At 44.1% G+C, this 72,089-nt stretch overlaps 1 protein-coding gene across 1 annotated transcript; it reads left to right on the plus strand.

The window, feature by feature from the left end:
• The first annotated feature begins 23,515 nt into the window (after positions 1–23,515).
• STMND1 (stathmin domain containing 1) lies at positions 23,516–36,702 on the plus strand. Its single transcript, XM_066579394.1, has 6 exons — positions 23,516–23,662; positions 26,178–26,243; positions 27,175–27,349; positions 30,976–31,112; positions 32,302–32,436; positions 36,352–36,702. Exons 1-6 carry the CDS (start codon positions 23,573–23,575, stop codon positions 36,631–36,633), a joined length of 885 nt encoding a protein of 294 aa, XP_066435491.1. The 5' UTR covers positions 23,516–23,572; the 3' UTR covers positions 36,634–36,702.
• The last annotated feature ends 35,387 nt before the right edge of the window (positions 36,703–72,089 follow it).

Here is a 72,089-nt window from a genome sequence, read left to right on the forward strand (position 1 = left end):
TTGGCTTCGGGCTCTGTCACATGGGCGCATATACGCCGCATTTTAACGCCTGGCTGTATATACGCTACCGATGTGAAGCATCCAATGCACCCGTTCACACAGGCGAATATACGGCGCATAAAAACGTGGAACTGTGAAAAATGGAACAAAATATGCACCGACGCATATACGTTGGGCAAAAAGATAGTTCTGGAACTATCTTTTGGCCAATATACGCTGGCGGGTCCCATAGACTCCTATTGTAGCAGGGGAAAAAAGTCAATTCAGAGGATTTAAGCCAAGCAAGGGTTTTCCGGGGGGGGGGGGGACGTATTTTTCCGCTAAACCCTGGCGGAAAAATAGCCCTTCATGTGATTTTTTTTTTAATGGCACCGGTGAGAAAACGTAAAAACGCCTATGCCCGTGTGAAAGAGCCCTTAAAGGGGTTGTAACTACTTCTTCACCCATGTAATTGTTTTCAATTACTTTTGTATATAAGCAATTAGGACAGAAAGTTGTTGGCTTGTGATTATATCCAAAGCCTGCACTCATCTATTGGCTGGAGTAGCTGTTGTTGTGGCAAGTTCAGGTCCTCGCTGACTCAGGACCTTCAATTAGTACCAAGGAAGAAAAGGGAACTGCACTAAGATGCACTTTCAAAATATATATTTTTTCATCATGGCTTCACTCTGGCCGTGTTCTGGCTACCAATCAAATTGAAGAAGAACATAATTTCCAAAACCTTGCTATATTTGTCTAACATATTTGAAACCGTGATGAAATAAAAATATATTTCCACATTTACTACAAACAAAAAGTGGCCTAAGTCACAATTATAGACAAAAACAATCTCGCTAGACTATTGACACACAAACAGTTGTAGCATTCATGTCTTTCCCTGAGCACAATGAGTAAACCTTCACAGTGCAGGAAGAAAAGATAAGTGAACCTCTATGTTAATGACTTCTCCAAGAGCTATTTAGCAAAAGATGTTTCAATTAAAGAGATAAGATTAAAAGCACAGACTTCAAGGTGCTTTGCCAAATATAGGTACACAAAGCCTGGTTACTGACAAACCCATTCTTTTCAAGAAAGATTGGTTAGGCCACCTGCAGATGAATGGATTTTTGCTGCGGAATCTGCGGCGGGCATTCGCACCATTAATCCGCAGCAAATACCATCCATAGCATGCTATGGGAAAACGCTCTTTCCTACACTCTTGCGGAAATCAATTCCGGTTTCCATGAGCAGAGGAAACATCACAGCATGTACCATTTGTGCACAGATTACACATGAACGGCTCCCACTGAAGTCAATGGAAGCCGTTCAACCTGCGACCTGCCCACAATTACCTAGCAACGTCGCTGGGAAAAATAATCTGAAAAAGAAAATCTGTACTGCCCCTGTCCGATGGCGAGCGTCCAGGTCCATCCATAGTACAGATAAAGAAGAGAAATGACAGATACATGTGGACACTGCTGCTGTCATGGCTGGATTCCACTGCAGGCTCCCAAATGCGGAATCCGGCTCTGCCATGTGCAGGCGGCCATAGTGTGAACCATGCCTCGATGCAGAATACTTTCAGAAGATGTGGTATAGAGAAGGCTGGAAAAGTTTAGAAACACATTGCTTAAGGCCTGGGTGTACATCAATCCATGTTGAAACAAATTATCTGCAAATGGAGACAATTCTAAACTGTTGCAACTCTCCCTAGGAGTGGGCATTACTCCAAAAGCACAACAGGCAATCCTGAAAGGGGTGAGAATCCAAGTTAACCCTTTCCAATCCACTGCCTGACATCTGAAGACATTATGATTTAGGGCTGTACAGCTCCGATGTTGGAAGACATCCGTCGGGGTTCTCTTACTGTATATTGCCAGCCTCTCTGCTGTCGGAGCCTATCCAACGTGTCACCTCATGCAGTACTGGCTTTAGCCAGCATATAGCGCCGCTGTATAATGGCAGAAAAAGAGTAAGCGCCCTAGGAAAACCAGGATACAAATTGGATTGGAAAGGGTTAATAGCAATATATAAACAAAGGAAAAAGATCAGCTTTAATGTGTAAAATCTTCTTTATTTCAGGGAAGAGACATCATACAAACAGACATCAAGGATCTGGACGCGTTTCGGCTAGAGCTGCAGCCTTTTTCAACAGCTATGCACACACTGGATCCACCCAGCAATGAGTCCGCAACCAGCACAAACAATCAAGCTGTACATCTCTTTGTTTTTAGACTTTTTTGTTATATAAGACTGTGTTTGCCAGTGTGTGCATAGCTGTTAAAAACGGCTGCAGGAATAGCCGAAACACGTCCAGATCCTTGATGTCTGTTTATATGATGTCTCTTCCCTGAAATAAAGAAGATTTTACACGTTGAAGCCGACCTTTTTTTGTTCATTAGCCTTGACTGTGGATGTTTACTCAATAATAGACATAGATGATACAACTGTCTGTGTATTATTGGTTTAGGTACAGTAGATTGTGTAATTGTGACTACGATAACAATCAGACCTCATTTGATTAGTAATCAATGCAGAAATCCAAGTAATTCTAAAGGGTTCACTAACTTATTTGCAAGTGTCTCCATAGTAACAGACAAACAGAATCTGCATAGTGTAATTCTGCAGTGTCATATTACCTTCCATCTGGCCCTTACTTTATGCTAACATGCATTTGGTATGATAGCTAGAAGTAGAGGGCACAGTGATGGAAATATGACTGTGGGATCAGGCTACAAAAAGTTTATGTATTGTCTGTCGCCATGGAGACACATAGTCTACTTAGAAATCGTAGAAACCAAAGAGTAGTGAATAATTATTTAATTTCTAATTTTTGATGCATTGAGAAAATAAAAGATTGGTTGTAAAAGCGTACATACGCTGAGCATACCCTTATTACGAAAATAGGTATAATTAGGACTTAGAGCGCTTTCAGATGTCCAGGAATTTGCCACCGTGCGGAAAAACCTACACCAAAATCCACGTCTAATGGGTGAATTTTGATGTGGAATTGAAAATGGCTCAATTCTGCTGGCAATTTCACATCAGAAATCTGTATTCACACATGCAGATTTGGGCGTGGATTTCCCAACAGCGAATTCCACTGCAAACTCCGGTACTTGTGAAAGAGCCCATAGGCACACAGCATGTTGCAGGCAAAGTTAGTTCACTTTAGTTATCTGTGCATTTCTGGCGTTCCTTATTATTTTTTTTGGACGATGTTCACTGTGCGGGGTAAATGACGCATTACTTTGATAGATCAGACTTTTACGGACGCAGTGATACGTATTTTTGCTTTATTATTTAGATTCTTTTATTGCAAATATGGCAAAAGGTTTTTTTTTTTTTACTTTTATTACTTTTTTTTTCCTGATAATTAGTAAAACATGATTGTTTTTATTTTTACAATTTTTACACAACCAGCGATGCTTTGATCGGCTACCATAACACCTGCACGGCTCCCCCGATCTCACCACTGGGGAAGCCATACAGGACCCCCAAACATCGTTCGGGCGATTTAAACGCCGCTGTCAGAATTGACAGCGGCATTTAAAAGGCTGATAGCCACGCTCGGCCGCACGGCGGATTAAAGCTATTGCCTGTGGGTGTCAGCTGTAATAAACAGCTGACGCCCGGTGCTATCTCCCTCCATACACGTCCTGCAATGGCAGGACGTAAAAACACTATTGGGCCGTCACTAAGGGGTTAACAGACGAGAAAAGTGCTAGTGAAAATGAGACCATTGAAATCTGTAGATTCGGTTTGTCTCGTTATGCCTCCGTGATCATCATGGTCGCATAAGGAGAGACAATCCCGTTCATCTTAAACGCCCAAAAGCTGATAGTTTGCTACTATTTAAAGAGCTCACGGAGTTCTATGCAGCCGATGTTATGGATATTTAGTGCAACCCAAGTATACGGTAGCATTAACCCTTTCCAATCCACTGTCTGACGTCTGAAGACATTCTGATTGAAGGCTGTACAGCTCGGATGTCGGAAGACGCCTGGCAGGGTATTCTTACTATATATTACTGGCTGCTCTGTCAGCATGTCCCATACCGCAGTACTGGCTCTAGCCAGCAGATGGCACCATTGTATAATGGCAGAAAGAGAAAGCCCCCTAGGAAACCCTGAATCCAAAATTGGATTGCAAAGGGTTAAATATGCATCATGTTGTCTAGAGGAATCTTGTGAATACTTTCCTTTTCTTACTTTGACAGAAAATATTTTGGTCCAGTTGGGAACATTCTAATTGAAGCTGATGGAATAAAAACGATCTGACATGTTACTTCTTAACATAGATCCGTGTAGGCATTCCGCATGTGGAGTTTACTCATAGTCACGGGCGGAATTTTTGTGCAGATATGTGGCAGAAATACACGGCTCAGGGCTGCTTCACACGGACGTATGCACATTTGCGCGCCTCAACTCTGCATGTCTGCGGAACAAAGTATATTTTTATACGCGAGTATTGTCAGATTTTACTGTACTGCTTCAGCTGCATGGCATGTTCATTTGTGCAAGACAAACAAGACGCACTACTTGAAATGGCTAATAAATTCTAGATGTGGTTTGTTTCGTTTTTTCCAGCGGAATCACGCAGTGTATCACACATCTTGCCAATACCAATTGACTTCTATGGGGAGCTATGGGCCTGCTAAAAGACAACGATGAGCCTTATCAGGGATTCACAGCGGGATACAGCTGATACTATTGTTTCAGCTGTACCCCGCTCCGTGATGACAGGCTGGGTATGAAGAACAGAGTGGTCCAGCTCTGTTCTCAATACCCCGCACGGAGCACCCGGCTGTATAACAGCTGGGCGCTCTGAGAAGAGAACAGCTGGATGCAGAAAACAAGCCGGGACACCCCGCTTGTCTTCTGCATCCTCCACTCCGAGCGCTCAGCAGTATAACAGCCGGTGCTCGAAACAGGGAACTGCTGGATGCAGGAGACAAGCGGGGACACCCCGCTTGTCTTCTGCATCCTCAGCTCGCAGCGCAAAGTGATCGCTCATCTTGAGCAATCATCTTGCGCTGTAAATGACACGATTGTCGCTCAAAAGTCGCTCAAAAGACATCTTTTGAGCAATAATCGGTGTGTAAATGGGCCTTAACTTTGCAGCTTTTTTTCCTCACTTGCCTGAGACTTTTGCACAGTACTATATATATTCAACATATCATGATATAAAGAGCGTGAGATGACAGGCTTTGAAAAAAATTGCATTATTGATTTGAGAGTAAAGGCCCTTTTACACACAACGATTATCGCTCAAAATTCGCTCAAAAGCCATCTTTTGAGCGATAATCATTGTGTGTAAATGTGCACCCATGGTGCACTTACCGCGCACATTTCGTTCATCGCTGACTTCAGGTCCGCATGAAATCCTCGTACCTCAGAATGATAAGATAAGACGGACCACACGCTGTGTTCTCCGTGGGCAGCGCTGATAACATTCTTTAACAGCTGTTAACAGCCGCTGTCCTGATGAAGAACAATAGTGATGTATTTAGAAAACAGACCCCTCGCTGTTCTCTAAAAACATGCAATAAAGTACTTAAGGGCTGATTAGCCCATTAGTACCCATGCAAAATGATCGCTCAAAGCTGTCAGCTTCTGACGAATTTTGAGCGATCATCTGTGTCTGTAAATGTACCTTTATGCAAGATTTTGGTTTTTTGCAAAGCCGATCAGCTCACGTCACTTATCTCAGGATATGTTGAAATAAGCGAAAAAGTAAGAAATGACACATCTGCATATTTATGTATATGTGTTGCATCAGGAAGGTAGGTGTGGGTGTAGAAGGGAAGTACGTTTCTCCCAGATTAACAGGGGAAAGAGTTCACCTGCTGGCTGATTAATTAATTAAGTCAAGTGGTATATAGTTAACGAGCAACTAACAGGCCAGTAGTGACTCTACCTGGGGAACACAGAAAGCTGGTCTGTGTGAGCTAACAAATGTGATCTGTGAGTATGGTTGTTCAAGTCTGTTTTGTAAGCTGGCAGGGAGAAGCTCTCCAGCTGTTAGAGAGGGTTCAGCACAGGAAAATGAGATTACAAATCTTATTAGGAGGATTTCTGATGATGGAAGGAATTCCCAACTGCTTACAGCAGGACATTTAAAACGTGCTGCCCAGAAGCACATTTTAAATGTCCCACTGTAAACGCCTGTTAATCCCCGCGGGGATAAGGGGAATTCCTCCAGCCCCGTTGCTGGGCAATTCCTGAGGGCTTTTCCAAGAGCGTAAGAGAAGAGAGACAGAGCCGGGCTATGCATATGTGTATTTGTATGTGTAGTGACCCAGTACATCATCCTGGTCCCCTCCATAAATGACATACATGTTTGTCCTATGTTGATGCACTGTGCAAGCCTGTGTCATTTCCAGTGTGTGTTGCACAGCTGCAGTGCTAGAAGGGTTAAATGTTTAATAAAATCGAAAGCCTGCATGTAAATGTATCAAGTCTATCATGTCATGTGGCATGAGAGAAGGTATAAATGTGCTGAGAGCGGGAAAGGTTGTCATTGGTCTTCATCTTCAACCTGTGTTCCATCTTGGCTTCCACCTAAGACAGAGCCACATGAAGGTACCTTCAGCCTTCCTGTGGTGAAGATAGAGGAGGAAGAGAGATTTCTCATTCTGTTTGTGTTCTGGATGTAAGTGGAGTGAGCCCTCAAGAGAGAGAGACCAATTGTAAGTAACTACTTCTTTTCAAGGCGAGTGGAGAGGTACTACCTAATTGTCTACGTGGAAGTCTGGAGCCCGGATCACCGTGTAGATGTACACCCTTTAATTGTCACACCCACATGTCTTCCAAACTGGGTACTGCGAGATAATAATCACTGTTCACACATGTGCATCTTTGAGCTTGTAAGAGCCATGTGGAGGTACGACATTCTGAAGACTAGCCTTTTACCTGCACTGTAAAGTCTATAAATGAACTGCCTTGTGATAATTGTTCCAAGTTTTTCAAGTAAAGTTTGCTGGGCTCTAATCGTTCCTAGGGACCCGTGGTACTAAGAAACTGTCTGAGACTGAGTTTATTATCCGCCGAGGGTCATACCAGTGTGTGAAGGAATGGTGGCGTCACGAGTGACAACTATAACCCCTGTTATCTTGTGTATTGGGCATCTCCCTATCCTAGGGGTGTCCTTGGTGGCCTGCAGTGATACTCTAGCCTTGCCTGTGTGTGTCCCTCTGGGTAGGAGCCTGGTAAGTGCTCTTGTGACAAGCCAACAATTTACCCTCCCAGCTCCCCACACCCACGTATGTCAGGTGTCCAGGGCCTCCCTATGGGACACTGCATATACATGTGTGTTTAGATATTTATGTGCACCATACATGAAGGTATTTATATGTACAGTATATATTATCGGACAGAAGGCAAACTATTTAACCTTAACAGACTAAAAGCCAAAACCAAGGTTACAACAACGTCTGTTACAGAACTCCAATATGCTGATGATAACATAGTCTGTGCTAATTCAGAAGAAGATCTACAAGCCACTTTTAACATCTTTGCAGAAGCTTACAAAAAGCTTGGTCTTTCACTGAACATCGAGAAAACCAAAGTGCTCTATCAGCAGGCACCAGCAATGCCAGAAATACAGCTTAATGGTGTAACATTGGAAAATGTTGACCATTTCTGCTGCTTTGGCAACCACCTCTCCACAAAAGCTAACATCGATGCCGAAATACAACACCGTCTGAGCTCTGCGAGTGCAGCGTTTTTTTCAAGTAAAGCAAAGAGTTTTTGAGGACTGGGACATTCATAGGGATACCAAGATGCTTGTTTATAAGGCTATTGTTCTACCAACCCTGGTATATGCCTGTGAAACGTGGACTGTCTACAAACGTTACTCTGAACTTCTGGAATGGTTCCATCAGCGTTGCCTTCAAAAAATCCTGCAAATCTCTAGGGAAGACAGGTGGACAAAAGTCAGCGTTCTGGAAGAACGAAAGGCTACCAGCATTGTAGCGATGATGCTTGGCCATCAACTTCATGGACTGGCCACATTGTGCGAATGCCCGATTACCATCTCACAGAGCAATTACTATACTCTCAACTCAAGAACAGAAAACGGAATGTTGGTGGACAGCAAAAGATTTTTTAGGATGGATTTAAAGATAACCTTAAACTGTGGCATAGACATCAAGAACTGGGTCAGCCGTTACCAACAGCACTCTGAATTTGGAGGAGGCACAAATGGAGGGAGAAAGGGAGAAACTTATCAAGAGGAAAGCTCGTCAAGCAAACCCTTGTTGGGACCGTCTTCCACTTGGAAATCAATGTCCCCACTGCGAAAGAACCTGTGGATCACGAATAGGTCTCTATAGTCATCTACAGACCCACCGCAAAGCCCTCATACTTGGAAAACAATCATGCTCGGCCACGAGTGATAGCTTATGCCTGTGCAATAGGGTCTGGTCATACTACCGTCAAAATTTCAGTTTTCTGTCTCATAATAAAAACAGAAAAAATGAAAATAGCAGCCTGCCCAGTGGAGCAGCTAAGTTTTCAATCACATAGGGCAAAGATTTAACTTTTCATACCGATGGTTCATGTGAAAAAAAAATCACTGCATATCCTATTCTTATGTGTATGACAGACAAGAACAGGGCACACCATGTGCAATGTCCGAACACAGGTTGGGCAGCACACAGATGGGTGTCCATGTGCTGTCAAATGCGATTTGTGCCTGAGATACTTGGGCGCAACTTACATTACAGCCATCTGAATGAGACCTTATACCATTACTAATACCACTATGCACACATTAATGAAGTACCAATGTGGTTCACTTTTTGAGGTGCAGGGCAGCCCGCCAAACTATTATGGCTTCATTAATAGGCTGCTAGTCTGCATTACATGTATCAGAAGGTCTGGCACTTTGTATCTACTCTGTGAAGGAGTATACACCAAGCAGCCAACCCCCTCTATATTAAGAGTCAGTGTGAGTGGCTGTCTCATCAGTGTCCTATACAGGTGTAACTGGCTCCCTCATTTGGTAGTTTGGCAGCCTGTATGTTGAAGTGGTGCACATATTTGCCCTCCTGTATCAGTAAGTATATGGCAGTTTTCAGTGATTGTTTGTTTTTATATTTCCCTTTCTGTGATACACAAATTAATGAATCACCCATTCGAGACAACAGAGAGTGAAGGACAAAGTTATTCTGGTCTCTCTCCCTCTCTGACAGGGGCTGAGATAGTGCTTGGCTGAGAAGGCATACCCCTGCTGCACTTGATCATGACACCGCCCAGGCGCATGGGAGCCCCAGTCTTTGTCATCTCCCCTGGCTGCCAGGCTCCCCCTTGCGCCGCATCCTCGGCTCCATGGCAACCTGGCACTCATCTCCTTCTCTGCCTCCCACAGGGCTTGGGGCAGAGTCCCCAGCGGGGCTGGGTGTGCCCGGTGGCTGTCAGACTCCCCGCCCCAATCAGCTGCTGGGGCGGGAGCTCTGACAGGATTTAAACCTGTCTGTGTGTGCAAATGGTTGCCAGTGTTAGTTTGGTCTTCCAGTTGCACCCACGTATTGTTTGACTCCTGTTGTGACCCCGGCTTTCTGACTTTCTGCTTTCTGGACTTGACTTCATCTTTGCCTGACCCTCTGTACCGCGTACCCTCCTATCGCTGACCCGATAGTCTGACCATTCTACTGTTTGTTTGTCTCCAGTGTCTGTTTGTCTTTCCCGTTTCCCACTTCCCTAGTTGAGCGTAGGGACCACCGCCCAGTTGTCGCCCTAGGGTTTAGCCCAGGGGGGCAAGTAAACAAGGACAGGGGTTGCGGGTTTCTTCAGGGACTTCCAGTGTCCCGGACCCAGTCCTGACATTAACAGTGCAAAAAATTTAGATAGATGTCTGAAAAACCACCAACATCATATACTAATACAGCTGGGTTATTCTATTCAATATAAATTATATTGTTAGCACACAAGTGCCAGGCGATTGCCGTATCCAGCATTCCAGCTTTTAGCCTAATTGCTGGCTTCTCTTATGTACTTTGTGCTAATTTCATGCCTACTGATTTTGGTTCAATTTACATATAGAACTTGTCAGATTTTCTTTTGTATTGCTCGGAAAAATGGTATGTCAGAATCGGAGTGACACCCCCTTCTTATACATCCCCCTACTTATCTGTGTAATAACGCGTTATACAATATCGTCAGATTTTGCTTTCCCCCTATTTGTTAATGTTCAAAACTCTAAAACATTCTAAAAGTAAAATAAATAAAATGGGTGACTGGGACTGGCGACAAAAAAAAATGGCCTGTTAAATTTATCTCAAAGGGCAGCCCTGGTTTAGCCTCATTTTAGCTCCGTGAGCACATCAGGTGTCACTGTATGAAACGGGTTCGGTAGCCATAAATCATGAGTGTCAGCTGACTTGGAGAGACTTTTCTGCAAAGAAATGTCATTTTAGGTAAATAAAGTGATTTGCAGTGTTGCTAGTTATTATATTGCTTCACACGGGCGTATTTCTTTTGGGCGCGACTGAGTGCAACGTATTTGCACTATGAATGAGTCTATTTCACTGTACTTTTGCGCTCACACGCCCCTATTTAGCCTAATGCGTTCCAGATGTGTTCTTTTTCTTCATGGAAGTGTGCAGTGTATTGCGCATGCAGTTGCTCACCCCCATAGACTTCTCATAGACTTCTATGAGGACCTTTGGTGCAATAATGCACACAAAAGTAGAGCATGCGGTGTTTCTTTTCACATGTGCAAAAAAAATGAAATGAGAGCAAACCTATTAAAATCAATCAGTTCTATTCTCTGCATATTGCACCCGCAATTTTTCCGCACACAACGGTGTGAAGCTGCCCTAACTGTTATATTAACCCTTTCCAATCCAATTTTGGATTCAGGGTTTCCTAAAAGGCTTTCTCTTTTTGCTATTACACAATGGTGCCATCTGCTGGCTAAAGCCAGTGTGTGCGCCAAAGAGGCTCCGACAGCGAAGTGGCTGGCAATGGATGGTAATAATACCCTGCCGGACGTCTTCTGACGTCAAGCTTCAATCAGAATGTAGGAAGATGTCAGACAGTGGATTGGAAAAGGTTAACAGAAGTTATCTCCAAGCGCATTGACGTCTTAAAACATGATTTTCATGCCGAATGCTTCTTTTTTTTTTTTTCTTACAGGAAAGGCACAGACTTCAGAAACGGGGAAAAAATATATGATTGTTTGTCATTTACTAAACGGCTGTAATTTGTATAATTTACTCTGGTCTTTTTAATAGTGAAGTTCCAGGCACTTACTGTATCTATTCTTATGTCACCAGAGTTATATTACAAAGTGATGAGGAATCATTGGCAGCCTGGGACAGTAAACAGTTCCTCTAAGGTCAGGATATGACACTGAGACACTTGGTAATGCATGAGCCATATAAACAAGGAGCTGAAACATGATCTGAAGCTGATCTATCGGAAAGCAAAATGTCACTTTGAAAAAAGCTCTGTCTGAATTACTCTCATGGGAAGCAGGAACGATCCCTGTCTAGTAGACCATTGTGAACCCTGTGATTTCCATCCACCGATTTCCAAAAGAAAAAAGGGTTGTGTAGAGTAATTAAACCCCTTGGCAATGCTGAGAGATTTCTCTTACTAACAATCTGACAAAACATTCCAACCAGACTATCATTGATTTAAGGAGGCCTTCACTTAGAAATTTGTTCTAGAGTGTTAGTAATAGAAATGCAAGAGTAGCAAGAGTAGGCCGTTCATTATTGATAGTCTAAAATCGGAGACATCACTAACTTCTCCAAAGCTAAAAGGGTCATCAGAAGATCATTTCAACTGGACTTTCCCCTTCAATACTGCATTAGTAAACATCCAACTTACCAAGTGTGCACACAGACATTATTTACAACTGGTTTCGTCAACTAACATCATGATGTATTAATGGAATTCTATCACTAGGCTCATGAAGTTTGACTCAGAGCTGTGCTATGAGTCATGGAAGCGGGTTGTGCAGGATTCTCCCCACCAGCATTATGCAGACTGACAGCTTTCTCCCCTTTTGTGTATAGGGAGAGAGCTGTCACTCTGCAGGCTTTGGGCAGCACGGCCCACCTTCATGAGTCTGGTGACTGAATCCGTTTAAGAAAAACAACCCACTCAAGTCACCACAAAAACAGAGTGTCAGGGCTTGAACCCAGGAACTCCTGTACTCTAGTCGGAAGCTATTCAGCCGTTTGGACAGCTCCCCTGTTGCGTTCAGCCATGATCTTGTACTCCTGGTCTGGTTCCCTGTCCTGGCCCTGCCCTGCATCTGATTAGGCAAACTATAAAAGCCTAGCCCTGTCACTGCTCCAGTGTGTGATTATGGCACTCTCTGCCGATAGTCAAGCGCCTCTTCCTAACCCGATCCCCTATTACTGCGAACTGAGACCACCTGTTACCGGCTCCTGGCTCTCTTCTGACTATGCTCTCGGTTTGAACGGACTATAACACGAGAGGCTCCAACCCAGAACCAAACTAGTTACACATAGCATCCAACTCTGGTAAATGGCAGAGTGAAAATATGTGGCACAATTAACAGCACTTTGGCATGCAAAGTGCCATGGATATAATCACATAGTGTTGATCCGATGCTCAATTTGCAGTGCAGGCGATAGGTTCCCTCTGATACAAAGTCTCCCTGTGCCCCCATGGTTTCTGCCTGTTTTTCACAAGATACTTGTACATAAAAAAATGGAATACTATGGTTTACTACTTTACTACTAGATGGTTCTTGTTCACAATAGTAACACTTGGAACTGGATGAATATATATTTCAGAAACAGCCCTTTTAAAGGTGGCATTCTGTGGCAGCGCCATGTTAAAGAAAAGCAGAAAAATGTCCAGGTCCTGATCCAAGCATGCTGTGCTTCCTGACCATTTTTCTGCTTTTCTTCAATATCTAATGGAGGCTGATGATGTTGCATGGTGGGGAGGCTGCTGCTATCTATGGGCTTGTATAGGTGTTGTGCTCTTACACAACTCTTTAAGTTACCATTTTTTTTCCTTACACACATTTTTTTTGTTGACTTTTCGTTCCTGTACTATGTAGCGCTTTTTTGTTTAGTTGCTTAGTGCCATGTTAAAGGTTATTTAGATATTTATTCAGTACAAGCCTTTCTTCTACCTATACTTTCCTGTGAAAATTACATGGCTGAATGCTTGATGAGAGGCATGTAAAGTCAATCGCCCAACCCACAATGTTTTCTTTGAAAAGTATTTTTGGCATTTTTTGCTGTTTTCCTTCAAATGTTATTGCTCTCAGTAAGAGAAACAAAATCTTGTAGATATGATACCTTTTAATGGCTTACAAATAAAATGATGATGTTAACAGAGCAAGCTTTCAAGACTACTCAGGTCTCTTCATCAGGCTCATATAACAAAATATCAAAAGAAACACATATATACACAGAAGATTAGAGACATAACATGATTAATTTGCATTTTAAAAAATAACAGAACGTGATGAGCTTGGAGAGTAAATCCTTAATTAGTCCACAGATAAACATATGCGAGTTTCATGGTCTTTCAACTGACGTTAGTTCAGAGGCCTGATGCCCCTACTATCCCTGGACTGGATCTCATCGATATAAATCCTCAACATAATCCTATCTGTGAATTCTTGAGCATAAAGTGCCACACAGAGGAGCCCATAACAGCAGGAAAATCTCCAAGATAGACCGACTCAGCCAGCCCAAAACATCCAGCAAAGAACAGCAGATCTTCAGTGTTGTAGAAAGTCTACTTGACGTTCTGATCAAAGTAGAGTGGCGGCCCGGAGGGCTTCTAGAGTAAGGTGGGCTTCCTGCGGAGCAAGCTTGTGCTCTGTATCTGGGAGCTGCGAAAGTTTTCTGTTGGGGTGCAGTGCTTGGCTGGGTAGGAGTGCTGTAGGGGTAAAGTCCTCTGAGGCATAGTAAATTAATTTAGTGTAATGTAAGCTGTGGTATGGACAAAAAGCTGTTCAGAATCACTTACAACTGTAACATAGTATGTTGGGCTGAAAAAAGACATATGTCCATCCAGTTTAGCCTACTCCACCCCCAACCCCCACCCCATAGTTGACCCAGAGGAAGTAAAAAAAGGAACTTCAATGAGGTAAAAGCCAATTTTTCCCATTTAGGGGGAACAAAAATCTTCTCTCAGAGACAGGATGTTCAACACGCTGGACAGGAAGTAGTGTACATGGTAAGATTTTACAAAAAATGAAAACCAAGAAAACAACCACACATTTTTCTAAAAATCCATATCATATTCACATGTAGTTTATATATTTTTAATTGACTGAAGTGTCCATTTAATTGACAAATGGCGCAATAACTTCTGTGTTACTCTATATTCCACATGTAAAGTGAAACTAATGGTAAAGAAATACATTTATATTCGAGGTCACAACACCCTTTGTAGTCTATTCCTGTAAACTCTCACTAATATTAGTAGTTTTGCTAATTACATTAGGACATGCAGTTCACAAGTTTGGCCTGTTGCAAATCTCTCCAACATCACAATTACCCCCCCACAAAAACTATAGCCTGAAGACCCCTCTTCCACCACATACAGATGCATTGTTGATGGAGAGTCCGAAGAGCGGTCCCACAGCTGAGGAGATAGCAGGTTAGATGTAGACCTTGTCACGGGGCTCTACCATCTCCTCTCCTGGGACTAGCTCGGGACCTGACCAAGTTACAGCTGGGGGAGATCACAGGGGAAATAGTAACCGGAGGTTACCTGTAGTCTATTTGTCACACGTGACGCCACCGTTCCGTCCTTTGTGGTGAAACTTGATGATGGAATAAAATAGTCCACACACACGGGAAACTTTCTGCACAAAACCAGGATCGGTCAGTAATGTTCGTTTACTGTAACTGTCAACATTCAAAATACATCAACAGTGCTGGCACAGATACAAGATAAATTGATGCAAAAGGGAGGATATACAGATAAATCCACAGTCCAAGTTATTTGTGTAATCTCTCCCTCTCTGTCTCGGTTCCGGTCCCGGTCCATGCTCACATTACTTGTGACCTCTTCTCGCCATGCAGCGGTCTTTCTCCTCCTCAGTGCTTATTGATAGCACCAGCATATACTGGGTAGACTGGGCCCAGGCCAAGCAAAAGGGAATCGCTCAGCTTCCTCCATTCTCTCCTCACACGGACCTATCAGCGTCGATGTGGCTCACTTGGCAGAACTTCTCTCACTTGCTAACTTGTCAGAAGTACTTCTCTGTTCTACTTCTCCCCAACGCTCTCTCATCCTTGCAAAATACATACATATATATATAAAAACATAGTCACATGACTTACACAACGATACATTTTCCAGACATAACTCAGACATTAACCCATTCAAACCTGCAGAGGTGCAATACACACAATTCTGATGCATACCACACAAGACACTAACAAGACAATGACACGAGACAGGCATATAACATTACGGAGGGGCTCCACTAACGTTGGACCACTACATTGATACTGTATATGGGGTTCTCCTCACAATGTAAAAATGAATTGGTCTTTTTAAAGTATGACCCTTGAGGGTAAGTCTAAAGCTCCTACTAACTAATATTCCTTTCATGTTCTCAGTTTCTGCTCTCCCTTCTCTGATTAAGTTTACATATGCATTTAGCCATGCCGGTAGTGAAGCAACCTACTAGTTCTGTTCACAGCTGCTGTGAATACCATATCTCCAGCCAGAATGGGCTTCTTTCTTGTTTAGCTCATAGCACTGAATGGACCTCTCGAAAGAGCATGTTGTGGGGCTGTTTAGTCTGGCGCACAACCAAACTCCTCCTATTTCTGAACTTTACATTTTTATCTTTCCCAGAAACTTGAACAAGATAGACAAGCACACATGTAGATGTGTTGAGTAAGTATCTATACATAGACTTACATATGCATATATTTACATATATCAACGGGCATTGTATAGAGAACCACTTTAGACTATGTCAGTCAAGTACATATCTAGCAATATATAATATAATCATATTATTGACATTGCTGCCTTTACAAACAGAAACAAAGTAGTTATACCTCTTCAATGCTCCAGCATATCATATTCCAGCAAGTGACTGGCAGGGACCACTAGAGCACATTGTAGCTTCCAGCATCCTGTATTCCCTTAATGGACTGCTCACAGTGTGCTGATCAACAGTGATAATTATGGGTTTAGGGCATGCCTAGACTAGAATGACTAGAAGCTTTATCAGAGTAAGGCCGGCTTCACGCGGGCGAGACAATCGTGCGAAATTTGTGCGTTGAATGGGGTCATACACATGGCAATGTAGTGCTGGAAACAAATTGCAGCATGCTCTATTTTGCTGCGTGCACTTGCATTGCAGCACCCGTTGTTTGCAATGGGTCCATGGATACTGCCGCAGCCCCATTGGGAGCAATGGAAGAAACTTTGCGATCCTCTCCTGTGACCGTGAAAGCAGGCAGCTGAGCAGAAAGTGAATGGACCCCATTATAGTCACTGGTATCTGTACAGTGCTGTTCGTTCCGTCATAAGACCCATTCGGCCAAGGTATTCCCATTTCCTGCCCCTCTGAATGGAGCTGTCTGAACGCAGATGGGAAGGCAGCCTTCTATATCTGATAGGGACAAACACCAAAGTAACTATAGCCAATTAGGTGTGAATGAGAATAATCAAATTTGTACCCATGCAAAGTTCACGTGTCTCTAATTGTGAAGCACTGGATATGTCTGATTCTTTAAAAGTGCCTCCATGTTGTCATATATCCACCAAGTCGGTGGACTTGGATAGTAGGGAATGTACTTAAAACAGCACACAGCGTATGGGAAGTATCATCCAAATCCCACTGCGTATAAAGAGGCAATGACTAAAAATAAGTCTGATATGTGCAGAGTAAACAAAACTTAGGTTTCACCACCCACTTGGGATAAAATAAGGTATTACAAATGCTGTGCAGAGATGATATCAATACTTCAGTCCAAAATGAATCCGACACGTTCACAAACTTTAATGACTAAGCCTTTTCCATTGGCTCCATTGACCGTCCTTTACCTGGGTTTACAATTGCTGTACATAAATAGTCCCTGTTTTTGGGAACTGCCTAGCATATCAATTCCATCGTAAACCTGAAAACCAAACAACTGCAACGTATTATGGAGATTGCTATATTGTTGCCAGGTGTTCAACCAACTTAAAGGGGTTGTCCTGCGCCGAAACGTTTTTTTTTTTTTTTTCAATAGCCCCCCCGTTCGGCGCGAGACAAACCCGATGCAGGCATAAAAAAAACAAACCGTCCAGTACTTACCCGAATCCCCGCGCTCCGGCGACTTCTGACTTACCTTGTGAAGATGGCCGCCGGGATCTTCACCCTCGGTGGACCGCAGGTCTTCTGTGCGGTCCATTGCCGATTCCAGCCTCCTGATTGGCTGGAATCGGCACACGTGACGGGGCGGAGCTACAAGGAGCCGCTCTCCGGCACGAGCGGCCCCATTCAGAAGGGAGAAGACCGGACTGCGCAAGCGCATCTAATCGGGCGATTAGACGCTGAAGATTAGACGGCACCATGGAGACGGGGACGCTAGCAACGGAGCAGGTAAGTGAATAACTTCTGTATAGCTCATAATTAATGCACAATGTACATTACAAAGTGCATTAATATGGCCATACAGAAGTGTATAGCCCAACTTTGTTTCGCGGGACAACCCCTTTAATGATACATTTGATACTTACTATTTCAAGTGTTATGAATACGGTGGTTACATCAAACAAATCTGGATATGCAAACTAGGAATCCATGGAATTCTAAGGCAGAAGTATGAAAGGGTTTACGATTAAGCTGAATATGCTAGAAAATCGCAAAAGTAGTCGTGCGCTGATGGTGTCCCTGTTAGGCCGTTTTCATACGATCAAGAAAATGGCGCAAGATTTCTGTGTTGCGAGATGCACGAATATGAACCCCATTCTTCAAAAGAATCAGGTCATACACATGAGCGATTTTTCTTTTTTCTGCATCGCATTGCGGGAAACCAAACGCGGCACGGCTTATCTTTGGGTGTTCTCTCGCATCGCCCATTGTTTTTAATGGGTCCAGCAGCATCATCGCACCGCATGCTAGGTGCACGCGGTGCAATGCGATGTGAGGAGAGATGAGCGAGCATACTCGCTTAGGGCAATCACTCGAGCAAGCATTGTCCTTAGCGAGTACCTGCCCACTCGGAAGAAAAGATTCAAGTGCCGGCGGGGGGCGGAGGAGAGCGGGGAGGAAATCTCTCTCTCCCTCTCTCCCCGTCGCCCACCACCACCACCCGCTCCCCCCTGCTCACTCCCGCAATTCACCGCTCACCCGCGCCGACAGCCGAATCTTTTCTTCCGAGCGGGCAGGTACTCGCTAAGGACAATGCTTGCTCGAGTAATTGCCCTAAGTGAGTATGCTTGCTCATCTCTAGATGTGAGGTTTCCCCATTGAAAATAATGGGAGAAGCTCTGCAATCCGCCGGCAGCCGCAGCGGAGGATCGCTACTTCCCTGAAGGGATGCAAGGTGGATTTGAGATAAAAACACCCCTCATCCATAGGCAAATTGCATGTTGGCGAGCACGATATTGGACCGCGAATCGCACTCATTCATGTGAAGTTAGCCTTACTCTGCCACTCTACATTTACTTGGCTCCAGATGATACATTTTGTCACAACACGTGACGGTAACACTCAGACATCACAGCTGCAACAGTCACAATTTAACACCAGGTTCACATTTGCGCTGGAACCTTTGTTTGGAGTTTTCATAGCAGATTCAGCACAAATTACTGGAAGAAATATTGCTGCATGCGGGACTCTTTATTCTGGTAGGATTGTGGGCAAGTGAGCAGAAACCGAACAGACCCATGAAAGTCCATGCCGTCCGTTCAGTGCTGTTCGGTTCCATCATAGGATGGATCAGTTTGGCGCCAGTGATTCCTCTTTCCTGCTCTCCGAATGGAGCAGGAAAACAGAACCATCAGCGCAGATGTGAAAGCGTCTTAACCCTTTCCAATCCACTGTCTGACGTCTAAAGACATTCTGATTGAAGACTGTACAGCTTCGGATGTCGGAAGACATCCGGCAGGGTATTCTTACTGTATATTACTGGCCGCTCTGTTGTCGGGGGCCTCTCCAGCATGTCCAATACTGCAATACTAACTCTAGCCAGCAGGTGGCGCCATTGTATAATGGCAGAAAGAGAAAGCCCCCTAGGAAACCCTGAATCCAAAATTGGATTGCAAAGGGTTAAGACAACATGTCATTGCTCGTGCAACCAATCTTGAAGTGAACGGTCTACAGCAGCAGACCATACTACTTTCCATTCTCGATAGCTGAAGTCCAGAAAGAGAAGTCAAAGTGAACACAATCTCAGCAAAACTGGGCAATTAAATAGAGGAAAAAGTTACTGATTTGACTATTTCATTTCTGCTGCATTCTTCATGTAAGCAGGGCCGCCCGCTGTCTGTAAATCCCTGAACAGTCCGTAAAAATAGGGCACTTTTTTCTATTGTCCATAAAAAAAATTTGCTGTGTCCTTGATTTTTTTTTGAAGCTGCAAGAACTTCGTCCCGCCCCCTCCCATTGCAAATAGTGGCAAGGGGCGGAGAGGGGGCGGGAGCTTAGTGCACTGCTCGCGGCCCAGCCTGCCTCCTCCCCCTGCAGAAAGGGACACCGTATATTGGCTGGGTGTGAAAACCAGGCCGACATACGGACATGTGAATAAGCCCTTATTGTGATTGTTATCATCTTATAGCTTACAGTGATTGCTAGTCTGTATATTGTGCTGTAGACATGCGTCACTTAGAACCTTTATGACTTATAGTTTTGCAGTGTGCCCATAAAAAATGTGTTTAGAGAAAAAAATCAGAGCGGCGACCCTGATGGCACTCAGAACTTTACAAACTTCATGAATTCATAAAACCATCCTGCTTCCCGCCAATGGTTCACACTGATTGTATTGTTGTCATTTAGTCCATTCAGCCCCTAAGGCATTTCTCATGCTCACACCCCCTTTTTGGTGGATCAGGCTGTGAAGTGGCTGTCTTCATGATGTCTTTAATTAATGTTTAGCATATATTTAAAACATACATGAAAACGTATACTATTTTTTAACCCCTTCACTCCCAAGCCATTTTTCATTTTTTGATATTTTCCTCCCTATTTTCAAAAAAATGGTAAACTTCCTTATTTTTCTGTCAACACAGCCATCCGAGGCCTTGCTTCTTGCAGGGCAAGTTGTATGTTTCAGTGGTACCATGTAATGTAATTAGAAGCTTTTCAAAATTTCTAAGTGGGGTGAAGTGAAGAAAAAATTGAACTTTTGGGGGTTGTCTTGTCTTTACAGTATACTTGGTGTGACAAAAATGGCATGTTAACATTATTCTGTGGGTCAGCACGGTTAGGGTGCATTAAGACAACCGTATATCGGCTGGGTTTTCACCCCCGGCCGATATACGGCGTCCCTCTCTGCAGGGGGAGGAGGATGGAAAAGTCGGGAGCAGTGCACTGAGCTCCCGCCTCCTCTCCACCCCCTCTCCGCCCTTCGCCACTATTTGCAATGAGAGGGGGTGGAATGGGGGCAGGGCTACATACGGGAACTTAGCTCCACCCCCGTTCCACCCCCTCCCATTACAAATAGTGCAGAGGGGCAGAGAGGGGGCGGGAGCTCAGAGCACTGCTCCCGACTCTTCCAGCTTCCTCCCCTCACAGAGAGGGACGCCGTATATCGGCTGGTCAAGAAAACCCAGCCGATATGCGGTCGTCCGAATGCACCCTTACAGGAATACCAAATTTACTTTTTAAAAAATATCTTTAAAAAAATAAATCACATTCTGGCGCCGTCTTCTTAGTCCCCTAACTTTTTTATTCTCCCATCAATGTGGTTGTGTTTTTTGAGACAACTGGTAATTTCTACTGGTATCATTTTGGGGTACATGTGACTTTTTGATTACTTTTTATGTTTTTTTGTCTTGGAGACAGGTTGAGTAAAAGAACATAATTGGTGTGTATTTTTCTAATGGCTCATGATATGTTATTTTAATAGATTGGACTTTTATGGACGTGGCGTTACTAAATATGTTTATTTTTGTTTACATTTCCTGTATTAAAAGTTTTTTTTTTATCATTACAAAAAATAAATATGAAAAGTTTAAAGGGAGCTCTTCCTCCGTCAAGTCATCAAAATGCAAATCCCTCTGTCAGATTGAACAACAGCATATAAATGATTAACAGGGAGAGTGGCTTTGGCAGGTGGGTGTTGGCTGTTACAGACAGCCGACACCCTCTGTGTATAGAGTTGGCTTAACTCTTGGGTCTTCTCCATACAAATCTGCTGGAGGGCGTACATATAGATCTCCCAAAAAAGTATGCAAACGTAAGGGAGGTCAAACATTTGTACTTTTGAACTACTTCTGACCAGTTATGGTCTGTGGGTGTGGCCTTTTTAGCGTCAAATCATATGTGCTCAACAGATGGCTAAAACATCTCTTAAGCTGCTCATACACTTTGGGCCCAATGTCCACGGGCGGACTTGAATTGCAGAATCCGCGTGGGTCACTCGCGTGGCGAATCCACAGCTGAAGTCGCCTGTGGACAAGCATGGGCGTCCGCACTGAAATTAAAGCATACAGATTTGATTTGTGGATCTTGTACTCCATTTCAGTTCGGATCCCTTTCGGACAGCTTCCGCTGAAGTCAATGGAAGCCGTCCGATCCGCGGCCCGTTTGTAATTGAATTGTAGACGGGCTACGAATTCTGTGGGAAAGCAGGAGTTTAAAAAAAAACCACTGCACATGTGCAGCGGCGCGGCGGACAGCGCTTCTGCACACGTCCACAGTGAAGAAAATAGAAGACCCGCAGGGTTGTCAGCCGCGGGCAGGGTCGGAATCCAATACGGGCTCCTACATGCGGAATCCGATCTGCCCGTAGACATGAGGCCTTAAACAGCAGTTGGTCAAACGCTCGTTAGGCCAACCGCTATCCCTCTCATACAAGGTCTCAATAATACCAAAATACCTGAGCTAACAGAACAAGATGTGTTCACTAGTTTAGACCTCCGGGGTTATGAATATTAACCCTTTAACGCCACAGGATGGAAGGTTTACATCCTGACATGGTGGTACTCGACATAAACTTACATCCTGTGGATGACGTGGGTTTATAAGTTAGCCTGCGCCACCCTGCAGTGGGAGCCGGCCTCCATCTGCAACAGTGGGGATCGGAAAGAACAGCGATCCCTGCTGTTAACCCCCTACATGCTGTGATCAATGTATATTGCGGCATGAAAAGGGTTCACAGAGGGAGTGCAGCAAATACCGCCCATAGCATGCTACGGAAAAGTGATTCTTCATGCACACGAGCAGAAACCAATTGCGGTTTCCGCTCAAAAAGGAGAAATCGCAACATGCTCCATTTTGGCGCGGATTCCACATGGACGGCTTCCATTGAAGTCAATGGAAGCCCTTTAATCCGCGGCCCGTCCACATATGACATTGCAGAAACGTCATGGATTTTGTCTTATCACTAGGCAATAATATGGGAAAAGCAGGAGTTTAACAAAAAAATCTGTACTGCGCATGTCTGATAGCGAGCCGTGCGGACCATCCGCAGTACAGATGAAGAGAAAGGTGCGTACATGTGGACACTGCTGCCAGGGCTGGATTCCACATGCAGAATCCGACCCACCCATATGCGGCTCCTGCTCACGGATGGATATTTGATGCGGAATCCGCAGTCGGCGTACACACTGCGAAACCACAGCAAATACCGCCCATTATTTACTGTGGAGATCCGATGTTTCATCCAAACAAGCGAAAATCAATTGCAATTAACACATTATTTACTGCGCACAATGAACATGGTCAGAAAAAAAAGACAGAACGCCAGGATTGCGCTTTTTGGTCACTCTGTCTTCAAGAAAACATGTAATAAAAAGCGGTCAAAAAGTCGTATGTTCTCCAAAATACCAACAGAAACTACAGGACATCCGGCGCAAAATGAGCCCTCGCAGAACTATACCAACGTGAAAATAAAAAAGCTATTGCGTGCAAAACATGGCGACAGAAAATCATACAGCAACGCCAATGGATAAATAAAGGAGTTAGGATTTTTTTAACGGGTGGAGGAAAAAACAAAAATGGAAAAACAAAAAAAAAGCTTGGTCACTAAGGGGTTAAAAAGTCGGCCATTGACTTGCACGAATGCTGCCTTCCCCTAGGTGGCGCTGCAGGGTTATTGTTCCATCTTCCCATTTGCACTGCGGGACCATTAGTAATTCCCACAAGCGCTGTCATTATCAGAAAGGCTGAAAAAACCCAGAATGACACAAATTTGCTGCATTGTTTTCTATTGGATCTCCGGAGAAGAGCTGCGCACATGTGACGCCCCCTACAGGCAAACGATGCGTTCGGAAATGCAGGGCCTCTTCCTAGTATTGTCACCGCCCTCAGCACCTCCCCTCACATCACGTGTCCGCACGGCGGAGCCCCCGGGGTGCAGGTGACGTCACGTGTTGTAGCAACCTGCCATGGCAACGGAGGAGTCCTTAGCGACCAGGCCGGCTGTAGATAATGCAGGGCCGCGCACAGCCTCCCGGACTGTAGGATGGGATGCCGGAGCTCTAGAGTGCTGCTCGTCCAGCCTGCGGCCGGCAGCAGAAGCGGCTGGGCGGAGAGAGGCGAGCCGGAGAGCCAGGTCAGCCCCGAGTGCACGCAGCCTGTAGTCCTGCTGTCCCAGGGCTGTAGGGCCACACAGCAGACACTTGTCACCTGGCTGCGCCACCACTATGGAGCTTCACACCGGCGTATTCGCGCTTGCAAGATTTGCGCATGCAATGCACAGTGAGTAGGACCCAGTGATTCCAATGTGTTCACACGTGCGTATTTTGGCCGGTGCACATGTGAAGTAAAGATTTTTAAAAAATGTTTATTTTTCCCGCGCCGTCGCTAGGCGATGACCTGGAATCCGCGACCTTTCTGTGATGTGAATTGTAAAAGGGCCGCGGGTCAGATGGCTTCCATTGTCTTCGATGGAAGCCGTCCATACTAAATCCGTGGTAAAATGGAACATGCTGCGATTTTTTTTTTTTTTTTCCTCCGTGAGCAAAAATCGCAATTTGATTCCGTGAAAGTGCAGGAAGAAGCGCTTTTCCATAACATGTAAGGAACAGTACTTGCTGCGGATCCGCGGTGCGGACTCTCTTTGTGCGGGGCAGACCGGGCGCGTCCTATCTTTTCTCGCCTATACAATTAACGGGTGAGAATCCTGATAATGAAAACAAAACCTCTCAAATCCGATAGCGATCCGTGGTTTAGTTTTGTCCCGTTATACGGCCGTGATTATCAACGCGCAGAATGGGAGAAATACACGTTCATCGGAAACCGCCCTAATTGTATAGGAAAAAGAACAGCTCTGCTAATAATTAGCCAGATTCCGTTTTATTAGGGGTGGAAAGCTTAAAAAAAAAAAGTTGTGTTTTTTTTTTGTTGTTTTTTTAAAGATATATTTGTTTGTTTTTAAAATGAGTATATTTATGCTAAAATAAAGTACGGGATCCTCATTTTGATATGTAATATGTATAGTCTCGGATTACAGGGCCGTATGGCGACGGTTTAGGTTGGCATCAACGGTGGTTGTTTTTTTTTATATATATATATATATGTATATTTTTTATTGTGTAATTTTTTATTTTTACTTGATTTTTATTAAGTTTTGAGAAAGTTTTAATAAGGAAAACAAAGCATTGAGTACAGACAGGTAGATTCCCGAAGTCTTAAATTTAATTGCTAAAATTAAAGCAATCAGTTTTAGTACAAAAGTAAATAAAATTAAAATTAAACCGGACAAGTTATGGCTTCAGAAGTCGTGTAATCATGTAAAGGGATTATCTGGAAAGGTCAGGGGTGCACACAATGTCTTTAGAGTATCAGATCAGGAAAACAACAGTAGGAGCTCTGGAGTCAAGCTGCCCACCTCTGAACCTCTCTTTTGTATTGAAAGCACTCGCAGGCATTACCTTTAACTATTCTTTTCACCATCTCTGTCCCCCATGAAGTCATATAAGACCTCTGGAGGACATTCACTTTTTTTTTTTTTTTCACATTTTTCCACTGGAGCTGAGGCATCCATAGGAGCCCCAGTTACAGGGGAAAACACCCCCCTGTAGGCAGAAGCGTAACTTGAAGCTTCTGGGCCCAGATGCAAAATCTGTAACAGGACCCCCAACTATAATGCTTTATTTATACTACTAGGCTTACTATATGGAGAAGAGAGGACCTAAGGCTTCTGGGCCCTGCATCCACTATAGTTACGCCCCTTTCTGTAGGGATAATAAGCACTTGCAGAGCTGATCTGGGTCTACTAGGACCCTGCAGCTCTGCTGTGGCGGGGGGCTCCCGGTGGTCATGCGATTTGTGGGTTTGCACAGCAGAACTAACACATTTCCGCTTTCTCTCTTCACTACATAATAAATAATAATAATCTTTATTTGTATAGCGCCAACTTATTTTGCAGCGCTTCCGAAGCATGGGGGAACACAAAACAAGACAACAATTACATGTGGTATACAATTATTTGGAAAGGCACAGGGTGGGGGTGACACATGAGGTACAGGGGCAGGAGAGGAGGCACTGAGGGAGCACAAAACAGTACGAAAATAAGGTGGTATTTAATTTTTAGGAAACAGAACGGGGGAAATTGACCAGGAGGTACAGGGGCAAAAGATGTATACAATAGGCAAAGTGTGGGGAGCCACAGGGAGGGGCAGAAGGCATGTTGTGGGGGTGGGGGATTGGATCAGAAGATTTGGTATGCCTCCCTGAAGAGGTGCATTTTTAAGGCACGTCTGAAGTTCCGGAGAATCCCCGACACACAGATGTTTTGGGGTAGAGTGTTCCAGAGGATGGGTGCTGCTCTGGTGAAGTCCTGGAGGCGAGCATGTGAGGATCGAATTAGAGGGGCGTTTAGTCTAAATGTGTTGGTGATGTACGGTGACGAGGCGCCATCACGGCTGTCCCTACTTCACAAGATTTTCGGCTGCACTGTGGCTTTGACCTGGCTGGATGAAAATCGTCACGCCCGTGTGAATTATACCTTATGTTGATGGAGAAAATAAAAATGCAGAAAAACATAGAAAAATTGTCTGATCATTAGGGCCTAAAATGGATTGGTCATTAAAGTGTTAATTGTATTCAGTTCTCATTTCCTACAGCCGGGAACCAGAAATGACCAGTGGAAGACGGGACCTGCAGCACAGGAAACACTCAAGATCAATAAGGTGAGTAAATGACAATCGTAGAGCGCTTTCACACGAGCGGAGCCATGTTTTATGTTTTTACGTCCATGTTGTTCATTGGCATGAATGGCCATTTGTCTGTGATCACGGCCAACGTTTTCTCGCCCATTCACACGACCGTGAGCATCATTTTTAGCAGAAAAAATACGTTGCAACCCAGAAAACCCTCGCACTGCAAAAATCCTTGGGATGCCTTCCAATGCCTATATAGAGGCTCCTGTAAGCTTTTCGCAGCCGCCGCCGTATATCGGGTTAAAAGATTCCACAACTATCTTTTTGCCCAGCGTATATGCATCGGTGTATGTTTCGGCTGCATACGTTCCATTTTTCACGATTCGACGTTTTTACGCGCCGCATATTCGCCCCATGTGAACAGATGCATTATATAACAACGGCTCGGATGGTCGTGTATATCGGTCAGGTGTAAAAACTGCGTTACTTATGCACTCATGTGAAAAAAGCCTTAGACTTAAAAAGCTTATGCATAAATCCCAGAGTCCCCCATAATTGTAGAAGACTGTAGTACAGCGGAAGTATCACGTGAACATATGGCCCTGCCCACCGCCGGCGCGTCATGCGTTGTATTGCGCATGCGCGCCGGCCCTCCATATGGGACACGTATGGCGGATCCAGAGTGGTAAGTATGGCAGTTTTGGGGGGCGCCGTGGCCGACTCCGCTGCGATATTCCGCTGGCGGAGTCCGTCTTGGCCGTGGGCATGAGCCCTAACACTCTGCGCCACGAGGCCCAGAAATCCATTGAATGAGCCTCAGCTTCAACTGCCAACTATGTCAACTCTAATTAGTCAAACATGGAAGAGAAGTAGTAAAAAAGGGGTTGTTAGTACAAGATGGTTAAACCTTCCATACTTCCCTCATCATGTCGATTGGTGTAACACTCAATCTAATTTACAGGATGAAGTAACACTGCAAAAGAACATACCTTCCAATGCAAGAGATGGGTCTGCATTCTCCAAAGGGACACTGGATAGTGGAGTGGGCCTTGATGAAGAGGGTGCTGGAAGCCATATTCCAGGAACAGTGGCGGAAACCGTGTTTTCTCCAAGAAGAGTAATTAGTTTAAATAATGGTAAGCTATTAATTAAAATGTTGTGTTTACTACTGTAACATCCCTTCAATGACCTCCTGATAATCCAGTGTGTAATAATCTAGTGTTGCACCAAATTGTGGGTGAGAGTAGCAGACAAGATATGGTGAGTAATAAGTTGATATGAAAATATGTTTCCATTCTAACCTTTGCTTTGAATCTTATTAAAGGCTACAATGTGTCAGGATACAAAACTGACACATTCTGGAAGCATCCAGAGAAGAAATCTACCTGTAAATGTATAAACTTTTCAACGCGGATGATATCCATCAGAGGCATCCGCCACAAGTATACATTGTTTTTTAATTGAAGGCTATGTCATTTTGCTCCAGCCATCTCAAGATATATCAAGCGAAGATACAAGTTAACAGAGGATAGATAATAGAGTGTACAGGAGGAATACTTTAAGAAACATAGGGATAAGAAGAAAGTGTTGCCAGGTGATATTGTTACTTTTCCATTCTTAAAACATACGTGGTTTCGGAATGTTTGGCCTCTGGAGAGTTGTACATAGTAACACTGATTGACTGTCGCACAAAACAATCTACATTACTTCTTTTATTCCAAAAGAAAAAATCTGTAATTAGACACAACATGTAAACTGGTATCCTAGCAGCACACTGACTTCATTGCCTACCACTGACCTGGCAACCTTTCAGACAATGGAGTTTTTTCTCTGTATGACTGAAGGTACTTACCTACAATACTGCATTCACTGGATGGCTATTCAGTTAAGGCTGATTTACACACAACGATTATCACTCACGATTCGTCCAAACGACGGCTTTGGAGCGATCATCTTTGTATGTAAGTGTGTGACCATCATGCACTTACCGTGCACTCTTTGTCCGTCACTGAGTTCAGCTCAGCATAAAAGCCATCGTCCCTGATAAGAGGGACCGCATGCTGAGTTCTCCACGGGCAGCGATGACAACATAGTTAAGGCCCATTTACACGGATCGGTGATCGCTAAAAAAAATGCAAATCGGCAATCGTTTTAGCGATAATCGGTGCGTGTAAATGGGCGCTGGGCATCCGCTTTTCGGACGCTTTTCGGGCACTGTTAGCTGATCGTTAAATCAAGTTAACCTAAAAATCGTCATTCACTTTTATCAGTCATTCTCCAGCTGATAGCATTGTTTCCCAGTGGAGAACAAAGGATCTGAGCGCAGATAATAGGCTATTAACTGTGTTCAGGGAAGGCTTCATTTGCACACTTAATTGGTATTTAAGTAGCTGAGTAGCTAATTAAATGCCAATTAATACTTTATGCAAAATGATCGCTCAAAGCTGTCACTCACACTGTCGTTTGCACGATCTTTGAGCAATCATCTGCTGGTGTAAATGGGCCTTTATAAAGGTTTATTTAGGCGCAGCGATCAATCCTCAAAATTCGTTTAAGCGATCAAAAGTGATCCATGGTTTTGATTTTAAAGAGGACTATTTAAACTTAACGATTATCTTTGGAAAATGGACGATAAACGATAATTGAACGATAGTTTATTTGAAAGACGTGTGCATCAGTGAAGGTAAAAAAATGAGGTAAAAATCATCAAAAAGACTGAGCGATTTGCATTTAAACCAAACGACAAGCGAACTGCCAAACGATGGATTTTAAGCAGACTGAAATGCATCGATGAACGAATAGTGCACGATAACGAAAAGTGCGCCCTGGACGTGCATTTACACGTAACGATTATCGCTCACGTTCGACACTTTTAACAAATTTTGAGTGATAATCGTTGCGTCTAAATAGGCCTTTAGCAGGCAGCCCTGGTGCAGAACAATGGACACGTATTTAAAGAACAGACCACCTGCTGTTCTGTAAATACATTTCCTGGCAGCTGATAACCATGCAAATGATTTTAATTAGCTGGTAATGGAAATTAGCAGCTAATTAACATCATTAGTAGCTAATGCAAAATGATCAAAAGCTGTCAGTTTCTGCTGAATTTTGAGCGATTATCTTTGTGTGTAAATGGACCTTTAGGCTTCTTTCTCAGGAGCGTATATCGGGCACCGCTATTACAATCGACCGATATCCACTACCATTTGGGGCGTAGAAGCCCCTGAACGAGTGCACAAATCTAACATTGGCCCGCCTGTTCAGACGGCATGAGCCCCGGCGCATATACGCTGAGGCTACCATGCCGTCGCCCCTTTCCCCTCCCTGTCCCTCGCAGACTAACCTCTGCTCTCCTCCCCCTTGCTCTTTGCAATGGGAGGGGGCGGGGCGGAGCTAAGCGCTGCCCCATCCAATCTCCTTCCATTGATGGGTGCGGACAAGGGTCAGGGAGGGGGCAGAGCCTAGCTCCACCCCCATCCCACCCCTTGTCCAAAGCCTGCAATGGGAGGAGGCAGGACAGGGTGGGGCGTAGCCCCGCCCCCTACCATTGCAAAGAGCGAGTGGGGAGGAGAGCAGAGGGAGGGAGTTTAGTAGTCACACTGCTAAACTCCCTCCCACCTCTGGCCGCTGTCATTGGCTCCCATAGGAGCCCATGCAGTGGCCGATGTATTCCAGCTCAAAAGATAGTTCCAGGACTATCTTTTGGGCCTGATATAAAAACGTCCTGCCAGGCGCTTTTACATCACGAGAATACGGACATGTGATCTGATGCATTGGCATCCAATGCATCAGATCACAGCATATCTCGGCCCGCTGTGAAAACGGCGGGCCAATATACGCTCGTGGGGAAGAAGCCTCAGGCTTCTTCGTATAACAGCCGGGCGCTCCAAGCGGGGAACAGCTGGATGCAGAAGACGAGCCGATACACCCCGCTTGTCTTCTGCATCCTCCGCTGTATGACAGCCGGGCGCTCCCAGCGGGGAACAGCTGGATGCAGAGAACAAGCGGCCCCCCCATCCTCTGGAGCGCAAGGTGATCGCTCATTGTTTGAGCGATCATCCTGCGATGTAAATGACAAAATGATTATCGCTCAAAATGAGCCTTTAAACGTGCGCATCTCTTAAACCAGTAGGGTCAGACTGGAAAAGTCCATCAGGCATAGGTGATTATAATTGGTATCTTTAACGAGGAAAGAATAATTCTATTCTGAGCTAGTACCAGGAAACTTGTTTGCAATTGGTTGGAGACTTGGAAACCACAAGATAGAGAACTACATGCTGCATTTCACTCCCCTTTCCCCCAATTAAGGCTGCCTGTCCACGGGCGTAGAAGTATCCCGCCCTGGAGCAGGAGCCGGCAGACGGATCTCCGTCGGTCAGCCTATCTGACGGATAGTCTGACCGCGGTGAACCGCAGAGAATCGCGACAAATTGCAGCATGTTGCGATTTGCCGTCCGCTCGTGGACAGGGTGGCTGCGCTCTCCATAGCAACACTATGGAGAGCTTTTACTGCGTTCCCCGTGACCGGATTATCGCCACGGAGAACGTAATGCAAACTCGCCCGTGGACAGGCAGCCTTAGTGAAACGGCTCCCTTTAGAGCTATCCAACAACCATGCAGCATCCCTGTTAACTGGTCAGCACACAGTTGGGGTTACTAATGAGAAGTGTTTATGTATTTATTCTATGTATTGTGTGTAATATGTAGCTAGATATCATCCCAAACACAATAACAGTTCTGTACTTTCTATTTCCTGGTGTAGATATTTCTGCACTGAATGGAGAAGCGGTCACAAGAGAAAGACAAACCTCATCGGATATCTTGGAGGAGCTTATGTCAGAAGGAATACTACAGAGCCAGAGCAAGGTTGTGAAGAACGGAGAGGCGTACAATGTGCTGGTTAGTAATCAGAGATGACTTCAATAACATGAATATATGTGCTGTACATTGGTTATCCATTATTTTAGGGAGATGTTATGTCAAATAAACAAAACCTTTTCAGATTTGTACCATGACATGATACTTACTGCGCAAAAGTTTTAGGCAGGTGTGGAAAAAATGCTGCAAAGTAAGAACTTATTTACACAAGCAGGAAAATCACGAGTTCTGTGTTTGTGTGACGCTCTATGTGTGATGTCACCCTCAAGACAGTTTAACGTGTAGCGATTTTAGGAAAAAATGCCCTTTTTTGCCTTGCTTTTCCCATTGATTGAAGTCAGGAGCAAATTTTTTTCCCTTAAGGGTGAAGTCAGATGACCGTTTTTTTTGCGTGCGCCTATGTGCGCAAAAAAAGCGCGTCTAATAGAACCATTGGTTTCCTATGATGTGTTCACATGTCATCTTTTATGGGCGCAAAATACTCGCACCTGCAAAAGATAGGACATCCGTGCGTCGGGAAGGTCCATGCTACGCGTAAAGATTTCCTGCGGGGAGTCCACTCATTACTGAACACTGTGACTGCATTGTCACAGTGTTCAGTGATGATAGGACTCCCCGCGAGGATGAAGGAATCCCCTACCACAGCTGTGACGGCTGTGGCAGAGGACCGCGATGCCATCCCATTGCTTTCAATTGGGCCGCTGATCGCTAACCCCTGCTGTGTCTGTGACAGCTGCAGCAGGGGATTCCTTGGATGTGAAACAACCTGGTTGTTGTCACATCTAGGGGTTTCACCTTGTGCAGGTGTGGCAGGGGGTTCCTTCATCCCTGCGGGGAGTCCCCTTGTCATTAAATACTGTGACAGCGCGCACAGATGTTCTATCTTTTGCAGGTGCAAGTATTTTGCGCCTGTAAAGGACGGACATGTGAACACTACATAGGGAACCAATGGTTCTATCAGACAGGCTTTTTTTGCGCTTATAGGTGCGTGCAAAAAACCGCTCGTCTGACTTCGCCCTAAAGTATCAAAATCCCTTCAAACATGGAGAGGCTTATATGTAGATATCAACATAGCATTTAGTATACTGTGTGGAGATATAAAACAGTAATTTACTTCCTATATAGACTCTTGTATATAAAGCTATAATGGTATTTACACCAAGAAGCTGGGATAGTATTTGTCAGTAAATGTAATTGTGACTAACTGTAGGTGGACACACCAGCAAAACCATTGCGAAAACCCCCGGCAAAACTGGAAAAACTGAAAATTATAAAGACGAATGACAAAAGCCTTACAAAGGAGGACATTGAAGCCAAAATGAAGGCTGCGGAAGAAAGAAGAAAGGTAGGATTCCAGAAAAGAATGATATGGCAATGTTAGTGGTAAAGGGGCATCCTGTCGGCCTCCATTGTTTTCACAGATGATAGCGGGTATTAGGAAAATACCGGAGACTTATATATAGTAAGAAACAAGTTGGCACTAAATGGCGGCGGTACACGGGCTCATTAGGAAACGGGAGGGAATTAGAAGTGATTGATTTGTCATCCCCTGCCAGACAGTTAAGTCAGTTTTAGGGGTGAGATGGCGGTAATAGGTTCCCTTTTATCCAATTTTTAGTACACATTAGTTTATTAACTATTAGAGCTGAGCGAGTATACTCGCTAAAGGCAATTGCTCGAGCGAGCATTGCCCTTAGCGAGTACCTGCCCGCTCGAGACAAAAGGTTTGGGTGTCGGCGGCGGGCAGGGAGAGCGGGGCGGAACGGAGGGGAGATCTCTCTTCCTCTCTCCCCCCCCCCCCCCGCTCCCCCCTGCTGACTGCCGCTACTCACCGCTCCCTCGCGCCGGCACCCGAACCTTTCGTCTTGAGCGGGCAGGTACTCGCTAAGGGCAATGCTCGCTCGAGCAATTGCCTTTACCGAGTATACTCGCTCATCTCTTTTAGCTATCCTTTTTGGCTGTTGAGTTAGACATGTTTTTTTGCTCTGAGCAATATGGCTTTCTTTTTTAGCATTTTTACACATACAGTAGTTATTGCGTTTTAAGAATTGTTTATAAAAATATTAGACTTTTAAAAAATTCTACCGTAATAATCTCTGGTAGTCATATAGCGCTGCTAGACTTTATATTTGATTTTTTTCACCATGTACTGTTAATTTTGTACTGATATGTCACTTATTTTTGGAGTAATTGGGCTTAATGCTACCCCAACGTCTGAGGGAAACTTGAAGAGGTTTTTTTAATGTTTTACATTTTTATAGTCTGTCTTCCATAGATCAGAAAACGCCATTAAGAGACCTTATTAATTAATACAATTTCATTGTACCATAAATAGACCGGCAGCAACCTCCTGCAATTGGCATCCAGGAATTATGTCATAGTGTTGAGCAGTTATTGAAATATTGGGGTCGCTAGTATCCGGCCTGATTTACAAAAAATAATAGTGAATCAGAACAGACGATTCTCACTCATCCAATTCATTTCCATGAGAACAAAAATTGACTTCACAAGCATGTGTACATGACCAAGTCGTGGCTGCATCTCCCGTATTTTCGCTCATGCAGACAGTCGGGCTGCAGCGTATATTCGTCGCAGCCCCGAAGACCGTCTCCCTTCCTTCCCCCTCTCTGCCCCTTGCCAACTATAGGCAAAGGGAGAGGACGGAGTGGGAGCTAGTGTGTTAAACTCCCACCCCCTCTCTGTCCTTTGCCGGCAAGGGGCTGAGAGGGGGAGGGAGTTTAGCAGAGCCGCTGCTAAACTCCCTCCCTCCTCTCTTTTCCGGAAGCTCTGATAGGCTCCCATAGGAGTTTATGGGACTGGTCAGAGTATTCCAGCAAAAGATAGGTCCAGACCTATCTTTTCCGGTTAGTGTTAAAGTGGCCAGCTGAAATGCGCATCGTGTGCGCTATTTTTTCAGTTGGTCGCGATTTTCGGCCGGTGTTTTATCGCGGCAAAATATCTGCAATGAAACGCTCGTGTGAATAAAGCCTAAATTCCATCAAGGGTAACATCAGCATGAACTTTAAAAAAAACTCCATCCAGATGTTGACCTCGGTCGGATTTCAACCTTCAACATAGTAACATAGTATGTTAGGCTGAATGAAGACAATGTCCATCTAGTTCAGCCTGTTTCAACCCCCTTGTTGATCCAGAGGAAGGCAAAAAAACCCCAAGAGGCAGAAGCCAATTAGCCTATTCGGGGGGGGAAATTCCTTCCCGACTCCATAATGGTAACTCCAGCACTGCAAAGCAGCAGCACGAACAACTGAGCCACCATACCTAAGGAGGAGCAGAACAGCAAGAATAAACACAAAGAACATAAAGCCCCCAGCCAGATGTTGCACTTGGTCAGTTTGAATATAGAACTCCAGAGCTGCAAGACAGCAGTGCTATTAACCATGATTGGTCGTCCTATTCCAGAGATGGAAACAGAAAGACTCAAAGAGAGAAGTCCATGCGGATGTTGTCCTTGGACAGATTTGATCCAAATGAAAGAAAGGCAGACAGCACTTACTGGTGGATGAACAAATTCCGACCCTGGCTCCGTGTGTCAGACAATGGTGCTCAGCCACAGTAATAGAATTTTTCAGATCTCCACATTGTAGAATGAATAGGCGGCACTTGCCAAAATAAAATCTACAGCAGTTCTTTATTTTGTTTCTTGATACAAAATGTGCAGAAATAAGATGAAGGACGCAGACCACGGCTGTTTCATGTCAGATGACACATTGTCTAGCCTGCTGGAGCAGAACAGACAAGTGTGGTGGCTCAGTTACTGTGCTGCAATTGTAGTTTTCAGTCTGACCAAGGGCGATATCTGGATGGATTTTGCTGTTTTTTGTATTCTTGCTGTTCTCCTACTTTGTATTGGACACACGTGTGGTGGCTCACCTGTTAATGCTTCTGCTGTGCAGGGCTGGAGTTGTAGATTCAAATCAGACCAAGGGCAACCTCTGGATGGAGTTTTTCAAATATCATGCAGATGTTACCCTTTATGGAATTTGACCCTCGGACCCCAGCACTGAAGGGCAACATTGCTAAAAACTAAACCACATTAATAGAATAAAACACAAACATACCCCTTTTATTATTAAAATGTTTTTTGGGTTTTTTTTTATGTCGATTTTTGCTTAAAATCGGGTTGGAATCACCTGATACAAGTTTGCATAAATCAGTATGATTTTATCGCTTGGCCAATCTCAACGAGCAACACTGGTCACATGTTTACGGGGACCAATAGAATTAGCGCAATTGCAGCGTCTTGTAGCGTGACTCCGGACACGGGGCATACATTGAGGATCTGGGAGGGTACAGTGGTCACTTGTCATGGTGGCACTTACCAGGCTCCCTCCCGGAAGGACACACGTAGCCTGAGCCAGAGCAGCTCTGGGCCTCTTCCGGACACCCCTGCTGCCCGGGTCAGTGGTCGACGCGTCACGGCCACATCTAACCTCTGCCGTTCTCGGAGAGTCGACGGTGAGTGCAAATGCGTCTCCCTTCCCGGCGCGCTTGCACACTCACCTTTGACTCTCCGTGGACGCCACAGCTTAGATGCGGCCAGGCCGGCGAGAGCGCACATGCACGCGCAGGAGCCACTAGAGCCGCTGGGAGATGACCCCTCACGCGGCACCTAAACAACGGAGGGACCAAGTACAACGGGATTAGGTGGGTATGCCTTGTTTTTTTAACTTTTTTCTTTCCACAGGTTAGACCTAAAGGGATGCTTGGGCAGGATGCAGGTGAGTATAATTTTTCTTATTTTGCTGACCGGGCCCCTTTAATCTGTTTAAAAGTCTTACATGACTTATACTGGCTGTATAAGCAATGTTAATAGAAGGTGGAATTTCACTTTAAGGCTATATTGTTTCACTTTTGGATACCCCACAAATAGTACTTGAGTTGAGATAAATTTTGGGGGAAGTTATATTCATGTATTTCATTATATCTACCCTGTTCTCCATCTTTTCTTAGAACATAGAAATTATAAAAAAAAAACAACACAGACAAATCCAAACCCAAATCTGCAAGTCTAACATGGGGATTTGCAAATGGTTTAATTTCACTGCAAATCCGTGTCAAAATGTTAGCCATGCAGATTTTGGTTCTGATTGGCATGGCGGAATATGTTGCAGAATATTCCAGTACATGTGAAAGCTCGCTAATATCCTAACACTGCATAAAATGAAATGAGGTAACATTGCCTTGACTGTTCTCTGTAACTTGTTTGGTTGGCATGAACTGTAGTAATGAAATATTGCAGACAAAGGAGGAGGAACTAAAGAAAAGACTGCGTGAAAGACCACCGACTGCCTTACCAAACATGACTCAGACAGAGGGGGATGGCTCTTCTTTAATGCTTGATGATGGACAAGAAGCTAAAGTCAGATCTCCAATGGAAACCTTAGATTCTGAGGCACTGGAAAAAGTAATCAGTGGACCGACTCAGAGCCCCGGCGCTGGAGACGAGGATAGTGAAAGAAGTGCTGTGGAATCAGACAACACCTATAACAATCACACCAATGACCAAAGTGATATCTTCTAATACAATGCTCTAAAGCTTAAAAGATTTTACAGTTTCAGCAAATAAAGCAAATTCATTGTATAACGAAAATATATATGATTTTCTAATATATGCTTTGTGTAATAATTAATCACAGGTCCAACATCTCTTCATTGATTCGGACTCTCTGTATTGTTTTCTTCTACCACTGCAAGAAAATCTGTCCTGGTTCTGTGAAGATCACGCAGGACCACTGCTTGTTGTAGGTAAACACGGATGACACTACTGTAAGGCTCCTTTTAGATAGCATGACCTCATTTGCACAAGAGAAAGAACTCCTGACATGATCACCAGCTCGTTCGCTCCCATCCAGCCTCGGTAAACAGGCGCATTGACTTGTTCAGCGAGAATCGTTCACTTCTTGTTCAGTGTTTCACATTCGTGTTTTAAACGGAACGAGAAGTGAACGAGCCAACGATGATCTTTATGCCTGCAGAAACTGGACAAACAAGAATCGAACAATTCTCATTCGTCATTCAGTCGTTGGCTCGCGTTTAGACCGAACAGTTATCATTCACTTTCGTTCGGTTGAACACTTGTTGAACGATAATTCTTCCATCTAAAAGCACCTTCACTGTAACAAGCGGCGCACTTGTGAGAGCATGAAACGATCAGGACAGATTGTCTTCCCCTGCAAGTGAACAATACAGACTGCCATTTAGTTGCAACAAGCTGAGATATTGGAAACCATAAAGAATTACATATGGAGCCATAAAGAATTGTGAGATAACTTCTACAATGGATCTGCTGAAAGTGGACAAAACATGCCAAAAGCGTAGTAAGCATTCGAGATGAGCGAGCGTACTCGCTATGGCAAACTACTCGAGCGAGTAGTGCCTTATTCGAGTACCTGCCCGCTCGTCTCTAAAGATTCAGGTGTCGGCAGGGGGCGGGGAGCGGCAGGGGAGAGCGGGGAGGAACGGAGGGGAGATCTCTCTCTCCCTCAGCCCCCCCCCCCCCCCGCTCCCCGCCCACCACTGGAGCCCGAATCTTTAGAGAAGAGCGGGCAGGTACTCGCATAAGGCACTATTCGCTCAAGTAGTTTGCCTTAGCGAGTACGCTCGCTCATCTCTAGCAAGCATCTAAAGGCATCCAGGGTAAGACACTGAATGAACAGGTTTTCTTTCAGATATATACCTGCATAGATACATTTATTTGCATATACGGGACTCAGCAGACTAGAAACCCTGCGTTTTTGTTTTAAATTTTACCATTCTCATCCTAAAAACATTTGTGCCTGGCTCAGTAATTGTTCAAGCGGTCATGATTAAATTATTTTTCTAACAAATTGTATAGTTGGTTGGTTGTCATTTACCTACAGGTGAGTTGTAAATATAATTATGTAACCGTATATTGTTGAACATGACATAATAAAATGGAAGTGTTCTGTCCAAGCTGAGTGTCAAAGCACCACACTCCAACTGCACGAAAGCAGTATCCACATGGGACAAATTGAAGTACTAATGACTACTTGTCCGTGAGTGACTGAGTGAGTTACATGCTCTGCTCCTGATCGCATGATGGTGGTGTCATCACAGGTCCTTCATCGCGTGAGTTACAAGCTCCGCCCCTGATCAAATGATGGTGAAGTCATCATAGGTCCTTTATCCCAACTACGATTTCCCCTCAGCGAGCAGCTGAATCACTGGAGCTCTGAGGTCCGCCCCTGATCACAGGTCCTTCAATATTTTGACCAACGCCAACCGTCCTCACAGGTCCTTCACTTAGTTACATGTGATGATGTCATTCACTATATTATACTATAAGTGGTGCATTGCACCACCAGAAAAACTGGTACTATAAATAATACTAATACCTAGTATACCCTAACAAGTAATGCAGAAAACACAACAATCACCAATCAAACACAACAAGAGGAGAAAAACGTAAATCTAATCCTAAAGTGCTAAGATGGCAAATACCCTGCCAACGGCGGGCGATCGTCTTAATGAGGATAGCTTCATGTTCAGAACCTGGGCCCCCTAAACTGTCCCTAGGTGACAACCGGGAATCCTAATAAACAGATGGAAATAACTATTAGCACAACATTGTATAAGGAAGATATAACACCACTATATAAAACAAGAGCACCAGCAACGTATCTGACAAATGGCTGAACCCAGAAAGTTCAGACCAGATCTCTACCAACTTCAAATGAATAATCAGGTCTCTGCAAGAGGAGAGGTTGGAATATATATACTTCCATCATGGCCGATTAGACGGCCAGGGGAAACATAAAACACATGGGGATTATCAATATCAGACGCCCAAGAGGCCCTCTGCAATGACAGGAAACCAATAGGGATTTCCTACAAACAACACGTAAGGTACTAATGCAGTGACAGGACGCATGTGCCGAAAGCATGTTAACATGGGTTGGGCTGCTATGGCACCAGTCTGTTTCTACATCACGGCCACCATGCCACGACACTGTTGCAACCGTTGAGCGTATAATTAAAGGCTATGGACACAAAATATTGCACCAATTGTCTTCTGCAGCTTCTGCATATCACTGTGTACAGACACTGCAGTCTAAGGCAAAATAGAAGATCTCACAGTGAAGCTGGACTAACAGCTCAGTTTTCCTCTTCTTTCTCTTCTGCATGTTTTTATCAGCTAATTTATGACCACAAGGCAGTTTTTGTAGGTTTCAATCTGCCCAAGGGTGACAGCTGGGGTTTTTCTGTTCTTTGTATTCTTGCTGTCCTCCTCCTTTGTATTAGACACACGTGTGGTGGCTCACATGTTAATGCTTATGCTATGCAGGGCTGGAGTTGTAGATTTAAAACGGACTAAGGCCAACCTCTGGATGGAGTTTTTCAAATATCATGCAGATGTTACCCTTGATGGAATGTGAATCTGGGACCCCAGCATTGAGGGGCAACAGTGCCAACAACTAAGCCACATTAATAGAAGAAAACACAAACATACCCCTTTTATTAGTAAAACGATTTATTTTTTGCTACAAAATTGGGTTGGGATGACCTGATACAATTTGCATAAATCAGTATGATTTTATCGCCTGGCCAATCACGGCGCGCAAAACTAGTCACATGTTTTAATGCACCGTTTTGCCGACCGTGTGTGTGAGAGTGGCCTGAAGCTGCAGAAGACAACATTTAGGAACATTTTTACTTCAAAAATGATTGTCCATAGCCTTTAACCCCTTAGTGACTGCCAACATGCCTTTTAAAAGCAGTCACTAAGGGGTCTTATTCTGAGTATACACCTTTTTACGAGGCATCATCAAAAGGCTGGTTTCCCATGGACGTACGAACATTTAAAAATGAAATCCTAATAACAATGGCAGAATTTATTTATTTTTTTCACAATTCTCCGCCTCCAAAAAAAAAAGTTATACAATACATTAGATGTACCTTAAAAAGATGGTATTAGAAAAATACAACTCATCCCACAAAAAACAAGCTTTTAAATGTCCACCGAAGAACTATAGAAGTTATGGCCTAAAGATGCAGAGACACTTAACTTCAAATTCAGCCAGAGGATCAACAGGCGGCGCTAGCAAGTTTATGATACCAGGCAGCATGGCCCACTGGGAATCTGTCCAGTCTGGCAGATTGCCAGTACTTGCCTGTGTGCAGGCAGCTGAACTGCCGCCCCATGCATTTGGGAAGGGGCTCCACCTGAGGCCCAGTACTCAACTCATCTCATACATGGGGTGGTGCCCCTGCAGCTTTCGGTGGCTGGGGGGAATTATTGTGTGCTTCGGGTAACATACATTCTGCATGGAGCATATTATTGTTATGGGGTACCTAACATGTTAATGTCATGCGCAATGTCTAATATTGCCACATGAGGATTGAGAGAGGAATGGACTTTTGGGGGTGGGGGTATTTGTCTTTCTGTATATTTTTATACTTTTTTCGTTGTTTTTTTTTTTTTTTCTTCTACGGTTACAATTTTCACCTGGATCTGTTTAATCAAACTTTTTTGTATCTGTAAATTTAATATCATCAGTTTCTCTTCTTCATTTTACCATTCCTCCATTGTTCACCATAGCGGCTTGATAAACTTGGAGAAAGATATACTTAGCACATGCATTCTACTCTTTTTCATATCACAAGGTTAGACCAGCAGGTATTTCTATAATAACAGCCTGTTTGTGAAATGATCCATGACTAATCTTGTGGTCAGACGCACCCTAGGTGCCAGGGTACATTACCCATGTGGGAGTCTCGCGTCACTTCAGACTCAAAGCACTGTAAGTGCAAACTACGTCTCCTGCTCATCCCATGTAATCTTTTACTGGCGCATAGCACTTTTACTCAAACTGCCTTGTCCCTCGCCAGGGGCGTAACTATAGAGGATGCAGGGGATGCGGTTGCACCCGGGCCCAGGAGCCTTGGGGGGCCCATAAGGCCTCTCTTCTCCATATAGGGATCCCAGTACTATGAATAAAGCATTATAGTTGGGGCCCTGTTACAGATTTTGCATTGGGGCCCAGAAGCTACAAGTTACATTTCTGTCCCTCGCACATTGTTTTACGCATCCTTTCAATGAATGTCATATAACTCTCATAACTTCACTTCCCCATTAACTACAGTCCCAGCATAACTATGGCCCCCTTGGCGAGACTCCCCCCCAGTATATATCCATCCGTCATAGTCCCTAACAGTGTGCGCACACTAACTTCATCAGACCCATCTTTCATATCCTGCAGCTCTCGTCGTCTCAGGTTCATGGCGCCATCTGCTTCTTTGAAGACTGAGTACTGTTTCCTTCCACGCAGCGCTGCATCATGTTCAGCCCCTAGTCATTGGGCCCTTTTGCCGTTTCCTTCACCCTTCGGTCATCAGAGCTGCTTCAGTGGCCTCTTTTCTCACTATTCCCGCAGCATGGCGATAGTGCCCAGGTCTCTCTCTGCTCCCAATGGTCGCCACCATATACTGTGTGGCTTCTCTGGGAGACCCTACTGCCTTTTGCTTTCTCTAATGTTTATTTCTAATTTATCATGAATTCTCATAAGATTTAGGACAATGCACTCTTTATGTGGGGCTGCTTTTAAATAGTTACATTTTTCATGAAATATTCTACAACCTATCTATCTATCTATCTGCCCATTTACACGCAAAGACAATCTTTAAAACGATTGAAAGATTGACAGTTTTAGGGATCATTTTGCATAAGGTACTAATGGGCAATAATAAGCATTAGCACTTAATCGGCTTTATTCGTGTGTAACTGAGCCTCCAGCAGCTGCTTGCAAATCCCAGCATGTGGTCTGGACTTTGCACTCAGCTGCATTGTCTTCACATGGGCTGCCAAGGGCTGTCAGCTGAATACAATGTAATCAGCCGCTCCGGTGGAGAACACAGCGTGCAGTCCGTGCTATCTCTCTCCGGCTGAACGATGGATTTTATGCTCACTCAAAAATCTATCTGCCTATCTATTGGCAGCAACATAGACCCAACGTGAAGATAATGGCTGTAAATGTGGGTTTATAAATACTTTATGCAACAAAAGGCAAAAAAGGGAAAGCATATATTCCTTTACAATTTTTTGCAGGCTGTTAATTAGGAGAAGAGCTGATAAATTTAATGTATTGCAGTTGTTACAAATAAACACACAATGACACTTCTTTGTTGACTTTATCTGAAAAAAACATTTAGGTGGCATTCACACTTCCATTAGGGCTGTCAGTTATAGTTCTATTTCTATGTTCCCTTTTTGGAGCAGATAACATAGTAACACAGTGTGAAGGGATGAAAAAAAAAATATGTCCATCCAGCTTCCCTCCCAATGTTGATCCAGAGGAAGGCAAAAGACTCCATGAGACCATGTTATTCTGTCAGGTCCTGTGGGTTAACCGTAAGTGCAAAATGGCCGTGTCTCTAGTTGGGTCTTGCACAAGTTGGGTAAGATATTTATTTTTAGTTATTGACAGAAGGTTGTGACCTTTATGAGATCCGCAGGTTTTGGCTTCCCAGTTCATTCCTGGAAAGTTGAAGTCCCTGTAATATTTACCTCATTGTGATTTGCAGCTTGTCTTTCCCTCTGAAGGAGTCACACACACTTAAAACTACCCCACTTTACATCAGGCACACATCGCCGCGCTCCAACACTCGCTCCGTTGTTTGGTTCAGATAGCTATCAGCAGCAATAACTCCTGCAATCAATCCTCTGTGTGGAAAGGGAACTAAATCAGCAATAAACGCTTTCAATTTTTCCCTATTGATTTCAATGGGTTTAAAAAAGCGGAAAGCAAACAGAAAGCTTTCAATGTAGTTCCATTCTGTTAGGTTTCAGGTAGAGATGAGCGAGTATACTCGCTAAGGCACATTACTCGAGCGAGTAGTGCCTTAGCCGAGTATCTCCCCGCTCGTCTCTAAAGATTCAAGGGCGGGCGGGGAGCAGCGGGGGAGAGCGGGGAGGAACGGAGGGGAGATCTTGCTCCCCCTCTCTCCCCCCCCCCCCCTGCTCCCCGCCGCAACTCACCTGTCATCCGCGCCGGTCCCCAAATCTTTAGAGACGAGCAGGGAGATACTCGGCTAAGGCACTACTCGCTCGAGTAATGTGCCTTAGCGAGTATACTCGCTCATCTCTAGTTTCAGGTTTTTAACCAAACAAATAATGCTGCTGACTGCACCATTTCTTCTGTGACAGAACAAAAAACAAAAATACTACAGAAGTGTATGAATAGGAATTGACATTTTCCTGTTCACGCGCAGCAAACATCTGTCTGTTCCATTTTTATGCACCAAAAAAAAAAAATGAAAGAAAGACAATGTAAAATGCCACAAAACGTAATCTAAACGCTCCGTAATTTGGTCCTATACAGAGTCAGTCTTGTAATAACTATAATCACCACTAGATGGAGCACTGGTTACACATTTGGGACTAGTAGCGCAGTAAAGAGTTGCAGCTATCTCTTCTATTGTCATTATGATGTTCACACTGTAAAGCACTCTCTTAGGCTGGATCCAAATAGACTTATTTGCGCGTACAAACTTTACGTGCATCATACGCAGAGAACAGAACCCACTGATTTCCATAGGTCCGTTCACATTTCCGTATTTTGATTGCGCATTTCAGTTGCACTAAGAAAGCAGCATGCTTTACTTTTCTGAATATTTGCGCACCAGAAGTCCCCATAGAAATCAATAGGGGGGGGGGGGGGGGACTGAACATGCCCGCTGGTGGTAAAAGTACAGCAAAATACGCCGATACACGAGCAAAAAAAGCCTTGTTCAGTCTGCAAAATTCCCCCTGAGGTGCGCGCAAATTTGCAGTCTCTTGTGTAAAGTGGGCCTTACGCCAGATTCCCACGAGCATATGCATAGTTACACGCACATTTGCGTTATGTTTTTGTGGAATGGTCATTGCGTACTTAGTGTGCACATGCATTTTTATTATACTTTTTGCGCATGCAAATCGTGCAGAATTGCATGTGCAAAACAGCCATTGAAATAAGCAATTAGTTTAATGAGTTCCAGATGTCTTCTCTCCCTGTGTAAATGTGCAGGAAAATAGAGCATGTTGCATATTTTTTTGCACAACTGAATTGCGCATGCCAAATACGTGCATGTGAACGGATCCACTGAAATCAATGGGTTCTATTTTCTACGTTCAGCATGCACAAATATTGCGGACATTGTAACAGGTCTTTCCTGTGATTGGTGTACTTGGGTGACTTAATTGCCCCTTTGTAGAAACAATAGTTTACTGACTGACTAAGTGACTGTCAGGAGGTGCAATGAAACATGAAGCCTAGAATCATAAGGATCTCAGGGCTCTTTCACACGGGCGTAGACGTTTTTACGTGCGCACAAATCTGCTGTTTGTGTGCTTGTTCAGACAGCCCGAGCCCGATGCATATATGCCGAGCCCGGATTGACGTTGTGTGGGGGCAGACAGTTTAGCTCTGCTAAACTGCCTTCCCCTTTTCCAGGCCCTCGCGGGCTCTCGGCAAAAGGGGGAGGCACGACGGGGCAGGAGCCAGTGTGCTAATCTCCCACCCCCTCCCGCCCCTTGTCGGCTGCCAGCAATGGGAGGAGGCGCGACAGGGTGGGAGCTTAGCAACTAGTTCCAGCTCCCGTCCCGCCTCTCCTATTACAAACTGTCGGCAAGGGGCGGAGAGGAGGAGAGAAGGGGGAAGGAGTTTAACAGTCACACTGCTAAACTCCCTCCCACCTCCCCTCTATGGCCGCTTTAATTGGCGGCCGATATACGCCCGTGTGAATAAAGCCTCAGAGACGAACTAGTATTAAAAGGTAGCCCTTATTAAATACGCCTTAAGGATGTCCATAAGCCGAACAAATGAAAATAGACAAAAGAATAAAGAATGAATGCCATCAACTCAATATAATATATCTCTGTATAGGATAGTATTGGTGTGGTGCGGACATACACAGGCAACACGGGACACATGCTGCGCTAGAAGTTCGGGGCTCAGAACAGCCCCCCCAATGAGATTGCAGTATATTTTTCGACTGAAATGGGAGCCGGGAGTGTTCTGAAAGCCCCCAGAGCTGCTATTGCAGAATGACTATCAAGTCATGCCTGTGGCGTGGCTTGATAGACTACCTATCAGATTGCTATATGATGTAATACTACTATATTATTACTTTATACCGCAGGAGCAATCAAACAATCGCAAGTGAAAAAAATGTAAGAATTAGTTTAAAAACAATTTATTACAAAAAAAAATGTAATAAAAAAGTTCAAAATATCCCTTTTTCCCACATTTAAAGTAAAACAATTTAAATAAAAATACACAAAAATATACTTGGTATCACTGCATCCATAAAAGGCCAATCTATCAAAGTAATGCATTATTCACCCCTGAAGGCAGTTTGTTGCCTTCCACATGGACTCTCTTCTCCATAACACAGAAAGCAGGCCTAAAATGTACTAGAACAGAGGTACACAACCTCTTCTGGCCTGAGAGCCACATTATCAAATTAAAGCACTTCATAGCCAGAATAAAACTTAATGAGGCATTGCCAACTGAGACATTTATGGTATATCAAAAGTACTGTATATGCCATAAAGAATGTGTCAAGAATGTATCAAGTGGGGTACCACAAGGCTCTGTCTTAGGCCCAGTGGTGTTGAACATTTTTATGAATGATCTAGAGGAGGGAATTTAGGGGAAACTAATTAAATTTGCCAATGACACAAAGTTAGCAGGGATCTCTAACACTAGAAAAGAGAGAGTATTCAAAAAGATCTAGAAAAAGTTGAACAGTGGGTGGCGACTAACAAAATGGTATTCAACAAGGAGAAATGCAAAGTCCTACATCTGGGCAAGAAAAATGAAAAAAGCACTTACAGAATGGGAGGAATTGAGCTAAGCAGCATATGTGAAAAAGACTTGGGTATACTAATAGATCATAGACTGAACATGAGTCAACAATGTGATGCAGCAGCCAAAAAGCCAAACACAATTCTTGGATGTATTAAGAGAAGCATGGAGTCTAGATCGCGTGAGGTAATTATCCCCCTCTACTCTTCCTTAGTCAGACCTCATCTGGAATACTGTGTCAAGTTCTGGGCACTACACTTTAAAAAAGACATAGACAAACTGGAGCAAGTTCAGAGAATAGTTACCAAGATGGTGAGCGGTCTGCAAATCATGTCCTATGAGGAACGGTTAAAGGATCTGGGAATGTTTAGCTTGTGAAAAAGGATGAGAGGAGACTTAATAGCTGTCTACAAATATCTGAGGGGCTGTCACCGTGCAGAGGGATCAGCCCTATTCTCATTTGTACAAAGAAAGACTAGAAGCAATGGGGTGAAACTAAGAGGGAGGAGACACAGATTAGGTATTAGACAGTGAGGGTGATCAATGAATGGAACAGGTTACCATGGGAGGTGGTGAGTTCTCCTTCAGTGGAAGTGTTCAAACAGAAGCAGGACACCCATCTGTCTAAGGTTATTTAGTGAATCCTGCACTGAGCAGGGGGTTGGACCCGATGACCCTGGAGGTCCCTTCCAACTCTACCATTCTATGATTCAATTAAATATCTGATCGGTCACCGTCCTGGTAATGGAACCTGTTCCTATTTGGAGAATGTCTGTCCCCTTCTTCCCTATTCAACACCCACATTCAAGCATGCTAATTTACTTGTGGGTATGTTGTGAAATTTCACTCTGAATTTCACCCTTTGCAATGCAAAGGGTTAAATCTACTACAAGTCATTGGCAAAATCTGCATGTAAACCATGCAGAAATGAACAACCACTTCTGGAGCCAGCCTAAAACACAGTAACTGTGTGCACATGATGCTGTCACAGCCTTGAAACTCACAGACTCAGGCAGGACTGGTATTAGGGAAGGGGGGCAAACTGAGCAATTTCCTAGGGGCCCCTTCTGCAAGGGGGCCCCAGACAATCTGAGGCACTGAACTTGCCAATGTGCAAGTGTACAGACAGGTGGTACCACCCTCCCTGAGCCGTGGCTGTAACAATAGTGGTCATAGGGGTTGCAATTGTAGGGGCCCAAGGGCCTCCCTCACCACCACTAATATGATCCTGTTATTGCAGAAGCCCCTGAGCTGTTATCTGTTGAAAATTCCTTTGTAGGCTCAGTGTAAACTGTGATCCCCCTTCCCAGCCCTGCTATATGTGCTATACCTGCTACTGGGCTCAATGACTATGCAATGTTCACATTGAATAATCCTTAGGGTTTCCACAGCCGAAAATTCTGCCGCATTTCTGCATCCAAAACAGAGTCAAAATTTGCAACCTTGGTGCAGATTTTGACTTGTAATTAGCTGTGTATCCGCTGCTGATTTCGCCAGATACGGCACCCCTCTCATATCCAATTTCATTGTGCTCTCCGCAAAGTCTTTCACCCGGCATCCGCCAAGATGGTGCTAGGGTCTGGTGGCAGGGTCTCTTTAACTGTCTTCTCTGTGCTTAATAACGAAGTTCTAGAAAGAAAAGAAAGAAATCTGGATGCTGCTGTGATTAGGCAGAATGTGAATGCATGTGGGAAAGTGTATTCATATATTACTCCCTTACGGGGTCTGCCGTCTTCTTCTATCAGATGAATTGCGCCACTCTAACATGGACTCAGGAGACCAGATTTTTTTAAACTCTGGTTTCTGCCAGCTTTATTTGCACACAGCACAGGTGATATCCTCAACACAGTACATGTACACCAGAATACAACACAGCTGTCTGGGTTTCCAGTTCGCAGTGTCCTTATCACTATCCTCTACCTGGGCGTCTAGGGGGCGTCCCTCCCCCTTCTCTCCCTCTCTATGCCCCTCTCCGGCAAAGGGAGGGGGCAGGATGGGGCAGGAGCTACCGTGTTAAACTCCCGCAACCTCTCCGCCCCTTGCCGGCTGCAAGGAGCGGAGAGCAGGAGGGAGTTTAGCAGAGCCACTGTTAAACTCCCTCCCACCTCCCTTTTCCTGCAGCACCCATAGGCTCCCATAGGAGTCTATGGAACCCCCAGCCGCCGTATTCTGGCCAAAGATAGGTCCAGACCTATCTTTTCCTGTCACGGTGAGTTATGGGAGTGAGCAGGGGGGAGCGTGGGAGAGAGAGTGAGAGAGAGATCTCCCCTCCATTCCTCCCCGCTCTCCCCGCCGGCACCCGAATCTTTAGAGATGAGCGGGCAGGTACTCGCATAAGGCACTACTCGCTCGAGTAGTTTGCCTTAGCGAGTATGCTCGCTCATCTCTAGTCGGCACTTGTAATTGCATGCTGGGGTCTCATTGATTTCAATGAGAGCTGTCCTGCAATTACAAGCGCCGGCCACTACACAGGAGTCTGAGCAGCGCTTTTGCTCCGACCCTAGTGTATCGCGTTGGGCGCTGCCGGGATAACCCCTTTAAGATTTAATGCATGTCCAGCGGGCCACATAAAATGAGGCGGCAGGCTGTATTTGGGCCATTGGCCATGTGTTTGACATGTGTGCCCTTGACTTTATTGAGCTGTGAACTGCATCACACTACTATCTGCACCAGGAAGCAGAGACCAGCCCTAGTGCATCTAACCATCATGACATACACTGTTACACTGTGTGAGTGACTGGTTTGGGGAGAGACACACCCTGACATTATCTCTCTGCTGGCCCCTCCCAGTTGACCTTACTCTGGGGTAGCTGCATAATGAGAAATCTGCTCAACACTCAGGCCTCGTGCAGACGAGTGTGCTTTTAGCACATTAGAGGCGCGCAAACAAATTGTGTCTATTAGAACCAATGGTTTCCTATAGAACCGTTAAGATGAAGGAATTTTAGACGCACTAAATACCCGTGTAGTGGCCCAGTATATCCATTTCTGGCCCCCTCCATAATGTCATACATGTCTGTCTTTTGTAGGTGCACTGTGCAATAGTGTGTAGTCATTCTTTTTTTATGTATTGCAGAGCTGCAGCAAGTGAGAGGTTAAGTGTTTGCATGACCCTGGGAGATGCTTGCAATGTATCATTTATGTCCTGTCATGTGGTATGAGTGAGAATATAAATAGGAATGTGTGAGAGCGGTTCTTCTCTTGGGTTCCTGAGAGTGCCAGTCACATGGGGGTGCCTTCAACTCCCATGTGGTGAAGAATGGAGGAGAAAGAGCGGTTCCTGATCTTCTGTGTGCCAATGACCGTGGAGGAATGAGAGTCCCAAAAGAGAGAGAACGTGAGCGTGTTGGTGTTGAGTCAAGGCCAAATCCATGTGCAGAGGTACTCCTCTACTGCTTTTCCTATGTGGCCGTTCTGTGCCTTGGGATCAGCGCATAGACGTACTTTAATTCTACCATCCTGTGCCTGTGATCACCGTGTAGAGGTACTATCCCATGGTTGTCTGCCTGCACGTCAATTTTGTGTAAATTGTGCCTTCCCCCCAGTGTTTATTGCAAGGAAAGTTTTGCAAGGCCCTGACTGTTCACAGGGACCTGAGGTACGTTATACGAGTCCTTTATTTACCGCCGAGGTTCTTACAGTGGGTAAAAGAATAGTGGCGTCACCCGTTACAACCCCTATACCCCTATACCTATAAGTTTATTGGGAATCTCTCTCAGAGGGAAGGAGGCCCAGCTCTGCCCTGGCCGAGGCTACAGACCGGGAGGGAGCTTGGTAAGTGCCGCCATGACAAGCCACCAACTTAACTCCCAGGTCCTCAACTTACGCCCTGTGTCCAGGGTCACCCTACGGGACGCTGCACTCATACCTAACAAAGATAGGACATGCAACTGCAAAGCTCGCATCTGAGATCCGTGCTGCCTGAAAAGATAGGACCTGACCTATCTTTGGTGTGCGATGTGCAGTAGTTTCCATAGACTCCTATGGGAGCTGTATAACACGCACCTCCGATTGTGTGAACGGGATATTCGACCTCGGGACTTGAGAGCTGGAAATCACACACTTTTTCAAGCAGTTAGGAGTGAGTCTTTTGTGCGCCTCTAATGTGCTAAAAGCATGCTCGTCTGAACGAGGCCCCATACAAATGACATAAAAGAGCTGCTTCTGGCTCTCAAATGGGATCTGGCTCCCATCATTCTCTTAAGGAGCTAGCTTATAGAGTTGGCTCATTCAGATCCTTCACAACTGACCCATCACTAATCAATGCACCTACAGCTGCCTAGTGTGGTGAGGGGGGGCTGCGAGCCCATTGGCTTAGGGCCCGATCCCAACTACAGCTACACCATTTAGACAACATTAACTTTTAGCAAAACATATGGCTAAATAGATCCAAGAGAGTTGTGCTGCTGTGCCATTCAGCCTTGTAGTTCCAATGTAAGTTGTCTCATATGTGTAGTTATATTGAGTCCACTTACAGCTCTGGACCGGGAGAGCTATGTGTTGTTGTGGTTTTTTTCTTTGGGGGGGAGAGTCTTGTGCTTAACAAAATCAGATCCACTAAGTAAACATTCATAAACAACTTTAACGGTATGGGATCCTCCACGACCGGCCCAAAGTGTGCTTGTGATTGGAGTGTTTGAGACTGGGCAAACACTTGAGGATGGGTTACATTGTGTTAAAATGTCTTTCCAATTGTTTATAGGGTAACAATGCATAACAAGGTAAACCCAGTAGATTACGGACTGGGTAATGGCTATACTGAGGATAAAGGATTACACTATTAGTTTACTCTTCTACTAGTCAACAATGTATTGCTTTGACCTTTTCATTTATACACATAGAAGCCTGACTTTTTTTGTTTCAATCTGTGGAGATAAAATGAAGAGGCTTGAAGCTGCCTGTTGTCTGGCAATACATGTCAAAGCCCATGCAGCTGTTTGGGGATTTTCAGATTTGGTCATTGGCATGCTCATGTTTCAGATGAATTGCCAGCATAACTTGAAGGTTTAGTTACTGAAGCCAAGCTTGACTTGCCCCCCCCCCCCCCCCACCCCACTCCCCACCTGCTTCCAAAGTAATTTCAGAGCTTTGAATAGCTAGAATAAAAAACCTATAGAGATGAAGTCACGAAGACCTTTATCAGAATATTCCATCGTTATTAGACATATGTAAATGTCCTGTTTAATTCGAGAATTATGGAATCTGCCAGAGCTATGGCCCTTTAAATGCAGTGATTACTGGTCCAATGGAAATGATAATGAGCATTGGTAATGAATGATAATTAGCTTGTGTAAACGAGGCTGAATTGTTGTTTATCCTTTGGAATATTGATTGTGCATAAATAAACATTTAAGAGATCGCTGGGGCCATTATGTGAAATTGCTGGAATAGTTATAGTAATTGTTTGGATTTTGCTAACTCAGTGATTACTTATTGGTGATTGCTTGATGTATTGGAGAATATTTCTTCTACAGTCTATGATTGTACAACATTAAACCCTTAGGGCTCCCACATACTTGCGATTGCGTTTTTTGTTAACGCGATTGTCAATGGGACTTTCTATTGTAAAAAAACACAAGAGCAAGCAACTGTGTTTTTGGTGCATTGCGTTGCGTTTTTAACATTAGAAAGTCCCATTGACAATCGTGTTAACAAAAAACGCAATCGCAAGTGTGTGGGAGCCCTTAGGCAACTCTCACACTGGCGTCTGTAAAAACGCAGTGTTTTAAGGGCTCTTTCACACGAACGTTATTATGACGCGATGTAGGAGCGCCAAAAAATCGCGACTATTAGAAACAATGGTTTCCTATAGAAACATGTCGACGGAGGAGTTTTAGCTGTGCCCAAAAATCGCTCCGTCAAAAAAAAATGACCTTAGCAACTCAAATTCAGTAACTCAAATCCTCTGCTGCTTGAAAAGAAACGACCAGTCCTATCTTTGGTGTGCCCTGCGCAGGAGTTTCCATAGACTCCTATGGGAGACTAAGCGAGACGGCCGGCAAATAGAGAACGAGGGATCCCTGTAGCAGGAGGAGAAGGATTCCCCTGCAGGAGGTAATTACACTGACTGTCCTTATGCCTTTTAGCCCTTAAACTACCCATTAACATCTGTGCCACTGATGGGTAGTTCAAGGGCTGAAAAAGAGTGGTCTCCGGAGACACAGGCACCCAACACACAGGGTTCCGGTGCAAAGTCAAGGCGGATTATTATGACACATCCAAACCGGGTGTGCTAGTTCCGAACCAGAAATACTGCACCAATGTGCACACGAAACACCGAGCAAAAGAGCACACATACACAAATACCTGATAAACTGACAAACAAGGTCCTAGCATTCACCCACCCGCGGATGGCTAAAACAAACAAACCGAGTGTCCAACAACCAGTGGATGGGTGGATTTGACATATAACGGAAAACAGACATAAGCCAGACTGACAAAATGACGTACAGGACTTATTCATACGGGCCTAATACAGATGTAAATAGATACAATACTCGGTATTGGTTTGTATTTTGGCCAAGATATTTAAGCCCGCAAGCCAACATCACAGGTCCATGAGCAACAGACCAGAGGTATTGGCCAGCTCAATCAACCCCCACCTGTGGAGTTGCACTGCTGGAAATATATGTAGAACAACAGGTCCCAGACAGGAAACCCTAACAGGGTCTTGGTAAGAAAGGTGACCAAGAACCCAATGGTCAATTACTGAGAGCCAAAGATCCTGTGTGCAGATGGAAGAAACTTCCAGAAGGCCAACCATCACTGACGCACTCCATCAATCTGGGCTTTATGGCAGAGAGAAGCCTCTCATCAGTAAAAGACACACGAAAGCCCACCTGGAGTTTGCCTTTGCCAAAAAGCACCAAAAGGACTCTCAGACTGTGAGATACAAGATTCTCTGGTCTGAGGAAACCAAGATTGAACTTTTTTGCCACAATTCTAAGTATTATGTCTGGAGGAAACCAGTCATTGCCCATCACCTGCCCAATACCATCCCTACAGGGAAGCATTAAGGCAGTAGCATGCAGTGGGGAAGGGGGTCAGCGGCTGGTATAGGGAGACCGGTCAGGGTTGATAAAAAGCGGAATGGAGCAAAGTAAAGAGATATTCTTAATGAAAACCTGATCCAGAACGCAAGGAACCTCAGACTAGGCAGAAGGTTCACCTTCCAACAAGACAATGACCCTTAGCCAAGACAACACAGGAGTGGCTTAGGCCTCACGTCCACGGGCATAATTCATTTAGCACATCCGTGCGTGTCTCCTGCGCATGAAATCCGCAGATCAATTTTCCCATAGGGAATCATTGACCATCCCCGGTTAATTTAACAGCCGCGGATGTGATTTATTTCGATTTGCGGATTTCACGAGCAGGAAAAAAAATGCAGCATGCTCCATTTTAACGCAGATCACGCGATGGACCTCATTGATCTCTGTGGGTGCGGGAGATCCGCAGTGCATCCACAAATACATTTGCAGATGCACTACGGTTTTGAAGGTCAAATTCAATTAAGAAGGTGGGGAAAAGGCTTGAATGTGGGATTGCATTTTTTTTCACGCGAGAATGATCCACAGTGCATCCGCGTACATCCGCGCGTGAAAAATCCGCAATCTGTGATCTCCTACAAGCCAAAAAAATACAATTTAGGCTGCCTGCCCACGGGCGAGGCGAAATATCGCTAGCGATATTTTGCCGCGGGTGAGTAGGGGGGAGAAATGACAGGTCTCCACCGTGAGCCTATCTGACAGATAGGATCACCACGGAGAATCGCAGCAAATCGCAGCATGCCGCAATTTGGATCCTGCAAGCGGAGAATCGCAATGATTCTCTGCTCATGGACGCCAGGCTGTGCTTTCCATAGTTAAGTCTATGGAAAGTGTTCACTGCGTTACCAGCAGCCGGATTATTGCCGGGGATGACGCAGTGACATATTGCCCGTGGACGGGAGGCCTTAAAGATCATTCGCTGCGGAAATCCGCATCAAATATCCGAGCAGGCCTTATTATGCCCGTGGACATGAGGCCAACTCTGTGAATGTCCCTGGATGGCCCAGTCAGAGCTATAACTTGAACCCAATCAAACATATCTGCAGAGACCAGAGAATGGCTGTCCACAGATGGCCCCCATTCAACCTGACAGAGCTTGAGAGGATCTGTGGAGAAGAATGGCAAAAACTCCCCAAATCCAGGTGAGCAGACCTTGTGGCATCATACCCAAGAAGACTGAAGGCTGTAATCGCAGCAACAGGTTTTTCAACTAAGTACAGGGTCTGAAAACCTACGATAATGCAAAATGTTAGTTTTAATATTTAAAAAATGTTCAAAAATTTCTCCCATTCTGTTTTCAGTCATTCTGGGGTACTGAGTGCAGAATGCTGGAGAAAATCTAAAAGACCAAAACACAACATAACAAAATGTAGAAAAGTGAAAGCGGCTGAAGGCTTTCCAAATGCACTGTATACTGTTAGCCACCCTCATGAGCCTAACTTTGCCCCTGTCCCACCCCCTCCCATTGCAAAATGCAAGTGGGAAGGAGAGCAGAGGTGAGCCTGTGAGCAGGGAGGAGAGCAGAGGGAGGGAGTTTAGCAGCGACGCTGCTAGACTCCCTCCCACCTCCGGGCCGCTGTCATGGGCTAGGAGCCAATGCAGCAGCCGACGTATTCCGGCCCAAAAGATAGTTCTAGAACTATCTTTTGGGCCCGACGTAAAAACGCCCAGCACTATGTTGTCCTGCCGGGCGCTTTTACGTCACGAGAATACGGCCATGTGATCTGATGCATTGGATTCCAATGCATCAGAGCACAGCGTATATCGGCCCACCGTGAAAACAGCGGCCGATATACACTCGTGGGAATAAAGCGTAAAGATCAAAGATGGCTATGGTGGTAAGGGGCTAGACAAATATTCATCAATACATCAACGTTTGTCTGGTACGATAAACGTATGTACACAGTTTGCACAACATGTGCACAGCAATGCAAATAAATGAGTGAATGCGCTCGACTTGCCTACCCTGTTTCCCTGAAAACAAGACCTACCCTGAAAATAAGACATAGCATGATTTTCCAGAATTTTTGAGGATGCAAAATGATTTTTCAGGCTTTTTGAGGATGCTTGAAATATAAGCCCTACTCCAAAATTATGCCCTGCTAACAGTTAATTAAAAAAGTCAATTTAAATAGTGTCCAGGCAGCTATACATGTAAAAAAGTTAAACCTTTTTGAACAAAAATTAATATAAGACACTGTCCTATTTTCGGGGAAACACGGAAGGTGTGTTACATTAACATCGTTGCATATCTCGCAGGTAAAGGTATTGCCTGCTATATCTGTACCTGCTGTCTCAACCCAGGACTGCAGTCCTCTTAGCCCATCTAACTTTGAATGCAAATGACACTCACATATATAGTAAAATTAAGTGACCTTTAAAAATGATTAAATACTTCATGCAATGCATAGGAAAAGTGTACAAACCTAGTATTACGGTATCAACTATTACAATTCACCAATAAAGCAGAAACCTTATGCTTTTTGAATCATCTCATCCCTTTAGAGAATAACAGGAAAAAAAAAACCTTAGACACAATGGAGGCCACTAGCCACCTGTTGCGTAACATTACTCAAACATAGCCACAAACAGGTGGGTAGAGGGGCACAATGCAAGACACTTTCATGGCCCTGTAGAGCAGCTGCAATAGCCTTCAAATCACATACTGTTTACACAAAATGTTCAGACCACCATGTCCAGCCCTGAAATGGTTTCATAGATAGATAGATATGAGCTAGATAGATCGTTCTTTGCTTAACCCCTTAAGGACCAAGCACAGAAAATTTATGGCACTTAGTCCTGGGCTTTAATTCCAGCTAATACCCTGTTTCCCCAAAAATAAGACCTACCCCAAAAAATAAACCCTAGTTGGATTTTTGGGAAGGGTTGAAATATAAGCTGAAAAGTATGAAGGTTTGATCCAGCAGCACCAATGTTTAAAAAAAAAATCACTTCTTTATTGGGTACATATTTTAAAAATTTCCATGCGCACAGGGATTAAAGGACAAGGTGACGCGTTATACAGCCTTAGGCCTCCTTCCCACGAACGGATTTACGCCGCGTAAATTCGTGGCAAAAATCCGCTGCGTTGCCCCATGCTATTAGACTCTATTGAACCTAATAGCACAATGCTCACGATGCGGAATTCCACCGCGGAATTACGCACCGCGATTTCTCCCGTCCTCACCCGCAGCATGCTCTATTTGCCGCGGATGTACGCGCTGACGGCTTCCATTGCAGTCAATGGAAGCCGTCCGTTCACGCTATCTCCTGCTGTAAACAGCGGAAGATAGCGTGAAAACGCTTCCCCACCTACCGCTGCCGCGTCATATGACGCGGCCGGCGTGTCACGTGACACGGCCGGCCGCGTCATGTGATGCGGTGGGCGTGTCACATGACGCGACAGCGGTGGGCGGGGAAGCGTCTTCACGCTATCTTCCGCTGGTAAGTATGGGGTCTCTGGGGGGGCGCCGTGACGGGCTTCACTGCGGAATATTCCGCAGCGGAGCCCGTCACGCTCGTGTGAAGCCGGCCTAAATCATAGCTATTGCAGTTTAAGTTCATTGGCCAATGTACAAATCAATGCCTCGGACTTTTATAGCTATACCACCTGCTTATGTGTACTGGTACGCAAGGTGAATGTTTTGGTCATTTGTCAGTCTCTATGTTATGTCTGTCCATCAGTCTAGTCCTCAGTATGCAGTTCTCTGTCCAGTTGGTGTTTCCGTCAGTACGTCTAGTCTGAATTCTGTTTTAGGTTCCCTTGTTTGTGTTACATCCAGCCTTTCTGGGCACATTCGTGTGGGCCTGGTGCTTATTTGCCCACATGAACATAACATGGCTCTACAATATTAGCAAGGATTAGGAACAGGGGTGTAACTATAGAGGATGCAGGGGATGCGGTTGCACCCGGGCCCTGGAGCCTTAGGGGGCCCATAAGGCCTCTCTTCTCCATACAGGGAGCCCAGTACTATGAATAAAGCATTATAGTTGGGGGCCCTGTTACAGGTTTTGCATTGGGGCCCAGAAGCTTCACGTTATGTCTCTGTGCAGCATGGTTTAGGTATGGGTACGGGTACAGATACAGATAGAGGGGGGTCCCAGCTCACGTTTTGCACCAGGGCCCCTGAGCCTTTAGTTACGTGTATGTAATTTTTGCTATGGGGAATATATTTCCTGTAATGACATTGGTCGAATAATGAAAACAAAGTCATGAAAACAAAGTCATAAAAGTGATTTGTATGATGAAACAGTATCCCAATCCTGGGACATGTACTTCGCCTTTATGTTTTACTTCATTTATGAGAAAGGCTTTTGATGAATTATAGGTGCCATCGTGTACAAATGCATTATTATAGATATCTGTGTCATAGGAGACATCTGACTGCCTGGTCTCGGGTGAGTGCTACTCTTTACACATTTCATTGCTCTTTGTTTAGTTGCTGCATTATTAACTACAGCATAGAGAAAATGATACTCAATAATAAGAATAAGGCAGATTCAATTTCTCCACCAACCGGAATTCATTCCTGATGCATGGTCATGGGGTGGTGATAGTGGGCATGTACACACAGATGACAATTAGATTTCCATTGGCCACCGGTCATCATAGCAAATACTAACATTCTTGGCTATGAGAAGATGACAAGATGATCAGAAGAAAGTTCTTAGCAATAATCTCCAATCATTTGGCTTTGAACTATGAACAACTAGTCCAGTGCTACAGCATTAGGGCTCCTTCACACGAGCGGGTGCGTTTTTAATTAGCATTTTCTACCTATGTTTCCAGCTCCCATAGGAGTCTATGGGAACCGCCAGCACATATCGGTTGAAAGAGAGAACCAGAACTATCTTTTCCATCCGTGCATAAAAGTGCCCGCCGGAATCAACCGCGTATCTACTATTGCTCGTGGCGCAAAATCGCCCATGTGAACGAATGCATTGAAATCCAATGCCTCAAATGGTCGCAATATTCAGCCGGGCATGAAAACACTTGTGTGAATAAAGCCATAGGCTTTAGGGCTCCTTCACACGAGCGTATGTGTTTTGACGTTCACCCACACGTGCCATCGCGTGAATGAAGAAGAGGCGCGATCAAGTCCTGAGCTTAAGTAGCGTTTTTGCGAATCAGCCTTTTAGTGGCTCCTATTATTGGGGTTCTTTCCTGTCTAGATTGCAGTGCTACCTAGTCTCTGTGTATTGTAATCCATCTGCTAGTATACCGAAATTCAAGAATTATTATAGCATCAGTTCTGATGATGTTCATCTCATAAACCTCCCCAGTGATTGAATAGCTGGGGGGGGGGGGGAAGGTCCATGTAGGAAGGACTAGAACAATTCTTTGTCCTTTCATTCATATAGACTAAGTGACCGTCTGGTTCCTGAAGACGTTGTATGGTCCAACGGAAATGCATATCGAACTGAATGAAATTCACAATTAGTGTGACAGAACTGATTAAATGCAGAGATGCATTGAGTGATAGTGCTCCTGTGCATCTGAAATAAAATACCTGCAGGTCAGCACATCTAAGCCGTATCCACAAACGGGCATCATCCCATTGGATATCACTCCCCACTTAGTAACATAGTATGTAAGGCTGAATGAAGACAATGTCCATCTAGTTCAACCTGTTTCAACCTCCCTGTTGATCCAGAGGAAGGCAAAAAAAAACCAAGACAAGAGGCAGAAGCCAATTAGACCCTTTGGGGGAAAACTTTCTTCCCGACTCCATAATGGCAGTCAGAATAATCCCTGAATCAACCTCTGATAGTTCCTACCTGACTGTAAGACCCGGATCAACAACCTGCTGGTCACCTAATGTCTATATCCAGTAATATCATAGCGCTCTAGAAAGGCATCTAGTCCCCTCTTGAACTCCATGGATTTTGCCATCACCCCGTCCTCAGGCAGAGAGTTCCACTGTCTCACTGCTCTTACAGTAAAGAACCCCCTTCTGCATTGTTGATAAAGACCTTCTTTCCTCTAGACGTAGCAGTCCTGGGTATAAACAGATCCTGGGAGAGATCCTTGTATTGTCCCCTCATGTATTTATACATAGTTATTTGATCGCCCCTTAACCTTCTTTTTTCTAGAGTAAATAATTCCAGTTTTGATAGCCTCTCTGGGTATTCCAGTCCCTTCATTCCATGTATTAGTTTAGTTGCCCTTCTTTGAACCCCCTCAAGCACTGCAACATCCTTCCTGAGCACCGGTGACCAGAACTGCACACAGTATTCCATGTGAGGCCTGACAAGTGCCTTATAAAGTGGAAGAATAATGTTCTCATCCTTCGCCCCTATACCTCTTTTAATGCACCCCAAAACTTTATTTGCTTTTGCAGCAGCTGACTGGCATTGGTTGCTGCAGTTAAACCTGCAGTCCACTAGTACCCCCAGGTCTTTTTCCATATCACTTTTTCCTAGTAGTGCCCCATTTCTCCTACCCATGTGCATAACCTTACATTTATGGGTATCGCCGTTTGGTCTAGTCTTAGGCCTCATGTCCATGGGCAAATTATGAATTAGGATCCGCAGCGGATCCGCATCCCATAGGGATGCATTGACCGCCCGCGGGTAGATAAATACCCGCGGATGGTCAATAAAAGTGATTTAAAAAAAAAAATGGAGCATGAAAAAAAATGGACCATGCTCCATTTTCGTGCAGGTCTCCCGCAGGGACGGCTCACGCAGGCTTCTATTGAAGCCTATGGAAGCCGTCCGGATCCGCGGGAGACCAAAATCGGAATATACTAACCTGCTCCAGATCTTCCCTTCTTCGCGGCTTCATCTTCTCTCCGTCGCGGCCGGATCTTTTTTCTTCGGGCTGGCACATGCACGCGGCACGCAACCGATGTGCCGTGCGCATCCACCGAGCCGAAGAAAGAAGATCCGGCCGTGACGGAGAGAAGATGAAACTGAGGCGAAGGGAAGATCCGGAGCGGGCGAGAGGTGAGTTAATTGTTATTTTAAGCGCTCATGTCCGCGGGGCAGGAGGGACCTGCTATGGATTCTCCATGGAGAATCCATAGCGGGCCTGATTTTCCCCGTGGACATGAGGCCTTAGACTTTGGGAGTACCACACGCAATGCTACTCTGTGTGGTGTTATCTTTAACAATATATAAGATGGACATTAGACACCTGTAGTAGGGTCACCTGGCTTGGATAGATCTGTTTCACCATCTGATCCAGACACCCACTATTGAATACTAGGTATATACAAGAGTTCCCTACTATCAACTGGAGGGTACCTTTAATATAACCTAGAATACTTCTTTGTTTGTTTGTTATTTGTCTTTTTGTAGCCTTTTTGCCCAATGATTTTAGTAATATAAAAATAAAAATTTTGATTTTGGGGTACCTATCTGTGAATGGGCTTTATGTTCTTTTGGTTCCCTCTGCCTCAGTGAATTCAATGCATTTGCTCAGTTGGGTGATTTTCCGGTGCATAAAAACGTCCGGACAGAAAAGATATTGCATACGGTGCGCATTCAGGCCTGACTGTTTTTACACCTGGCTGAAAATGATGATTTGTTCCCATAGGCTTCCATAGGAGCTACCATATAAGGGAGGTGGGAGGGAGTTTAGCAGCGACTCTGCTGAACTCCCTCCCCCCTTCCTCCCCCTCTCCACCCTTTGTCGGCTGCTGGCAAAGGGAGGGGGTGGGGCGGAAGATTAGCATGCTAGCTCCCACCCTTGTCCAGCTCCCTCCCATTGCTGGCAGCTGGCAAGGGGCGAAGAGGGGGAGGGAGTTTAGCAGAGCTAAACTCTTTCCCCCTGCCCGACAGTATCCCGGGCTACGGCATAGATACGTTGTAACCCACAGCCGTCTGCATGGGCGAAAAAATGGGAGATGCAGCCGTGACGTGGTTGGTAGGGTGCCTTCACACTTGCGATCACAATATCACTGAGTTTTTTTTAACATGAGTGTCAATAGGACATTCTAATGTTAAAAACGCATTGCAAAAAAATCGCAAGTTTGTGTTTTGCGTTTTTTGTGTGACGCGTTTTTAACATTAGAAAGTCCTATTGACATTCGCGTTTAAAAAAATGTAGCAATATCATGTTCGCAAGTTTGAAGGCACCCTTAGGCCTCATGTCCACGGGGAAAATCAGGCCCGCTACGGATTCTACATGTAGAATCTGCAGCGGGTCCCTCCTTCCCCTCGGACATGAGCGCTGAAAATAGGAATTTAAAAGAATTTACTCATCCGGAGCGGGCGGGGAAAGTCTTCTCTTCCTCACGGCCGGATCTTTTTTTTCGGCCGGCGGATGAACTCGTCACGCCAGCGGCATGTCGCCGGCACCCGACGTGCCGCGCGCATGCGCCGGGCACATCCGCCAAGCCGAAGCAAGAAAGATCCGGCCGTGAGGAAGAGAAGACCTTCCCCGCCCGCTCCGGATGAGTAAATTCTTTTAAAATCCTATTTTAGGTCTCCCGCGGATCCAGACAGCTTCCATAGGCCCGCGGGAGCCGTCCCCGTGGGAGACCCGCACGAAAATGGAGCATGGTCCAGATTTTTTCATGCTCCATTTTTTTTTTAAATCACTTTTATTGACCATCCGCGGGTATTTATCTACCCCGCGGGTGGTCAATGCATCCCTATGGGGTGCGGATCCGCGGGCAGGAGAAGAGTTAAAATCTGCTGCGGATTTTAATTCTTCTTTTGCCCGTGGACATGAGCCCTTAGGAGCGCGTATTTTCTAAAATTCCTTCATCTGACCGGTTTTATAGGAAACCATTGGTTCTAATAGACGTGCTTTCTTTGTGCTCCTCTAATGCCCAAAAACAGTGCTCCTGTGAATGAGGCCTGTATGTAGTTCAGGAGGCTGTACAACATGTACTCTGAACAACCATTGATTTAGAACCCGTCTACACTGACAGATGATCACTGAAACGACACTTTGAGTGATGGTTTTGAGCGATCATCTTTGCATAGTCTATAGTAGCTAAGTAGCTAATTAAGAGCTATGCAGGTAAAGGGGGACACCACCATTATCACTAGGTGAACTATGCAGCTGTTCTGCATAAGCAAACAGCTGTATTGTTCTCTGCGATTACAGCTTGCATCCCGCTGTGAACTACCAGTGGGACATGAGCTGAAAGAATCTTATCAGCTTGCTGACTGTGATAAAAGCCTGCACCACTGATAAAGAGTTCATCACTCAATTCATGAAAACTAGAATTGAGCGCGGAACGAATCGTGCATGAAAACTGCACGATGGCTTTGCACGAAATTTCAGCGAGAATTGATGTGTATAAATGGGCCTTTAATCCTTCATAAGCATCCTATATATGCCCTTGTTTAGAGTGTCACTATCATAAGCACAAAGTGGACAGCAAGGACAGTGGCAGTGCACAAAGTACATATACTGTAGACCAAATCTTTCCAGACATATCACTCATTAGTATGCTAGTTTTCAGACTTGTGCCTCATTTTGCCTATAGCTAGGGCTCTGGTACCGTTTTCCCTGGAGTCTAATCATGGTTCTTTAGATTAATGTCACACAAGAAATGGCAGCGGAAAAAAGTGAGAGATAAGAAGTAGCAAAGAAACTGCGGTCCAAAAAGTACATGAGTGTTTTGTACAGGTGACAGAATTTAAAAAGAATTGTATATGCTGAGATATAATGGAAAGCGGTTAATCCTACAGCATCTTACGCAGTACTAGCTGCATTTAAAAATCTGTAAAAGGTACAAAATGCAAATTATAAGTGCAGATCTGTTGAATCGTGTTATAATTAGGTTGTTGTTGTTGTTAGCCGTTTAGTCGTTCAGAGGCCAATATAGAATTGTCCAGTTGCTACGATTCCAGTTCAGTACTGCAGCTATTTAAATCTATTGAATCAATATAACAGCAAATATGAAGTTCATATAAACCATTTGGCTGGTAAAGACCGCCCAGCAGACCATCATCAATAGCCAGAGTGGATAATATGCTAGTTAACCCCTGAGGGCTCAGTCAAACGGGCGTTTTTTTGCCCGATTTGCAGATGCACTTGCGATCTGCAAATATATATACCCAATGCTTAGCAATGGGATCGGTCACATGGCCAGTTTTTATGCGGATGTGCCGAAAATTATATGACACAGCTGTCATTCAATAGCTGAGAGCTGCCTCTGATTGGTCACAGCCCTCAGCCAATCAGAGGCAGCACTCACTCACCCATTCATGAATTCATGAATGGGTGAGTGAGAGCTGCCTCTGATTGGCTGAGGGCTGTGACCAATCAGAGGCAGCCCATTCAGCAGGCGGGGATTTTAAATCCCCGTCTGCTGAATACTACAGAAAGCAGTTCAGGAGAAGAGCCGGCTGGACGCGGCTGATCTCCAGCAGCTGCAAAAAGGTGAGTTTATATATATATATATATATATATATATATATATATATATATATATATATATATGTGTGTGTGTTTTTATTTTTTACACTTTTTTGGATGGTTTTCCCCGAAAATAAATACAGCGCTTGCCGGCAGCCCATTGCTTTCAGTGGAATCGGCTGTATTGCCGGCTCCATTGAATTCAATGGGCGAACATCGTTCTCCTCTGCCACAGCTGTGGAAGCAATGATTTGTAGGGGATTTTCATCTCCACTTTTCAAAAGCCATGACTTTTTTATATTTCCGTCGACACGGCCATATAAAGGCTTCTTTTTTGCATGGCGAACTGTAGTGTTTATTGGTGCCATTTTTGGGTGCATAAGACTATATTGTAAAACTTTTATTAATTTTTCTATGATTGGAGGGAGAGAAAACACATCAATTCTGCCATAGATTTTTGTGGGTTTTTTTGCAGCGTTAATCATGCAGCATGAATGGCACACTAATTTTTTTTTCATGGGTCGGTATGATTACAATGATACCCTACAAATTTTTTTATTTTTATTTTTTTACTTTTTTTTCAATAAAAACTCTTTTTTTGGAAAAGGTTTGTTAGTCTAAATCGCTGCATTCAAAGTCCTATAACTTTTTTATTTTTCCATGGACTGAGCTCTGTGAGGGCTTATTTGTTGTGTGACGAGCTGTAGTTTTTATAGATACCATTTTGGGGTACATACGACTTTTTTGATAACTTTTATTGCTCTTTTTGGGATACAAAACGAAAAAAATAGGCATTTTGCCTTAGTTTTTTAGGTTTTTTTTTTTAACCATTTTGCTGTGCAGGTTGAAAAGTTTGTTCAATTTGTTGTGCGAGTCATTACGGATATGACGATATCAAATATGTGGGATTTAAATTTTTTTATACTAACGGGAAAAAACACAAAAAAAAATTTTACAATTATTTTTTAGTTTGACACTGTTTTGATCTTTCTGAGGCTTATTCACAGGAGCGTATATCGGCTGGCGTTTTCATAGCATGCCGATATATGCTGCACAGGCTCGGCATGTATGCTGTCTGCTAAGCTGTCTACCCCTTTCCTCCACCTCGCTGACTCATCTCCTTTCTCCTCCCCTCCAGCTGTTTTCAATGGGAGGGGGCAGGATGGAGGCAGAGCAAATAGCAGCAAGGGCTGGAGAGGAGAAAAGAAGGGGGAGGGAGTTTTGCAGTCACACTGCTAAACTCCCTTCTCCGGCCACTGTCATTGGCTCCCATAGGAGTCTATGGCAGCAGCCATGGTTCAGCTTCCTGCCCGGCAGATGGTAGCGTATATCGGCTGGCCCTGTGAATAAGCACTTACACTATTTTTGTTCCAGGAGGGGCCTTGCACCATAGCACATATGATTGCTATCTGGAGTCCTGTTGCCATGGCAACCCGTCGGGCTCTCCGCAATTATATTGCGAGAGTCTGATGACATCACAGAGGGAGCGCACTGCCTCTGTGAACCCTTCACATGCCGCGATCCAAATAGATAAGGGGTTAACAGCAGGAGTTGCTGTCCCAATGCACCCCTAGTGTTGCAGGGGGAGGCCGAGTATCGGTGACAGCTGGCTCCTGCTGCCGGATAGCGTGGGATCTCTTCTGATCTCGCGCTATCCTCAGGATGTAACTGTACGCCCTGTTGCACTAAGTACCTTCCTGCCAGGATGTACAGTTATGCCCTGTGGCGTCAAGGTTTTAAATAACCCTTAGCAGACTGTGTGTGCAGTACCTACAATGTATGAGTGCAGTAGTCAGCCTGGGCTGAGCTACATCATTACAGTTTATAACTATGGATCAGCAGGTCACCCTAATGCCTCTTTCACACCACCGTATTTGTTTTTATGTTCGTCCGTACGCGCTAAAAAATTGCATGAAAGAAATAAGAATAGCCATGACCAAATCCCAATCTTAATTAGCATATTTCCTGCCATTCACACTGGTGGCTACTGCGTGATGGCGAGAAAATACGCTGCTTCGCGGAAATCCCTCGATCGGCAGAAATCCTGGGAATGACTGCTAATGCTTAAATAGAGCAGCTATTCTTTTTCCAGGGTGGGCGCAGCTAAACTCACTTCCCCTCCCTTTTTTTCAGCTCCCATAGAGGTATATGGGAGCTTCCAGCGTATCTCGGCAAAAGATAGGGCAAGAACTATCTTTTCACGAACCATATAAAGTCAGCTGCCGTTTTCAGTCGCCAATGTCCGATTTTTCTCAGCGTGATTTTTTTACGTGCCAAATATTCCTTAATCTGAATGAATACATTGGAATCCAATGCTTCAGAAGGTCGCGATTTTTGCACGCAGCTACAATAGCTGCGTAAATACGATCGTGTGAATAAGGCCTCAGGGTGGCTACAGATGAGCGTACACGCAAATACGCTTGCCTCAGTGCAATATATTTGTGCAGTGAACAAGGTTGATTTGCGCGTATATTAGCACATAAAACTGCGCTGTTTTGCGCATGCAGGCATGTTTCACAGGTGCGCGACATACACCGCTGCCCTGATTTAAAAGGCTATTTAACCAAATGAGGTCTAGATGTGTCCTCTTTTTCTGTGTTTTGAGTGCACAGTTTTTGCACATGCAAAAACGAGCGCAAATACGTGTGTCATAAGCCACCTTAATGCTGTAGTACTGTATAACTTGTGAATTTATAAGTAAGCAAAAGAATGCCTGCTGCGCTGCAACACTGGAGTTTGGGCTTAGGCATTCAGTGTTTTCTTTACTATTCCAGTCTCATAATATATTATATAAGTATAAATTTATATTCCGCACCATAATCCACAGGCTGCCTGCGGATTTTGATGTGGGATTAAAAATGGCGTAAAATCTGCTTGCAATTCCGCATCAAAATCCGCAGTTAGACCTGTGGATCTTAGGGCTTATTCAGACGACCGTATATCGTCCGGGTATTCACGCCAGCCGATATACGGCATCCTTCTCTGCAGGGGAGGAGGCTGGAAGAGCCGGGAGCAGTGAACTAAGCTCCTGCCCCCTCTCCTCCTCCTCTCTGCCCTTCTGCACTATTTGCAATGAGGGGAGGCGAGACAGGGGCGTGGCTAATTCCTGAAACTTAGCCCCACTCCCGTACCGCCTCTTCTCATTGCAAATAGTGCAGAGGGGCGGAGAGGAGGTGGAGAGGGGGCGGGAGCTCAGAGCACTGCTCCCGGCTCTTCCAGCCTCCTCCCTCTGCAGAGAGGGGTGCCGTATATCGGCCGGCGTGAATACCCGGCCGATATACGGTCATCTGAATAAGCCCTTAGTGTGGAATTCCACAGCTGCGGATTTGTCTGCATAATTCTGTCCCATTTGAAAGGTCTCAAATAGTGCAAACAAGATTGAAGGCCAACTGCGCTTGAAGACTGATGTGAGTGAATTGGTTCCTTCCGCAGTGCTGCAAATGTCATCCCATATAAATAATGCATAATAAGACAATAAATAAAGTACAAGATATAGTCGTTAGTTCTATTGTGGCCATATACAGAGCCCCAGAAAGCCATGCTGACAGATTTAGACCGTTGCTTGCTACACAATTATTTTGCTCTTTATTCTGGAAACTGGGTAAGGCAATCTGATAGCGACATGAATAAAACAGTACGAGAGGTTTTGACACTAAACTAAACAAAAGAAACATTACCCACCACCGTGTTAATTTATTGATTAGCTGCTATTCCAAATTCTTTTGTAGCTAGGGGACATTTCTTTACCTAGATTTGATCTTATATACTATAGTATGAAAATAAAATTGCTTTTACCCAACCAGCTTGTTTCATATCACTAGTGCTAAATGTGGAAGAATGTCTCGAGTGGGGTACCACAAGGCTCGGCCCTAAGCCCGGTGTTGTTCAACATTTTTATAAATGATCTAGATGATAGAATTAAGGAGAAACTGATCAAATTTGCCATTGTAACAAAGCTAGGAGGGATAGCTAACACTAGGAAAGAGAGGGAGAGTATTCAAAAAGATCTAGACAAGTTTAAACAGTGGGCGGAGACTAACAGAATGGTATTATTTAACAAGAAGAAATGAAAAATCCTACATCTGGACAGGAAAAATTAAAAAAGCACATATAGAATGGGAGGAATTGAGCTAAGTAGCAGCACATGTGAAAAAGATTTGGGTATACTAGTAGATGATAGACTGAACATGAGTCAACAGTGTGATGCAGCAGCAAGAAAGGCAAACAAAATTCTGGGATGTATTAAGCGAAGCATAGAGTCTAGATCATGTGAGGTCATTATCCCCCTCTACTCTTCTTTAGTCAGACCTCATCTGGAATACTGTGTCCAGTTCTGGGCACCCCAATTTTAAAAAGACAGCAACAAACCAGAGCAAGTTCAGAGAAAAGGGATGGTGAGCGGTCTGCAAAGCATGTCCATTGAGGAACAATTAAAGGATCTGTGAATATTTAGCATGCAAAAACATAGGCTGAGAAGAGACTTAATAGCTGTGTACAAATATCTGAAAGGCTGTCACAGTACAGAGGGATCAGCCCTATTCTCATTTATGCAAGCAAAGACTAGAAGCGATGGGATGAGACTGAAAAGGGGGGAGACACAATTTAGATATTAGACAGTAAGGGTGATCAATGAGTGGAACAGGTTGCCACGGGACGGGGTGACTTGTCCTTTAATGGAAGTCTTCAAATAAAGACTACCATCTTCATCCTTGTCACGCCAAAAACAGTATTGTAGAAACCTAGCATCATGGTCTAGGGCTGCCTCGGGGCCTGTATGACTTGCAATCAACAAGGGAACAATGAATTCTAAAGTCTATCAAAACCTTTTACAGAAGAATGTAAGGACAGCAGTCCATGACCTCAAGCTGAAGAGATATTGGGTATTGTGATAAGACAAACAAAGGCAAATTCAGAGTCCTGACCTTAACCTTATTAAAATGCTGTGGCATTACCTGAAGAGGGCTGTGCAAGGCATCCCAGAAATTTTGATGAACCAAAACCCATTTGCAGGGATATATGGTTCAAAATTATTTCTCAAAATTGTGCAAACCTTATTTTTAACTGCAGAAGATATTTAGTGAAGTTGATTTCTGAAAAGGGGGTCTACATGTTATTAAATTTAAGGCTTTACTTATTTTATCTTTCTGCATTGTGAATGTTTTCTCAATAGGCTCAGTCAATAACATGAACTGTACAGCTATTTGTGTGTGATTAGTATAACACACAAATAGTTTAAATAATTAGTTTTATTAGTTAGCTTGTGTTTGTTTATCATTGTGGCTTAGATAACAATCAGATAATATGTTATTAGTAGTCAATGCAGATTACTAAGGGTCTGTTTATCCTGTCTTGCGACTGTATATGGTCATTGTATGGTGGAATTTTGGGCTATATATAGAGAGAAAAATTCGCCATATCAATAAATTTGCTATTAAATAATATGTTCTTCTGAAATAATTAAAATGTTAAATAGATCATTTTTTAAATTTAACCCTTTTATGACCAATGTCATTGATGCGCGTGTGTACAGGGCAAATTATGCAATTCTTGTATCCTCGCTTTTAAAAAGATCATAACTTTTTGATTTTTCAGATGACACATTTACATGAGAATTTGTTTTTTGCAGAGTATTATCATTGAATGTTCTGGAAGATTTCAAAAAATATGGGGCAAAGTTGGAAAAACAATTGAACTTTTTTTGGGGGGAGGGGGGTATTATTACAGCGTTCATGGTGAAATAAAGGAAACATGATATCTTTATTCTGTGTGTCAGTTTGAGTACAGCAATAGAAAATTAGTATATTTTCTTTATATAGTAATATTTAAAAACAAAAACATTTTTTGTAACACATTGTACTTATTGTTAGTGCTAAATTTTGATCAATATGTTTTGTTTATTTATTTTTAAAAAATCCAACATTTTGAGAAAAGTTGTAGAAATTAGCATTTTTCAAAATTTGTAATTTTCTGCTTGTGGGACAGATAGTCATACCCCACAAAATAATTATAAAATAGCTAATAATAGCATATTATCATATGTTTACTTTGTGATAATATCGCCGCCACAGAGGAAGAGAGCCCCGCAGTGTCCCGACAGGTGAGTATATTGTATTTTCTGGCCTCATGTCTGGTTTGCTGGCACGGTGGAATCCGCTGCATGATTTTGCATGGAGAAACCGTTTATCTAATTTTAAGAACTGCAACCCTGAAAGTATTCAAAGTGATATTCAGTAAGTTCGTTATCGTTAACATAGGTATTCTACAGGAATTTAAGCTAAGTGGAGGTGACATTTCAACAATTTTTTTGCAGATTTTTAACTTGTTTTTTTCTGTAATGCAGCAGAAGGTGACAGGGAATCAAAACTCAATATTTATTACCTGATATTGCCTTTTTCAGTAATAATCCACATGTGGTTTTAATGTACACCCAGATTGAAAAACAGGCCTAAGAAATGAGGAAGCATCCTGTGGATTTTGGAGTCTCTCTTTTATTAGGACTTTTTCTAGGCACTATTACAGGTTTTCAAAGTTGATGAAGTATCAAGACATAGGAAACACCACCCAAAAGACCGCATTTTGGAATCTACACCAAGGAATTCTTCTAGGGGGGTACTTGCACAATTTTGACCGCCATGCGTTATGTAGAGCTTATTAACATTGGGCAATGAAAATGAAAAATTACAATTTCTCCAATAATATACAGGTTTAGATTTAAGTTTTTCATTTTTATGAGGCGCAAATGAGAGAAAGCACCCGACAATTTGCTACCCAATTTCTCCAGATTATAGAAGTATCCCGTATCTGGACATAAACTGCTGTTTGGGCAGATTTCAGAGCTCAAAATGGAGGGAGCGCTATTTGGCTTTTGGAGGACAGACTTTGCATGAATAATTTTAAAAGTGCCTCCATCTTGGAAACTAGACCCTTCATAATGTCTTCAGAGGTCAGACAGTGGATTGGAAAGGGTTAATATCAGTCATCTCTAAGGATAATATACAATGAATTTTCAGAAATTGCACACAACAGCCTGTCCATCCAGTTGCCATCAGCCTATGGCAAAATGCTTACAACATGACAGATTTTACAAAACAGTGTATGTTAAAGTCATTTTGTAACAGGCCACATGTTATATAAAGGGCACACAGTTATATAGTAGTTGGTTCTGGTTCTGAGTATTTAGTAGCTCCCTTCTAGCCTTTATGACAGCATTGCAGCGACAGGTCATTAAGAGAACAAGGCTTTAGATGTACTATTGATTTAATTCATGAAACCACACACAGATTAATGCTTCCTGAAGTTCCCTAAAGCCCCATTTACATGCAATGATTATCGCTCAAAATTCTTTTAAACGATGGCTTTTGAGCGATAATCGTTATGTGTAAACGCTTCCATCTTTCACTCTTCAGCTGAACAATGATTTTTAGATGAGTTTAAAATCCATCGTTTTGTCGGAGAGAGATAGCAGGGACTGCAAGCTGTGTTCCCTATGGGAAAAGCTGATTACATTGTATTCAGCTGACAGCCTGTGGCAGCCAAGACAATGCAGCTGAGTACAAAGTCCAAACCACATGCTGGGATTTGCAAACAGCTGCTGGAAGCTTATTTACACCCAAATGAAGGTACTAAACTGCTAATGGACATTAGTGTCCATTAGCAGTTTATGCAAAACGATTGCTTAAACTGTCAATCTTTCAATCGTTTGTAAGATAATCTTTGCGTGTAAATGGGCCTTTAGATTAGATGGTGCCCAAGTAGTTTTAACAATATTTTTTATAGGGTTAAGATCGGGGCCATTTCCAGGCCGGGCTAGAACTTCAATAGAGTTTCCCTTTAGCCAATTTTTCACCTGATAGAAAAATGCTGTCTTAGGAAACAGGCTGTCTTAGTAATACTGCTGTAAATACAGATATTTATGAAAAGTAAACAATAAATTACCAATGTGGCTCTATGACATGGAGCAGAATCGTCTTGAAAAAATGTAGCAACTAGCGTGACCAGAGTGGTCCCTAGTGGTGGGAAGTAACTACCTCTCCAAAGTGGTTTTATGTGCCTCAGCATTTAAAGAGGTTTTTGCCAAGTCTAGGTGCCCAACTTCTTTATAGGAAATGTACCCCATGACTTCTGAGATATACTAGATGCCTATCAGTAGTGAGGACACAATCTGGATGAGCTTCCCTTCGGCACCAAGAAGTTTCATTCCCATCTGATCTATACAGGTTAATCTGTGAAAATCACTGTTCTTCTGTGCAAGTGGTATGGTCTTTCTCCCATTTAAGGTGGGCAGCTTCCATTTTCTGCCTCGAGTGGTTACTTTCTGGGATGACGTGCAACCAGACCACTGGAATTCAGACGTCAATGAACAGTTTCAGTACTCACAAATCTCCCGATCCTGTGATGTTGAGAACCTCTTCGGACGTCCACTTCTTTTCTTCCGGTCAGTCATCTTTGTTTTCGCCACTTTCTGCAGCAGGCGCACGATGGACAATTGATTACAATTGATCTGGTTAGCTATTTGACATGCTGAATACCCCTCAATACTAGGGCCATGGCCGAGAAAATCACGCAAGATTTGTGTGTTGTGAAACCGAAAAAAACGCAACAGCACTCATAATACATTTACTATCAGAGGTATACATACCTATAATCAATACTCTATGTATTACGGGTGCTGTTGCCGTTTTTTGGTTTCTGCTTCTAATGAATATGAATCTAATACTTTTGAATGGAGTCATATGTATGAGGGACAGGAAAACACATGTTATCATGAGTGTGATGCCTGGTTTCCCATTGAAATCAATAGAAA

The sequence above is a fragment of the Eleutherodactylus coqui genome, chromosome 9 (assembly GCF_035609145.1).
Source record: "Eleutherodactylus coqui strain aEleCoq1 chromosome 9, aEleCoq1.hap1, whole genome shotgun sequence".
Taxonomy (NCBI): domain Eukaryota; kingdom Metazoa; phylum Chordata; class Amphibia; order Anura; family Eleutherodactylidae; genus Eleutherodactylus; species Eleutherodactylus coqui.

Excerpts from the sequence above, each read along its gene's own strand:
- STMND1 (XM_066579394.1), top strand. The coding sequence starts at position 23,573 with ATGGGATGCCGGAGCTCTAGAGTGCTGCTCGTCCAGCCTGCGGCCGGC. Across the intron at positions 26,244-27,174 it reads AAACACTCAAGATCAATAAG|GATGAAGTAACACTGCAAAA; the intron begins GTGAGTAAATGA and ends TCTAATTTACAG. Across the intron at positions 32,437-36,351 it reads CTGCGGAAGAAAGAAGAAAG|ACAAAGGAGGAGGAACTAAA; the intron begins GTAGGATTCCAG and ends GAAATATTGCAG.